The sequence below is a fragment of the Raphanus sativus genome, chromosome 4 (genome assembly GCF_000801105.2).
Source record: "Raphanus sativus cultivar WK10039 chromosome 4, ASM80110v3, whole genome shotgun sequence".
Classification (NCBI taxonomy): Eukaryota; Viridiplantae; Streptophyta; class Magnoliopsida; order Brassicales; family Brassicaceae; genus Raphanus; species Raphanus sativus.
In genome coordinates this window covers 20,693,232-20,746,220 of record NC_079514.1, presented here as the reverse complement: position 1 = coordinate 20,746,220, position 52,989 = coordinate 20,693,232, and the positions used below count along the sequence as shown (strand labels likewise).

Below are 52,989 nucleotides of genomic sequence, written 5' to 3'. Positions count from 1 at the left end.
AACTTAATGACGTGTCTCTCTCAGAAGAAAGTAAACATTTTTTTATATTAATAGATTTCATGTTAGTAATATCACAATCAGCATGTACAAATTATTCTAATATTAATTCTCATACGAATTTATTAACAAAAATAACAAATATATTATAGTTTTTAATTTTGGTATAAAAGTTTAAATAATTGAAAGATTTTATTAGATTGAACATAATATGAATTTTATCAAAATTTCTTCTACATTAAATATCTCTGACAATTTTCAATGTATATTTTAAATGTAATTTTATTTTAATTTTTAAATTTATGAAATACACAAACCACTATTTCCACTAATCATCATTCTTTTTTCTATCTGATCATGCAAAATGTAAATGTGTTATGAATATTGTGTGATGTCTATTATGGAATGTTCTAGATTTACTTGTTCCCTACTCCAAGTTATTAGACTTTGTCTCCAAGCTATGTAATCATATATAAGGAACTCATTACTCATGGAATAACATAACAATTCATTCATCTCTAAGCCATACGGCTCTCTCTCTCTCTCTCTCTCTCTCTCTCTCTCTCTCTCTTTAGTTTGATCTATTCTAGACAAGAACACTAGGATTAGAACACGTTATCAGCACGATTCAGCTCCAAGATCAACCATCAAGAGTTTCTAAGAAAGGAACCAAGGAGAAGAATCGGCAAAGTTAAAGGTAAGATCTCAAGAACCCTAATCTTTACTTGTGGTTCAAGCAACTCGGATTTCAAACTTCTCTTCATCTTAAATCTGATTTAAAAGGTTTTGCGATTTGATTTGGTTGATTTTAGTTCTTGTTTTACTTTAAAATCAAAACCCTAAACCCTTAATAGTTTTACATGACTTTAGTTTTGTATGGACAACAAGTGATACCCCTTTAAGGATGACACGCTATATGTCCAAACAAAACTTAAGGTCAATGTTTAACCTAATCCTAAAATCAGATTTGAATTTTAAACCCTAATCCTTAAAGTTTAAATCCGATTTTAAGAAACCCTAAACCCTAAAATATAAAGCATGTGATTACATGACTTTCGTTTTGTATGGACAACAAGTGGTACCCCTTTAAGGATGACACGCTATATGTCCAAACAAGACATAAGGTTAATGTTTTCCACATCTTTTGGTCGATGATGCACACCATAGTGTGGCTAGACCATGATTTTATTTTAGGTCAATGATGCATACCAATAGGTATGACTAGACCATATGAAGTAAAGGTCGATGATACGTACTCTTAAGTACGATTAGACCATAAAACAAAATTAATGGTCGATGATGTTCACCCACAGGTGCAACTAGATTTTTCACCCGTGATTCACGGTGATCATCCACGATGATCCGCGTTGATCTATGATCCATGATGATCCTCGATGATCCGCGATGATCAGTGATCCAAGGTGATCCACAGTGATCCTCGATGATCCACGGTGATCCACAATCACCGGTGATGGATGATGCGCACCACAGTGCAGCTAAATCATGATCCGTTTTATTTGGTCGAGGAAGTGTACCGAATGGTACTACTAGACCATTAAACCGCATGGGTCGATGTAGCATACCATATGGTATGGCTAGACCATGCACTCGTCTATCCCAATATTTTCAAGGGATTTATAAATCAAACAAGTTGATTAAGAGATGGATGAGTTATGAGAAAGTAAATTTCTAAAGAGAATGCAAACTGGCCGTGTGGCCCTCTTATTTGTTTGCTGGCCGTGTGATCTTAATTGTGTAATAGCCGAATGGCAATTGTCACACAAGCCATATGGCTTTATTGTTTACATATTGGCCAAGTGCCTTTTTATTTCTTGTATAGCCGAATGGCATCAGAAATTGTATGTACTTACACTTAAATCATTTGATATGATTTCAGATGTTGAGATTCCAACCCATGGACTATGATACCCTAGATATCTCTGGAGAGAACTATCTAAGATGGGCAATAAATATCTCGGTTATACTAACGATAGAAGGTCTTAGTGAATGTATCATCAAGGATGATCATGGAACCGAGAATGAGAAATATAAGGCATTAACAGTAATGTGCCATCATCTCAATGTGGAACTGAGAAATCAGTACCAAGATATACAAAGCCCTCGATGCCTTTGGACAGAGTTAAAGTCCAGATACACTAAGGTGATATTACCAAAGGCAAGGCATGAATGGATGAGCCTCAGTTTCCGGGACTTTGGGTCCGTGGAAAAATACAATTATGCTCTATCCAAAGTAGCTCATACACTGATGTTTTGTGGTGAAAAGTTGACAAAGGAGGAATTACTTGAAAAAGTTTTCTCCACAGCAGATCTAAAAGATCTATTCCTACAACTAACCTATCGAGATAAAAGTTTCACCACATACAACGATCTGTTCTTATACTTATCTCAAAATGAACAGATGAATCAGATGAAAGATGATATGAGTGGCTATGAGGCAGATAGTGATGATGAAGAATCCATGGGAGCCACGTCCAAAGTGACAGATGGAGTGGCCGGCTAGACCATTGTCTAAAGCCTTTAGACATTCTGATTTCATACTTATGATTTGGTGTTTTGTTTTAAATATAATTTGTCATTCAAATTTCATAGCATTAATAAAAGTTTTTCTTTTATCTTGATTGATTTGCTTGAAAAATATTTTTTTTTAATTGACAAATGAGAATGAAATCTCGAGAAGAGTATGTCTAGATCACCACGTCTAAGGCATGGCCTTAAGAGGCAGGAAATTTATCACCTAAGACCCATTGAGAAAGACCCAAAATCCCCACTGGCTGTGGACAAGGATACCACAATAATCGTGGTTGTAGATCCAATCATGGCCGAGGAGGGAGTAAAGGTTGAAATGGCATTACAAGCCACATCAAAATGGTTTCTATAATAAACCAATGGGCAAAGCAAAAGGAAATGTCCCTTTAGCTTATAAAAATCGCCAAAGGCATATATATAAGAGAGGTCGAGACTACATTATCCCTACTGATCTAATACTATGCTAAGGATCAGTGTGATAAGGCATAAAAGCCTAGGTAACCAGTAAGGTTCACCAACAAATTTATACACTTTATGGCATGACCGGATTAGCCATCCTGGTCCGAACTTGATGCAAAGTTTAAAATTACTAAGGCACAAAGAGTTATCCCATAAGATCTCACGTTGTGAGACATGTACACAAGGGAAACTCAGTAGGCTTCATTGTTCCAAGCAACACGAAAGTATAATCTGATCATAAAGATAGTGAGGACAAAACCCGTGATCATGACCAGACCACAAATTCGTGTATCATGGTCTAAAACCATGCTGGCCGTCCAAGCATTACGTTTAAGTGAGGACAAACAAACGTATTTTGTAGCATGTTCATGAGGGGGAGAATAAAACTCCGTGTGGTCCATGACCATACTATAAAACCCGAACATGATAAGCCTGGCCGAAGGCCATAAGGCATTATAGCTTGGCCGTATAACGCATAACCTATAAGGTTGAGACTTCAAAAGTCTATAATCTTGGGTACACCACAAGAATACATGTATGAAAGATAAGATACATCAGGCCATATAAAGTGAGCATAGATATTCCCGTCTAAAGATGATAAAGGGTCATAATCCAGATATAGACCATCCTAAGACTTTATGAATAAACCACCACATACCTATGTGCAATCTAGGATGGAATACCTCATCTAAGGATGAGATGAAAATCGGGAATATATGTTGGATAAGAGAACATGATCTTTCTCCCACGAATTCAATGAGACCATGAGCCAAACAAAGGTGATCATATTGTGGCCAAGGTACACGGATTACATACAAGATGAATCCGACTATCCAACATCATGGAGAAAGCAATAAGCTGGTAAATAGAAAGTGAAAGTGGAATGGTTTTAACCATCCAAGTCTTGGCAAAGATCCTCGGACCAGATATATATGTACTGGACGTCCATAAACAAAGAAAGAATGATAGCCAGACATACCTGAAAGAATGACTAAGTCATACCAGCTTAGCACCACTATATAAATGTCCTAGTAGAGACATAATCAAGTTGATGTAGAAGTCTATACAAGATAGACCAGTATGTTCCATATACAAGGAACCTCGGATAGAAAGAGATAAGGTGCTCATAATGATAGATCCGGGTTCATGAAAGAGAAACCATACTAGACAATGAGATAAGACCGGCCGGTCCTAAGGTACAGGTATCATACAATGTAGCCTTGCAAACTACAAAGTATTCAATGATCCTGATAAGAATAAAATCTCAATCGATTGTATCATGTCTAAAACGCGATAAAACGCGAAGGAACATTATATAAAGTGTCGACACATACACACATTCATAAGTGATAAAGAGAAAGCACTTGAGCATAAGAGATATGCGAGGATCACTAACCCACGTAAGAGTACTCATCATAGAGAAATGAATGGGACGTGGAGTTATAGTAAAGAATGTATATGATGGGCGTATTGGCCAAATACATAAGATAGACGCCATCTAACCAGTGAACAGATGAGTCTTGTGAGGAAAAGAAAATCGTGAGCTGTAGAACATGAAAATACAGACAAGTGGTCGTACATGTTGCTACATGAAGCATTCAATGGAATGGCTAAATCACACAAGGATACTCACAGGGACTAAGGAACAAGGAAATAAATTTCTATGTGGTGAATGCTACTACCCAATATCGAAATTGATAAATATCTGGGCATATAAGAAAGATGTAGTAGACAATTGATATCTCACTGGATATAAAAGTAATATAAAATACCTTGAAAGATGAGAAAGAAGTTCTCATAGAACGACATCGTTCCTGCGTTGTTCATGGACTGAAATGCAGCTGCATACATATAAGACTAAGTGATGCTTAGTAGAAAGTTCTATAAGAATGTTTCAGATCAGTCCATATAGTAGTCAATATATTCCTTGTGTTTATATTTAAAGAAAGGATGATTAAGATGATTGATTCTTGGAAAGGCTATGAAGAGACTACGATGATCTATAATAGAGATCATTAACCGTATATGAATGTTGGGATCTATGATCCAACGTACCAAGAATAGATTGATCAAATGGTCTGAGAATCCATCAGATTCACGACCAAAGGGAACCATACCGACTAGGATCATGTCCGACCTAGCTCGACCTTAATCATCATTGGTCCCGACCAGTCCGTCCCGTCCAGCTCGTTCCGACCAGTTCCCTTAGGTCTTAAACCGACCAGGATCGTCCGAGTAAGGGGAACATCCTATTGACCCAAAAATTGGCTTAGTTTTGATTAACATCAAACTATAACATAGTAGCCATTCATGAACAGACTGTGGACATATACTAAAAGGTTCATGAAGAGTTTTGGTCAAAGGTTATGAACGAGATACATAGTGAACGAGGACATAATCCGGATGGATTATGGACGAGAGCATGATCCGCACAGATCAGCAGTGGACAAGAACATAATCCGGATGGATTATGGATGATGTTATGATCCGGACAGATCATGGACATACAAAGACATTCATGGTCGAATTTATTGATGCTAAGAGTTTCAAAGCTCCTAAAACAAATGTTGTAATATGAGTGAAGTGTCGAACCAATTCCAAGGGATTCAAAGCACCAAGAATGCAAGTACTTCCTTAATCTAAGTGCAATCGATGATTTGATGATTTCTAGAACCTAGAATGCAATAACTAAACAATAAAAACAGTAAATCATTGAACTTTCTTTTATGAGAAAAGAGAACTCATGGGTATAGGAATTTAGACCTTGGGTGATCAAGCTTCGAACTAAGGATGGCAACAATCAATCAAACTAATCAACCTTAAGCTTAGACACAATCCTAAACAAGCTCTATGTCTAGATGAATGCTCATTTGCTAACATATTTCAGACATCAAATGTCTTTGGCTGAATAATATAAAAGCAATCATTAACAAACAAGTCTATTGGCTATCTTAACACCCTTAACAACAAATGTCTTTGGTAAAGTGTGTTAAGAGCTAAGGAGAGTTGACTCAGACATATCATCGAACACCTTGTAGGTGGGAGATGTCTAAAGATCAACTTTTGAGAGGCCAACTCAACAGATGCATTACAAATACTCTCCTAGGCAAGGAATAAGGTTTGATTTACACTAAAACATCCTAGAACTAACTTAATCACCCTAAATCTTCCTAACCCATGAATTCAATGGTGGATTACTCACTAAGGCTCATGATCATTCTTAAACCTATTTGAGGTTTCAGATTGATCATCAACAGAATAAGGAATCAATAAGATAAACAACAAGAACAATCGAATCAATGATCAAAAGAGATCAAGAAGTTTCAATAGAATGATGTTTACCAAGTAACAAAAGATAATCTGCCTGGTGGCTACAAAATGATAACTTAAACATAGGTTTAGAGTGTGTAAATCGTAGAGGGCAAAATAGTAATTCAACGTAAAACACGGTGCACAGCGGCTTGATGACAGGCCACTATGCCGCTGTGGGTAACAAGGCCGCTGGCTCTCGACGTGGAGCGGTATCCTGACTCATGGCTTCAAGGCCGCTGTGCCCAAAAGCCGCTGGGACACTTAGCCTCATTTTCTCCAAGATTGTAACGTGGCGGCTTCAGGAACCGCTGCGGGAAACCGATTGAACGTACGCAATTTTATTATCCAACACTTGGTTTCGCAGCGGCATAATGACACCGTGACAAAAGGCCGCTGTGGACGTAAAAGGCCGCTGCAACACTTAGTGAAATAGGCACACGAGCTGGACCATCACTCTTGCTTCTAAAACACCTCTCAAACCTTCCATGATCACCATGTTGCATCTCCAACACCTGATAAGGACATGTGCAATGAAATGCATCCTAGATATGCCTAGATGATGCCTTTGATGATCAAAATGCATGCGAATATGAAGATAAAACAATGGAAATATGCAAGACATCAACTCCCCCAAACTTGTCCTTTACTTGTCCTCAAGTGAACTTTCTAGGACTCATAGGGGAAGAGGTTTGAAAGTGGGAGCTCATAGCCAAGAGACACACACAAGCACTCGCTTCAACATAAGAATTCAGCACAAGCACACTCTCCTTTATTATCCTCTAGCTTCTCTAGGCCTATCTTAACTCAACATTATTCATTCACACATTCAGTTCAGCCAACTCTCACATTCATTAAGCAATACAACAAGTGAGCTCCATGCAAATGGTCAATTGGTCCAAGTCATTTGGGTAAGGGAAGGCTTTTTGTTCTAGCGATCAAGGGGCTCAAAACTCATTATCTTCAAGGGGGTTCACTCTCAAAACAAGTAGCATTGACATTGCACATAATATATCTAAGAAAGGGATCAACTAATGCATACAATGCTCAATCTTCATAGTTCTACCCTTTTTAAAACATACAAGTGACTCAATTATTCCCAAAGTTACACCCCACTCACATCTCTCACCCAAAAATTTCAAGAACATAACCACAAACTCTTCAATCAAGGGAAATATCTAAACTCTTAAAACACAACCTCTTAGCTCATTCACACTTTGCTAGCCCTCTTTCTTTATTCTCTTTTTTTTTTTTTTATATATCTTTGCTGTTTTCATTTTTTTTTTTTTGGGGGGCCAAGACTTTCACAATTTGAGCTAGAGGTTTTATACAATTCCCAAAGAGACAATTAAGCACAAGAGTTCAATCATTTTCTTTCAACCTTCAAATTCCCAAGTCAAACTTCACAACACTCACCCCCTCCCACCTATAGCTAGACAATAGTGTATCCAATCTAGCAAAAATGAAGACTGAGCATTGTCGTTCCCAATACTCTCAAGATTATGCACATGCAAGACTTTCCGAAAAAGGCCTCACTCAACAATCAATGAAGGCTTAAAAGGAGGAGAGGGTTTTAGGGAGTGGACTGCCACTAGAGATTGTCAAAAAGATCGGCATAAAAGGCGTGACAACTCTAGTGTGTATATCCATGACTTAGCACACAAGGGACCATGAGCAAGAAATTAAGTTCATTCAGTTCATTCAAGGTTGTAGTTGGCCTAAGAGATTGAGTTTCAGGGAGAGTTTTCAAGGCACGAAACTTACAAGGTTTTCAAGAGAGGCGCATGAACTAAACGAGGCTAGACAGTGCTCTCTACAAGGCATTTTAAATCATTGCTCCCAATGCAAATGAATGCAACCTATATGCTCTAGACTCTCCTAAAAGTGCAAACGATGCAAACTAAATGATTTCTTTTTTTTTTTTTGGTTTTTCTATGCAAATAGGTATGTGAAATGCAAGACTCAATGCAAGACCATCAAAGCAAACAAGGTTAAATACTTGGTACCTCCCCCAAACTTAAGTCACACAGTCTCTGTGTTGTTAAGCTGAGGGAGATACCGAAAAGAAATCCTAAAAAGCAAAGAAAATCTAGTATATACAAGGGAAGGTATGGAGATACCTGGCTAAGGATAGAAAGAGGAACCATCCGTGTCCCAATCGTCTGCAGTGGCGATGGATGGGGACTCGTTGGAAGACTCACGAGCAGGTGGAGGGCGGTTTCTGCGCTGTCTATGCAGCTCAGAATCTGGAGAGCGTGCAGATGCAGCTGTGTTGTAGAAAGAGGGCCGAGGAAGAGTAGAAGGCCCAGCAGCTGACATCACATCATCCCTTTGGCAACCTGAACTCAGAGTGGTACGTGCTAGTAGTGAAGTGACTTTCCTCATCTGTCTCTTGAGCACTTTGACTGACTCCTTCAGCTTGTGAATGGTCCTATCTTGCATCTTGTTCCACTTGAGCAGCTTAGCATTCTGAGAAAGAGCTTCGCGCAGACCGGCGCTCGTAGTGGCACCTCTATAAGGTTGGAAGTGGTATCGGTCTGTTCCATATAATGGACCTGGCGTTGTTGGTCCCTCATCATCAGCATCACTGGGTCTAGCTGTCCCAGAGGACTCTGCTCGTTCTCTCTTCTTCCTCTTGCGCGGGGCGTTGATGGGACCAAATTCAGGGTGGTCTAGTGGGACAAGATACCAAATTCAGGGTGGTCAAACTCGATGTGCTCAGGAAGTGAGGTAAATGCCTCGTTAGGTAGGAGGAAGTAGGACTTAATGCTGGGGTCATAGGCGGAGTAGAACTGGTAGGCATATTGGACCCCTGCTGTTCCTCCTAGGAACTTGGTCTTCTTCAAGTACGGGAGATCGATGTACTGAGCCTCTTTCTTCACTGGTCCTAGCTTAGTCCCAACTGCTGCTAAGATAGGTGTGATGAGGTTTCCAATAAGTAGCCTCGGTGTGCCATCATCGTTCGTCCAAGCCCAATACTTATAGTAGATGAATCTCCTCACAAGAACTCCTATCAGTCCCAAGTCCTTGTATTGCTGCAGGGTTGTGGTCTGTAGTTTACCATGCCCATCCAGAGGAAGAAGTGCTAGTCCCAAGAGTTTCAATTCATCTTCATTTACTCCTCCAGGTTCTCTTCTGCAGTATAAGGTATGACTGAGTATCTTTGCGGCATATCTCACCCCTGGGCTTGTGATTTCATTGCACTTATCACTGCCAGGATCCCGTGCTCCTTCAGCAATCCAAGTCCAAACGTCATTTGAGATCAAGGTGGATGAAGGTAAGCGTGATTTTGCATCATCCGACAGTCCAAAGATAGAACTGAGCTGCTTAAAACCCATCCTGTGGAGCTTCCCTTTGACCTTGAAGACAATGTGCCCAAACCCCTCCTGCTCAACATACTCATCATGGAAGACTGCTGAAACTGAGGCCAAGAACTGATAGGAGACTTCCTCATGTACTGGATAAGCCATTCCAAGAAAGGATTCCATGCCCATGTTGCGGAGGAGGAGCCGCACGTCTTCAAGGATCCCGAGTGTTCGCAGAGCGAAGATATCTGGAAACCTCATTGAAGCTAGCGGGATCTTTTTGATGTGCGCTAGCAACTTAGTGTAGGGCGGAATGTTATCAACTCGTCTCTCTGGCTCTTCCTCTTCAACAACTGGAGCTTCTTATTCAATTTCGGTCGTTTATTTAAGAGCTTCTTCTATCTCCCTTTCAGTATCAACCTCAGCTTCGTGCTCCTCTCTGGTTTTGTGGCGGCTCACACGGAGCTCTCTAGGAGGTTTCCTCCGGAACACGGGAGTGCGGGCTTCTCTTTCTGGTGGGTCTTGAGAACTTGATGCTATTCCCTTTCCTTTAGTTTCCTTTGTTCCTTTCCCCTTATCTCTCGCCATCACGTTCTGCAAAACAAACACTTAGAAGTGTGTAAGTGATATGAGAATCAATCATCACACAAAACACTAAACTCTCTCAAAACACAATTGAACACGATTTTCACCAACCAACTCATCAAACAAGCTAATTAGAACACGAACATCAGTTTTAAAGCAAGAAATCGAGCATGCAATTCAAAATTTCAAATATTTTTTTTTTTTAGATTGCAGCCGATTCACAATACCTTAGCTTGATTTGATGAAAGTCGATTGGAGATGGTGAAAGAGGAGGTAAATTCGGGATCTCAGCAACAAAAATCAATGGATTTGGTTGAGAGATGAGAGAGTTGTGTTCTTGAGAGTGTTGGAGAAGAGAGAGATCGTGAGAAGAGGGTGAAGTGAGGGAGAGAGATGAGTCGAGGGTTTTGAGGGGTAAACCGGTTTGGTTCAATTGATTTGAACCGGAAATCAGAGAAGAGACACTTACCTGGTACGCGCAGCGGTTTTATGGCGCGGGACAGAAGGCCGCTGGGACCGAAGAATCGCTGGGAGGGTTATCAAGCAGCGGGATGCGATACCGCTGCAGAAAGCCACGCCAGATTACGCAATTCTGTGTGATAAAATCACATTTTTAACGCAGCGGTTTCTTGTCACGCCATTAGGCCGCTGGGGCCGAAAAACCGTTGTGACACTTCGCACACAGACCACGTCTCTTGATCTGCTCCAAGCTTCCCAACTGTTTTGCAACACCTAATAGACAAAAACTAGACCCAAAAACGATCTACAAAATCAAAGAAAATAAAATTATATACAAGGATAGACATGGGATTTCCTCCCAAGTGAGCTTGTTTTAAGTCTCTAGCTTGACTTTACCTCCTTCGGGGTTAGGCCGGGGTGGGTTCAGAAAGTGGAGTTGAGACTCCACCTTCCTTTGGTGCTGTGGCCATGTAGAGCTTAACTCTTTGCCCGTTGACTGTGAAGTCTCTTCCATCAGTACCCCACAAAACAATAGCCCCATAAGGTCTGATCTCCTTGACCTTGAATGGACCGGACCACCTTGACTTGAGCTTTCCTGGAAACAACTTCAGCCTAGAGTTGTAAAGAAGAACTTGGTCTCCTTCCTTGAACTCTCTTTTCAGAATGCTCTTGTCATGGAAAGCCTTGGTATTTTCCTTGTAGATCCTTGAATCCTCAAAAGCATCCATCCTTATCTCATCAAGTTCATGGAGTTGAAAAAGTCTCTTCTCCTTGGCACTCTTGATGTCAAAGTTCAGCAACTTCACTGCCCATAGTGCCTTGTACTCAAGCTCCACTGGCAGATGACAAGACTTCCCATACACAAGGTTGAAAGGTGTGGTTCCCAAGGGTGTCTTGTAAGCTATCCTATAAGCCCAAAGTGCATCATCAAGTTTAGTAGACCAATCCTTCCTTGTAATCCCCACAATCTTCTCCAAAATGGACTTGATCTCTCTGTTAGAAACCTCAACCTGACCACTTGTCTGAGGATGGTAAGGAGTTGCTACCTTGTGCTTAACACCTTTCTTCTTGAGAAGCCCTTCAATCAGTTTGTTGATGAAGTGAGAGCCTCCATCACTGATCACAACCCTTGGGACTCCAAACCTTGGAAAGATGACACTCTTGAACATCTTAGTTACCACCTTAGCATCATTGGTGGGACTTGCTATGGCTTCCACCCATTTTGAAACATAATCAACAGCCACAATGATGTATTTGTTGCCATGAGATGATGGGAATGGTCCCATGAAGTCAATACCCCACACGTCAAACACTTCAACTTCAAGGATAGGATTCTGAGGCATCTCATTCCTCTTGGTAATGTTTCCTCTTCTTTGGCACGAATCACACCTCAGAACAAAATCCTGTGTATCCTTGAACATGTGTGGCCACCAGAATCCTGCTTGTAGCACTTTTGCAACAGTCTTGAAGGTGGCAAAGTGACCTCCATAAGATGATCCATGACAGTGTGTAAGGATCCCTTCAACTTCTTCATTGGCAACCACTCTTCTGTAGAGCTGATCCTTGCAGAGAATGTAGAGGTAAGGCTCGTCCCAATAGTATATCTTCACATCCTTGAAGAACTTCTTCTTGGCATAGCCCACAAGATTCAAAGGTTCTTTTCCTGTGGCTAAGTAGTTCACCAAATCAGCATACCAAGGTTCCTTCTCTTCAGTAGCTTTAACCTCTTCAAGCTTTCTACCAGTCTCACAAGCTGCCATCACTGCTCCAATAGCCATGATCTGCTCTTCTGGAAGTCCCTCATCAATAGGAACGCCACATTCTATTTTCAGTCTAGACAAGTGATCAGCTACACCATTTTCAACTCCAGGCTTGTCTCTAATCTCCAAATCAAACTCTTGGAACAAAAGGATCCATCTCAAAAGCCTCGGTTTTGCATCTTTCTTGGCCAGAAGGTGTCTCAAAGCTGCATGATCTGTGTAGACAATGACTTTAGACCCCACCAAATAGCTCCTGAACTTCTCAAATGCAAATACAATGGCTAGCATCTCCTTCTCAGTTGTGGCATACTTCATCTGAGCATCATTCAAGGTTTGGCTCGCATAGTAGATCACATGAGTCTTGCCATCTTTCTTCTGGCCCAAGACAGCTCCCACAGCATAGTCACTAGCATCACACATGATCTCAAAGGGTAGACTCCAATCTGGTGGCTGGACAATGGGAGCATTTACAAGCTCATTTTTCAACTTCTTGAAAGCTTCTAGATATTCCTTACCAAAGAGAAAGATCTCTTCCTTGCATAACAGTCTAGTGAGTGGCCTGGCGATCTTGGAGAAGTCCTGAATGAACCTTCTATAGAAACCAGCATGCCCCAAGAAGCTCCTGATGTCTTTCACTGTCTTTGGGGGAGCCAAACTGACCATCACATCAATCTTTGCTTTGTCTACCTCAATCCCCTTCTCTGATATCTTGTGTCCAAGAACAATCCCTTCCTTAACCATGAAGTGACACTTCTCCCAGTTGAGCACAAGGTTGGTGTCTTCACATCTCTGTAGGACCCTGCACAAATTAGACAAACAAGCAGAAAACAAAGATCCGTAGACAGAGAAGTCATCCATAAACACCTCCACAACATCCTCAATAAGATCAGAGAAAATCGACATCATGCACCTTTGGAAGGTGGCTGGAGCATTGCACAGCCCAAATGGCATCCTTCGATAAGCAAAGGTACCATAGGGGCATGTGAATGTCGTTTTCTCTTGATCATTGGGATGTATGGGTATTTGGAAGAACCCTGAATACCCGTCAAGAAAACAATAGAATGGATGATTTGCAAGTCTCTCAAGCATCTGATCAATAAATGGCAATGGGAAGTGATCTTTTCTAGATGCAGAGTTCAGTTTTCGGTAATCAATGCACATTCTATGTCCTGTGATGGTTCTTGTGGGTATTAATTCATCCTTATCATTTTTCACAACAGTGATCCCACCCTTCTTTGGAACCACATGCACATGAGATACCCATTTAGAATCTGAAATAGGGTAAATCACACCAGCATCTAAGAGTTTAAGAATCTCCTTCTTTACAACATCCTTCAGGTTAGGATTTAACCTTCTTTGATGCTCGATAGAAGTCATTGATTCATCCTCAAGATGTATCCTATGCATGCACAAAGTGGGTGAGATCCCTTTGATATCATCAAGAGAGTAACCTATTGCTTTTCTAAACCTTTTAAGTGTTTTCAAAAGTTCAGCAAGCTCAGGTTCAATAAGTTCACTACTCACAATGACAGGATATGTCTCATTAGGGCCAAGGAATGCATACCTTACACCATGGGGGAGTGGTTTGAGCTCCACCTTGGGTGCCTTAAGCTCGCTCCAGTCATCTTGCTGGGTGTTCTCTTGTTGAGTCACTGAAGCTACTTGATGGACCTTGTGTGGCAGCTCTTCGTACTGATCTTTACCCTTAAACCCCTTGTGTGAATCCATCATCATCCCATAGGCTGTACTCTCCAGGTTCTCAATCACTTCAGCCCCTTTCTCCACTGTCAAAGCCAGCTGTAGAGGATCTTCTAGAGATAGCTCTTCAAGGAGTTCATCAGCCAGAGCATCCATCTCTTCAATGTAGAAGATTTGTCCTTGCACAGTTGGTTTCTTCATAACCTCCTTGATGTCAAAGTGGAGAATGTGTCTCTTACCCAAGTGGAGATCAATCTTGCCTTCTTTCACATTCACAATGGCTCCAGCTGTAGCTAAGAAAGGTCTCCCAAGGATTAAGGGATCTTGAGCTTCTTCACCCATCTCAAGTACCACAAAATCTGTAGGGATTTCACAGTTTCCGACCATAAGAGGAAGGTCTTCCAAGATGCCAACAGGGTACTTCACTGAACGATCAGCCAACACCAATGAGAGTCTACACTTCTTGTATTGAGTGAAACCAAGCTTCTTTGCAACTGATAAATGCATCAAGCTGACACTAGCTCCCAAATCGCAGAGACATCTCTCAAAAACCATAGGTCCAAGAGCACAAGGCAGTGTGAAGCATCCTGGGTCCTCTAGTTTCTTTGGAACATCAAGTGTCTGAATGATGGCATTACACTCATGAGTGAGAATCATCATACCTTGCATCTCCTTCTTCTTTGCAGCTACAGCATCTTTTAGGAACTTATTGTATTGAGGAACCAGCATGAAAGCATCAATTATGGGCATCGTGATCTGGACTTCACTCATCTGCTTTTCAAACAAGGCTTTGTACTTCTCCAGCAACTGCTTCTTGAACCTTCCAGGGAATGGAAGTTTGGGCTTATAAGGAGGGGGAACAAAAGGATTCTCAATTGCTGGAGCAGCAGCTTGACCATCTTTCACTGTTTGCTTCTCTTCTCCCACCTTTCCTTTGCCTTTGGCTTCCACAATCTTCTCTAAGATCTCATCATTGATCTTCTCATCCACAATCACAACCTCATCATCAATGTTGATGGCTACCCCCCCACCTTGTTTCTCAGCATCCTTGGTGAGAGTTGGAGAAGGCAACTGCTTGCCACTCCTTAGGGTAACAGCCTTCATTGTTTCTTTGGGGTTTTGCTCAGGCTTTCCAGGTAGAGAACCTTGCTGGCGGTTTTGGTGAGTAGTCAAGGAAGCAAACTGGTTCTCCAAGGCCTTGAACTTGTTGTTAAGCTCATTGTAGCTACCATCAATCTTGTTGTGGAGATTCTTGAGCTCATAGCCAACATGCTTTTCACTTCTAGTTTGAGACTCCAAGATTTGTTTCAGTAGAATATCTGTGCTGCTGGCCTGAGGAGCAGAACTAGAAGGATGAGCTTGCTGCTGAGAAGATGGGTTTCCTTTGTTGGGAAAACCAGGAGGAGGATTCTGCTGAGGCTGAGAGTTGCCTTGCTGGTTGCTCCTAGGCTGGTAACCATTCGGCTGGTTGTTTGGGTAAGAGCGCTGTTGGTAGTTGTTGTACTGAAAATTGGGCTCCTTCTTGTACCAACTACCATTGTTGTTGATGAAACACAGTTCTTCTTGACCTTCCAAACCATCAACTTCATTAGCACCAGGAGGTGCTTCTTGTACTGGGTTACCAACGAAGTTCAGCTGCTCTTGTGTAGCCTTATCAGCAATCAGAATGTCGATCTTATCCTGCAAAGCCTTTAACTCTTTCCTCGTCTGCTTATCATCAGTTCTATCTCCTCTGTCATGGTCTCCACTGTAGACTGCGTCACTCTTCACCATGTTGTCGACCAGCTCCTCTGCATCTGCTTCAGTTCTCCCCAAGAAGAACCCATTACTTGCAGTATCCAATCTGGATCTGTACTTAGGAAGTGCACCCCTGTAGAAGGTGCTCAGCAAGCTCTCTTTGGAGAAACCATGGTGTGGACACTGAGCTTGGTAGCCCTTGAATCTCTCCCAAGCTTCACTGAAGCCTTCCAAGTTCTTCTGCTGGAAACTGGATATCTCGTTTCTTAGCTTAGCAGTTCTTGAAGTAGAGAAGAATTTCTCCAAGAATGCTCTCTTGCAGTCATCCCAGGTGGTGATGGAGTCGCTAGGTAGAGACTTCTCCCACTGACGTGCCTTATCTCCCAGAGAGAAAGGGAATAGCTTGAGTTTGAAGGCATCTTCGGACACACCATTGGTCTTTGACAAACCACAGTAGCTGTCAAACTTGTCCAAGTGATCAAATGGGTCTTCTACAGCCAAGCCATGATACTTGTTGTTCTCGATCACGTTGAGGAGTCCTGGTTTGACCTCAAAGTTGTTAGCCTCCACAGCTGGGGCTCTGATGCCAAGCCTATGACCATTGATGTTGGGACGGTCATAGGTACCAATCGGTCGAGCAGGTCGCGGAGGGTGCTAAGGGTTAACCCCTTGACCGTTTGCAGGTGGATCCATATCGATATCCTGCTGAGTTCTTCTCTGTCTCGATATACCCCTTTCAAGTGCTCTGATGTCAGGTACAAGTGGAACTAGGTCTGATGTGCCCTTGCTCCTCAAGTTCATACACCTGAAATTAAAAGAGGGATGAAAATGTAGAATCAGTAAACAGAAAAAGAAAAATGACTTAGTCTCAAGCAAGTGACTAAATCTCAATGTTTAAATCAACTCGGAACTTGGCAACGGCGCCAATTTGATGCTAAGATAGTCAAAGCTCCTAAAACAAATGTTGTAATATGAGTGAAATGTCGAACCAATTCCAAGGGATTCAAAGCACCAAGAATGCAAGTACTTCCTTAATCTAAGTGCAATCGATGATTTGATGATTTCTAGAATCTAGAATGCAATAACTAAACAATAAAAACAGTAAATCAATGAACTTTCTTTTATGAGAAAGGAGAACTCATGGGTATATGAATTTAGACCTTGGGTGATCAAGCTTCGAACTAAGGATGGCAACAATCAATCAAACTAATCAACCTTAAGCTTAGACACAATCCTAAACAAGCTCTATGTCTAGATGAATGCTCATTTGCTAACATATTTCAGACATCAAATGTCTTTGGCTGAATAATATAAAAGCAATCATAACAAACAAGTCTATTGGCTATCTTAACACTCTTAACAACAAATGTCTTTGGTAAAGTGTGTTAAGAGCTAAGGAGAGTTGACTCAGACATATCATCGAACACCTTGTAGGTGGGAGATGTCTAAAGATCAACTTTTGAGAGGCCAACTCAACAGATGCATTACGAATACTCTCCTAGGCAAGGAATAAGGTTTGATTTACACTAAAACATCCTAGAACTAACTTAATCACCCTAAATCTTCATAACCCATGAATTCAATGGTGGATTACTCACTAAGGCTCATGATCATTCTTAAACCTATTTGAGGTTTCAGATTGATCATCAACAGAATAAGGAATCAATAAGATAAACAACAAGAACAATCGAATCAATGATCAAAAGAGATCAAGAAGTTTCAATAGAATGATGTTTACCAAGTAACAAAAGATAATCTGCCTGGTGGCTACAAAATGATAACTTAAACATAGGTTTAGAGTGTGTAAATCGTAGAGGGCAAAATAGTAATTCAACGTAAAACACGGTGCACAGCGGCTTGATGACATGCCACTATGCCGCTGTGGGTAACAAGGCCGCTGGCTCTCGACGTGGAGCGGTATCCTGACTCATGGCTTCAAGGCCGCTGTGCCCAAAAGCCGCTGGGACACTTAGCCTCATTTTCTCCAAGATTGTAACGTGGCGGCTTCAAGAACCGCTGCGGGAAACCGATTGAACGTACGCAATTTTATTATCCAACACTTGGTTTCGCAGCGGCATAATGACACCGTGACAAAAGGCCGATGTGGACGCAAAAGGCCGCTGCAACACTTAGTGAAATAGGCACACGAGCTGGACCATCACTCTTGCTTCTAAAACACCTCTCAAACCTTCCATGATCACCATGTTGCATCTCTAACACCTGATAAGGACATGTGCAATGAAATGCATCCTAGATATGCCTAGATGATGCCTTTGATGATCAAAATGCATGCGAATATGAAGATAAAACAATGGAAATATGCAAGACATCATTTATTTAAGAGAGATAAAATATATGATCCAAATGGACCATGAATATCATGAAAGCATTTTGCTGATGCAGGTTACCAATCCGACCCACACAGTGCTAAGCCCCAAACCGGCTATGGTTTCACATATGGAGGCACGGCCATTTCATGGAGATCAGTCAAGCAGACTATATCAGCCACATCATCCAATCACTCGGAGATATTGGCGATCCATGAAGCAAGTAGGGAGTGTGTCTGGTTGAGACTCATGACACATCACATTTGGACAGCATGTGGGATCACAGATGGTAAGGATGGGCCGACCATTCTTTATGAAGACAATGCGGCCTGCATAGCTCAGCTTAAGGATGGATACATCAAGGGTGACAAGACTAAGCACGTTCTCCCCAAGTTCTTCTTCACCCATGATCTACAGAAGGAAGGAGAGGTCAAGGTACTCCAAGTCAGATCAAGCGAGAACTCAGCCGACCTCTTCACTAAGGCATTACCAACATGCATGCTCAGGAAGCTTATGCAGCAGATTGGTATGCGATCACTGAGAAGCCTTCAGTGATGTTCACTTCAGGGGGAGTAATGCGGCTGTACTCTTTTTCCTATCCATGGCTTCCCGTTTTTACCACATTGGGTTTTTGGGTTTACCATGGAAAGGTTTTAACGAGGCAGTATTCCAAACGCATTACAAACTCTAGACGGTTATGGCATTACAATCTCGATTTTTAACGAGATAGCATCTTACATGCATAATGGACATCAAGGGGAAGTGTTATGAATATTGTGTGATGTCTATTATGGAATGTTCTAGATTTACTTGTTCTCTATTTCAAGTTATTAGACTTTGTCTACAAGCTATGTAATCCTATATAAGGAACTCATTACTCATGGAATAACATAACAATTCATTCATCTCTAAGCCATACGGCTCTCTCTCTCTCTTTAGTTCGATCTATTCTAGACAAGAACACTAGGATTAGAACAAAATGCAATTAAATGTTTCAGTTTCCGTAGTCTAATAAAATTAAAAAATTCCTGAATCTGGTCTGACCAAATTGAACCAAACATGAGCCGGATTGTAATTATAAGTCAAATTTTTATTTTTCTTTTTGAAAGGGTAACTAACCGTCAGACAAGATGTATCCCTGAGTGACCTAACGAGCTCCACTACCGCCGCCGCAACACAAGTCTTGAGAGAGGGTTTAAGGATTTTCCGATGGGAGTACCGTCGTTCTACAGATGGTTAATCGAGAGGTATCCATTGATTTTGCAAGATGTCATCGAAGAAGAACCCCTCGACGCCAAGGTTCGGGTCGATACTAGCAAACCTAATCCAAACGGCGTCGAGTATGACAATCTGTACCTCGACATGAACGGAATCATTCATCCTTGTTTCCATCCTGAAGACAGGGTAACTAACGCCTTTCGTTTTCTGCTCTTCTTTCTCCAAATATATACTAATTTCTCTGTGTTTCTTCAGGCTTCTCCAACAACATTTTCGGAGGTGTTTCAATGCATGTTCGATTACATAGACAGACTTTTCGTCATGGTTCGACCTCGGAAGCTTTTATTCTTGGCTATTGGTGCGTATATTTATCTATCTGTGAAACTTGACTTGTTTTGTTATTTTTTCTTTTATCATTCTTGTAATTTTTTTTCCATATGTTACTCTTAGATGGTGTTGCTCCAAGGGCTAAGATGAATCAACAAAGATCTAGAAGGTTTAGAGCTGCAAAAGATGCAGCAGAGGCCGTATGTACCTCTTTTCTTTTCTTTTTTAAATAAAAATTATGTATCAATCTTGGGCTTTCATTATTTCACTATACAGTTGTTACATTACCACCATCATGAAATGCCATAACTTTTGCTCCACGAATCTGTCTGTGTTACAATTTTAAAGAAAACGATTGAAATTTGGATCTGTTGACCCTGCTGTTTTTAGGCTGCTGAAGAAGAGCGACTGAGGCAAGAGTTTGAGAGTCAAGGGAAGAGGTTGCCTCCTAAACTGGACTCTCAAGTTTTTGACTCTAATGTTATTACTCCTGGAACGGAGTTCATGTCTACTCTCTCATTTGCGTTGCAATACTACATTCACGTCAGACTTAATTCTGACCCTGGTTGGAAAAATATTAAGGTACTAACTAATTATATCTTATGGCTATTTTATTCATAGTTCAGGCTTTGATCATGATTTCCTTCTTCTACTTCTTAAGGTTATCCTCTCAGATGCTAATGTTCCTGGTGAGGGCGAACACAAGATCATGTCTTACATACGTCTTCAAAAGAACCATCCTGGTTACAACCCCAACACTTGTCATTGTCTCTATGGTTTGGTATGTAACCTCCTGTTATTTTATTTTCTTATGTTCCTTCATGTTAGATTTGGGATCTTGATCGAATAGTTAAGGCCTTTCTTCTTATGATTTGTGAATAACAGGACGCGGACTTGATCATGCTGGCTTTGGCCACACACGAAGTTCATATTTCAATCCTTCGTGAGGTTAGTACCAGTCTATCTCCTTTATAATCTCAACACTTGCTTCTTCGGTATTCTTTTGACTCGTGGTGACTTCACCTAGGTTGTTTTCACTCCTGGAGAACAAGACAAATGCTTCTTGTGTGGTCAACTTGGACACCGAGCAGCAGACTGTGAGGGCAAGGTTAAGAGGAAGGCAGGAGATTTGTTTGATAAATCTGAGACAAATGTGGTGGTTAAGAAGCCATACCAGGTATGTTTAAGGGTTACACTTCACTACTATTTTTCAAAATTGCATGCAATGTTTAAGGGTCATTAATTTCTCTAGCATAATAATCATTAAGTTCCCTTATCTTTTGCCAGTTCGTGAACATCTGGACGCTTCCAGAGTATTTGGAGCACGACATGCAGATACCTAACTCGCAACTGCAAAAACATTTGGACCGCATAATTGATGACTTCGTCTTCATCTGTTTTTTTGTTGGCAATGATTTCCTGCCACATATGCCTACACTGGAGATACGGGAGGTTTGTTTTGTCTTAGCTTTATGTTGTTATATTTTTGTTCCAGCTTTTAAAATATCGGGTACAGATTATATAGAAGTCTTCATTTATAGTTGGAATTCAGTAGCTTAGTGCATTTTTTACTCATACTCTGTTCGTTCAATATAATTGATGTGTCAATGAAAGTCTATGAGCCTGCTTAGAACAGCTTGACAAGTTTGAAAAAATGATCAAAAAGGTTTTTTAATAATAGCTTTGGTGTCTTGCAGGGTGCTATAGAATTACTTATGTCTGTGTACAAGAAGGAATTTGGATCAAGTGCAAGTTACCTAAGCAATGGAAGCAAGGTGCATTGCTTAAACATTCTTCATTATATTTGATTTGGCTACTTGATTTTCTTTTTAAAATTTTCATCTCCCAACTTTCAGCTGAATTTAAAGAATGTGGAGCATTTTATCCAGGCCGTTGGGCTCTATGAAAATAATATATTTCAAAGGAGAGCACAAAACCACCAGGTTAATGTCCTTCTATAATTGAGTCATCCGCATTTTCTTTCATTCTAAGGTATCATGATGGAAGGTATACGATTAGAAATATCATTGGGCCATGGAACGTCTTGTTGAGATGACTTCCTTAAGATAACCTAAGAAAATGCTTAAACGAAGTGAATGTTTTGAAACGCCATTTTGCATCGCTATCTAGTATTGCACTCTTCTTGTGAAAGAAATTGCATATCTTTAGTAAGAAGATAAGTGTATCCAACAGTTTTATTTCTCAAAACATGCCATACAAATATCTGTGATATTTCAATGGAGTTACTGTGATATCTGTTACAGAGGCAATCAGAAAGGTTTAGTCGTGACCGAGCTCAATCGAGCAGAAATTGTAACTATGACCCGGTTGTGCAACTAGATTCTCTTGTTGAAGTGTCCGATTCATTGCGTCCCTCATTGGAAGATAACACTAGTGTGGCGAATGTGGAAACAGAATATAACATCAAAGAAGAAGTAAGTAATAGATGATGAATCTCAATAAATTTCTAGCGATCTTTGTGCCTTTTGGTTAAATTGTCAGATGATTATGCTGTCAACTATTTTCTTTTTTCTCCATTTCAAGTCATACTGTTTTTCTTGCTTGATAATATTTAGGACTTGATCTTTACTTACTCGTTTGAATTATACTAAAATACACAGTGGATTTACAGGAAATAGATAACAGTGAAGAATTGAAGTTTAAGCTTAAAAAACTGTTGCGCGAAAAATCAGATGGGTTCAGTTCAGGAAAAGGAGAAGAAGATAAGGTCATTTTTCTCAGCTGCATAAATGCTTAATATTGGTGAGCTTGTGTTTCACATCTGCCTAATCACGTTGGCTATTTCACATGGCTGTTGTATGATCAGGTGAGGCTAGGTGTACAAGGATGGAGGGAGAGATACTATGAGGAAAAATTCATAGCTAAGACGATAGAGGAAATGGAACAAATACGCAAGGATGTTGTGAGTTTCCCCATCCCTAGAATTTGATGAAATATAAATTACGCTTACGTCACTTGTAATGCACAAATTTACTGTTGTGTTATTATTGATCAGGTTTTGAAGTATACAGAAGGTCTTTGTTGGATAATGCATTACTATTATCATGGTGTTTGTTCATGGAATTGGTCAGTTTCCTGTCATCCTTCTACATATATAATACACTTTTCACATTTCACTATGTTCGGTGTTCGTTTCTTGTAATATTTTGAAGCAGGATGATTACTGCGCCTAGATAAACAATATATACTTATAGGATTTTAGTGCTCCTTTTTTATTTTCGCATCATTCTTCAAGTTTGAGTACACTGTTCAATATACAAAGTTTTCCGGGCAAGGCTTCCATCATATTTTTGCCATCCATCTTAAACATATCCTTTAGTTTTTTCAGCTGAGATGTTTTATGTTTTGCGTACATCGGTTGGAGTATGGTTTAATTCCATAATAACCTTGTTTTAGAGGCAATATGGCCTTTGTAATAGCAACTTTAGCATAAATGAGCGAACTGATTCACACTTTGCCTTACTCCCTATTGTTTGTCTTTGGTTAACTGCGTGTTTGTTTTGCAGGTTTTATCCTTATCATTATGCACCTTTCGCGTCTGATCTCAAGTGCCTTGATAAGCTAGATATTAAGTTCGAACTAGGTTCCCCATTTAAACCATTCAATCAGCTTCTGGCAGTTCTGCCATCTGCAAGGTAATTCTATCTGTATTTCTGAGTGTTTATCATCCCTTTCTGCCGTCCCTGGTTTGCTCACTGGATACCTATCTCAGTGCACATGCTCTCCCAGAGTGTTTTAGGAAACTGATGACAGATCCAAATTCACCTATAGCTGAGTTTTATCCTCCCGGTATGTGGTTTTTCTAGAATTAGTCTCTTTCATTGAGGTAGTGTCCAATCCATGTCTCTCATTTTCCTTTTTTTCTGTGTGCAGATTTTGAGATTGACATGAATGGAAAGCGCTATTCTTGGCAGGTTTGATTTTTCTTTTCAGCTCATTAAGGCAGACATGATGGTTTGGTGGCCTGCACTATTTCTAAAGTGAGATGTAATCTTTCCTTGTAAAGGGTATAGCAAAACTGCCTTTTATAGAAGAACAGCGTCTTCTGGATGCAGCCGCAAAAGTGGAGCACTCACTGACGGTACAGCCTGTCTCATGCATAGATATTAACTTTATAGTGTTTATTTCTGTATAAGAATCACATGTAACTTTGTTTTCCTTCCATTTAATTTTTCCAGAAGGAGGAAGTTCGAAGAAACAGTGTGTTGTCTGACATGCTCTTTGTGGTTTCATCTCATCCCCTTGCTGAGCTCATCCGTTCTCTCAGTAGCCGTACTATCAAATTGAGCAACAAAGAACGAGAAATAGCTACAGAAAAAATTGACCCTGGACTAAGGTTCGTGTTTAAATATTGAGAATGGTTGATTCAGGTTGGTAATAACTGTAGGGGTTTAGTAGTGATTTGATTTTCTGTTTCTAGTTTTGTTATAAAAGGAAAGGGCTAAATTTAGTAAGGAAGCCAAGTTGGAAATTAGAATTAAGATCGAAAATTTATTGATAACTGCAGTGAAGGGATGAATGGTTACTTAGCTTTATGTGGTGGAGATAGTCAGCCTTCATCTTTCAGGTCCCCCATCGAGGGGATGGAAGATGTATTAGCCAATCAAGTCATGTAAGCCCTTTATCACGAGTTTCGGTTTTGTTTTTATTTTTTGCCTCTCTTCGAGTTATATCAAATTAACACTTTTTTTTGTACAGTTGTGCCATATACAAACTTCCAGATGATCTTAGAGGAACTGACATTGCTCGTCCACCTCCAGGAGTGGTGTTGCCTAAAAAGGTATAGTTGATTGTTACTATTTGCATCTACTTGGCTTCCGATTTTGTGTTTGACGTTGTCGTGAAAAATAAAGAAAGCTGTTTCTAGAACCAAAAAACATAGCCTACTTGTTTTTACGAGTACGTGGTTACAGCGTTCTTCATTTGTCGTGTCTACAGACTGTACAACTAGCGGATTTGAAAGGTGGAGCTAATCTATGGCATGAAGATGGTGATCGAAGACGAGCTCCTGCAAAGATTATAAAAATAAAGAGGTGAAGATTATGAATCTTTTGTTGTATCCAAAGTTTTGGGAGACCTTTCCATGTACGGCTTGTGTTAAATCTGTTTTCTCACTGTCTGCAGGTATAACCCACAAGGATCCATTACGGGGGATAGGCTTGGGAAGGCAGCGCACAGACTTGTGTTACAGACAATAGATTCCCAACCGGGTAAGACGCACATCAACTCGGAACCAGCATTGTGTCCGAATACTATATTCCACAACATTCAGGTGACGAAGAAAGTCGCATCATTCCGGGGGAGTGTGGTACAGAAGAAACACCCTCAGTGTGAGTTAGCTTTGAAGAAAAACAGAAGCCATCAAAGTGAATTCACCGAGGAGAAGACTGCATTCAGAAAGCGCAAGGAAAAGGAGAAAAGAGGGAGAAATTTGGCTAACAGAAGGGACAGAGCGAAGAATGAGCAGCAAGGAAACAAAGGAGAAAGCAATCTGGAAAACAAAAGGCGTCGAAGTGAAGTCAATGAGGACAACAGACTGGAACACAAAAGGCCTCGACCGACTGAGGAGAGAAACATAAACTCTGAGGGGAAGGAAGAAAACAAATGCGCTCAAGCTGAACTCACTGAGGAGGAGAAGAATGCAAAACGAAAGCTAAAGAAAAGGAGAAGACAGAAGAAAGACATTTAGGTAGTAGAAGAAACAGAACCAAAATATGAGCTAGCAAACGAAGGAGAAGTTTTGTTTGAACCAAACAGTTTTGATACTCAATGTTTTAGCGATCGTTCCATGTCTTTAATTTCACATGCTACCTAAAAAGAAAGCCAGTTTCCATCCTTTCACCATTGTACTTGTTCGTTTGTTTGTTGTGCTTTAGTGGTGTTCTTGTCAAACTAATTTTTTGAGATAATCTTGAATCTTTTATGGTAACTGGATAAAGCTCATGGAGATGGAATCAATTGTCCAGTTCTCTTGGGTGAAAAAAAAAAATTCTCGTGCATTTCTCCCCTTTTTATCAATTTATTAAACATTTATCTAAATATAAGGGCCAAAATAGATCAGATCATGAATAGAAAGAGACTTTTCATTTTCTCTCTCTAAAAACAAAAGCTCTCTACTCTTATCTTCTTCTGCGATCAACTCTGTTTTCCGGCCGGCGTTTGTGGGCTCACACAGACACAACGTTGGTCGAGATTCATGTGAAATTTTCTTTTAGTTTCTCTTCTTGCTTGCATAGCCTTCGGTGGGATAGAAATTCAAAATTTGATATAAATAACTTAAGTTTCTTTCTATTGTGGATCTTGATTTAGATCGAAAATTTCGAAGATGATTTTTTACTCTCTGACTGAGTGCATGTCCGTTCCACGTTATTTGATCATCGATGTGTAGTGTTTCTATGGTTTTAAGATCTTGGATCAGATCGTTGGCTTTCGGTCCTCTCCTCTTGTTCAGAGTAGTTTCTTCTTCGATTTTTATGGTTTGACAATAGACTCTGGTGATGAAGCTCTTGGGATCAGACGGATCACTTATCCTTGAATCTTTGGATTTGGAGCTTCGGCTCATTCGTAACAGGTCGCTGGAAGTCGTCAGGCAAACCAGTTATTCACTGCGTCTTCCTTGGTTGTAGCATACGGTCCTGATCGTGGCTCCTTTACCGTTTCAGAGAAATATAGTGAGTGACGTATTTGATCTCCATCAATAAAGTTTCGACCTTGGTGTTGTCCTGCTTCAAATCCTTCTCTTCCCAATAGTTCTTCGTTTATTCAGTGTTTTAAGTGTTGGATAAGATCCCTTTTGATTAGATTCTTAGTGTGTTTTTATGTTTATGGCTTCCGGGGACTTGCATGCTGTCTGCTGGCTTTAGTTTCTAGGGAAGTTCTTTTCTTTGCCTAACTTAATTTTCTGGGGGTCTCGTAACGGCTTGCCAGCTCTGTTTTAGTTCCTGAATCTCTCCAATGTATTTCACCTTTGTATCTCCTTGTTAATCTAAATAGAAAAAATTAGTAAAAGATAATAAAACCAAAAGAAACTTACATAATTACAATTCAATCTAGGACTATTCAAACCTAAATCTAATACTGACCCATCAAAATCGGATACCTATTTTCAGAAATTGGATTCCTGAATACGTTCCCTCTTATTGGTTGAAAAGCTCGGTTAAAAAGTAAAGAAATAAATGAAAAACATAAAAGGTTAAACTTAAAAGCAAATCGTTTCACTGTATGAATCTCTCTCTCACTATCTATTCCACTGTTATCGACCGCGTTTCTCTAGAAATTTTCAAAACCCTAGTCAATTGAGAATCTAAACCCAAATCATGTTTAATTGAGACGATCCAAAGACGAAAGAAAACAGCTCGAGTAGTGTAGGAGGAGGAGAAGAAACGGCTATGGTCCCATTCTCCGGAGAAGTAACTGGGGATGACGTCGTAAACCCAAACACCATGGACAAATCTGTCGACCCAGGAACCGAGCAAAGTCCCCGAAATGCAGATGAAAGCGGAAAAAATCAAGTGAGAAAGAGAAAGGGGAGGAATCAAGTGAGGAAGAAGAAAGAGGAGGAATCAGAAAAAAGAAGAGGAGGAATCCGGAGAAGTAGAAGAAGACAAGGCCGGAGAAGAAGAAAAGAAACCTAAAGAAGGAGATGGAGTGGAGCCCCGAAAAAATGACAAAGAAGCTGAAGAAGAGACGACCCAATCAGTACGAGAACATGAAACTGAGACGCATGCAGTGGTAAGTAATCTATATTATAATAGGGGACTTGGGGCTTTCCCAGCGTGCTACGTCAGCGTTTTTAGCGTGTGGACTTTCTATTTGTTTTGAGCTTCTCCTTAAAACACTTATTATGTTCGACCCATATCTTTTTTTCCCACTACTCGACAACACAAAAGAAACGAAGTTTAGGGATTCTGCCGCCTCTGTCTAGATCTTTCTCTGGCTATTCCTCTTCCGGTTTCCATCTTTTAAGATCGATCTTTAACACTCTGCGCACGTTTTCTGGCCACGAATCGATTCATCATTCTGTAACTCCTTCAGAAGCCTTTTATATATAGAGTTCCTCTGAGGTAGAGCCTCACACCTTTTCTTCTCGATTTGATTTGATTTTGCGATTCTCTCATTCTTTGAAAATATCTTCACTAGCTTCTCCAACCACCGTCGCCGCTGTTCCTTACTCCACCTTCGACTCCCTCCGCCTCGGAAGATCCGCCCAGTCTGTCGTCTGTCGGCTCATACGATTCTGGGATTCCAGGAACATTAGCAAGAATGGAGAGTTCATGGGTATCACCATTCTCCTCCTTGATGAACAGGTTATGTTTTTTTTTGTGTTCATACATGAAGCGTCTGTTCATGTTTTTTTGATTTTGTCGTCTGTAATTTTAGGACCAACTAATGGTTTCCTTCTGATTTTCTTACAGGATTCCGTGATCCACGGTTTCATACAGGCGAACCGGGCCAGCCAGTACCGGTAATCTCTGAAATCCGGTTCGATTGTGCGATTGGACCGTTTTGAAGTTGCAAGGGTGGCCCACATGTTCAAAGTTACGGAGCATCAGTACCAGCTCCGCTTCCTTCCTTCAACACGTCTTGATGAAGTCTAGGTGAACGCTCATGTTATCAAGTCGAACAGATTCATGTTGAGGCGTTTTGATCACCATGCTTGCCAACACCAACTTGGAGCTTCCAGGTCTGTACTATTCCTTTTAACAAATTTAACAATGAAATATTATATATAAAAATAAGTTCAGCAAATTATTGGAGAAGACCAACTCTGTTTTACACGTATTGATGAAGTATTGATTTTACATGTATAAGGAAATATTTTTTTTCTTTTTTACTCCGCAGATGTTATGGGTGAGATAAGATCTGTGCAGGGGTCTGACCTCAACAACACCTCAGCCACGAGCAGAGTTGTTGTCAGTTTCCTAATTGAACCGTAAGTTTTTTTTTTGATAAGGAGATGTCAAAACTAACCAAGCAGGAAGCTGCTGTTCTTGCTTTCGATGTGTTAATTTCTTGCCTTTGGAAAACCATTTAGATTATTCTTGGCATTTTTCAGAGAATTGCTACTTTGCTGTAGGTGCATGAGGGTGGAGAGGAGCGTCTCCCAGGATAACTTGAAGAGCTAGAAGGTAAATAGTTTATGTTTCAGATCCGCGTCACACCTTTCAATTTCACTCTTAACCACCGTACCTTCACAGTCTCCACCATCACTGAAGATTCCCCCATGTTGAACCATGTCAAGGTTGTCTCACTAAAAATTGTTATATTTATGGTAATTGCATCTTTTTAAGACTGTCTGTTTGTGTTACTCAGGAACACGTTGAAGTCATTTCTACAAGCAGTGAGGATAAAGTCGGCCTGGCACGTTCGTCTTCTGGTCCCCCCAATTTAGGAGGCAAGATTGGGGCGGAATGTGCTTTGGCAAATCCTCCTGAGAATGCAGAAGCTCAGAAGAAACGCAAGCGTGGCAGTGAGTAGTTGGGAGAAAATGTTCCTGCCACCCCGTCAACACCACTATCTATCTTTTTTAAAAAGCTTCTAATAGCTATGTTTCTCTTTGCAACTTTGTTTTTTTTTCCTTTTTTTCGTTTCATATCTGATATTTTATCTATGTTTTGGATTATTAAATCAATGAATCGATCAACTTTGAAAGAGCGCACCATCTTCAATGTCGCAGACTTTGTGGTCGAGAGATGCCCATATCTATACAAGACTACTGAACATTTTTTCGCTATCCATTTCACCTCCAAAACAAGTCTTGAAGAAGTGACCAACCATGGTCCACTGATAAGCTTCCAAAAATTCATGCTTCCCATAGGTATGACCCAGGAGGGCCAAAAGTGGCATTTCTTGTCTTAACCATCTCCAAGTTCTTGCCAACACAAATTTAGAACTCTCTGGTTAGTTTCTATCTATTTAGAAACTAAAATATTCAATTTTATTTACACAATATTTTTTTAATGTGAGACTGTCCATGAAATTGCAGATGTAGTTGGTGAGATAAAATCAGTTAAAGGTTATGGCCTTACGGACGATGAAGTCACTTCTCCAATTTTCATCCGTTTCCTCATCGCTCCGTTAGTACCTCCTAACTCTTATTTATCACACATTTCCCCCCTGATATACTTACTTTAATAAGTTAATAATTTTACATATAGAACCATGGAAGTGAATTTGTGTTTACTGGACAATACTGCAGCAGTATTTAAGTGTCTCCTAAATACTGGAGATAGAACCCACTCTGTCATGGTTGTCACAAGTGTGAATCCTAAAAAAATTGGAGGTTTGTTACTTCCAACCTTATAACTTACATTATATTAGATAAACCTTACTGCTGCCTAACTAATCATATTTCTCCAGGTGGCCTCTACCTCATCACCACCGCACCAACGAAATTGTTTTCAGGCCTTGACCTCTATGCCACCACAGAGTTCACCAGAAGGTAAATTCATTTTCTCTACCGGTTTATGCAACATAATATGTCTGCTCAAATAAGCATTCACCCTTTTCATTCCAGCATAAGCAACACAGTAGGACAGAACATACCCAGTCTCCCCGCCGGAAGAATGATCACTAGCGAACAAATAAGCTCAATAGGAGATCTCAACATGTTCCTTTCCAACTCTACCGCTCAGGTTCCTAATATACTTCCAACACTGTTTAAATTATCTTACCCTTTCATAATATGATATAAGATGCTTTATATTTTGGTTTACTCTTACTCACATAGGAAGCTTATTTTATTAGCAAAGCCCGGATTGTTGAGGTATTAGGTCAAAATGGATGGTACTATGTCTCTTGCAGTCGGTGCGGGATAAAGCTTCACAACTCTGCCGCTGCTCTTCCTTGCAACCACTGTCTTGATACCAATGCCCGCGGTGTTGTTAGGTAGAAGTTAATATGTTCATTTGGAAAATTAATTGACTCTTTTGCAAACTCTGATCAATCATGTTATCATTTTTTACAGTTACCGTGTTGAATTATTGGTGGACGATGGAAATAATTATGCTACTTTTTTGGTGTAAAAGGAAATGCTTAATCTCACCAAACAAGTTGCAGCTACTACACTTCATGATGAGGTTTCTGTTTCTTACCACATAACATTTGTGCAAACTGTAACAATGACTAAAGCATCTAACATACTGCAGGTGAATCATGGTGTGTGCAACAAACTCCCACCACCCCTTGCAGCACTTCAAAGCAAAGTGTTTGTTTTCCATGTTGTTCTCACGCCAAACATTATCACCACAAACTCTCCCACATTCACTGTTTTAGGAATCAGTGACACTACCAACCCAGAGGTATAATACTATATACTAACTTAACCGTTTACAACTGATTAAAAGTTTTTATAATCAATTTTGTACATATATCCAGCCTTTCACCATCAATGATACCAAACATGTTCAGCTGGCATATGGAGAGGCATCAACTTCCGTCTCTAATACTTTAACAGATGAAGTGGAAGGAGGTGAAAGCAAGATCTCGAGTGAGTGAGAGAATGAAGTACCACTGACGTGAACCAACTCTGTTTTCTATCTCTTTAATGTTTTTTCATTCCCAAGCTTTTTCAACTTACGTTTTTCCATATTTCCACTGTCGTTTCATTTAAGAATACAATTGTGCGTCTTCGTTAGATGACTGATGACGGTTTATTGATTTCAGTTATTTCAAATGGGTTCACGTTAAATTTACTAGCTTCTTCAAGTATTTTTTACAAAAACTACATATTATTAACATGACACACAATAACACCTTCCTGAACATATCAACTCACCTTTTGAATATTTTGTACAAAATCTACACTCCTTTTCATACCACTTAACACATTCCTTCTTCTTCTTATACATTTCTTACCCCCACTCCTTCTTATGCATTCTTCACTCTTTCTTTCCTATCAACTTCCAACAACATCTTTCTTTCCTATCAACTTCTATAAACATTTTCAATGATTTCATTTCAGATATTTCTAACATCCCCGCGCTTGCGCGGGGGCTCCGCCACTAGTTAATAAGGAAAACTAACTGCAATTTCGAGTTAGTGTAATATTGAGAAACAAAGTAAAACTTAGAATGTTCTGATCACTTTGTAAACCTAAGTTGAACTTCAACTCTATAAATGTACGAACTTTGTGAAACCAAGAAAAACTTCAACTTTATGATTGCTTAACTAAGTCCAAGTTTGTGAACTTTATGTTGATGGTTGTAACATGTCGTACGTGATCCGGTTTTCAATTGAGTGCAGCTTGTAGATGACGAAGAAGAAGGCATGCAACCGGTGAACTTTCACTTTCCTTCAAGCCAGTATCAAAAGTCTTTAAAGCTTTCAGGAAAATGTTACATTGACATGGCGCTAAGAAATATACAAACTATCCTGCAACGGGAGGAGGTGGACTGGTTCATAGTGCATCCACATTTCCAACATTTCTTCCATATTAAAAACCGAAAGCAAAAGTGGATGGGAATGTGGCTTCTCGTTTTGCGATCAGCTTGTGTAGCGAAGAAGTATGAGTTATGGTTTATCATTAATGGCGTCCCAATCAGATACCCTCTCAGAGAATTCGGGCTCATTTCTGGACTATACTGCCATGAGTATCCCCCCAACCATGAGAGGTTGGGTGGTACAACCTTCACGAACAAGTATTTTGAAGGGAAAAAGGTTACATACGCCGATTTGCAGAAGCAGATGTTGGCAATGAAACCAAAGCCACATCAGGATCGTCTAAAGATGGTCGTTATATACTTCTTAGCCAGCATCCTTGTTGGAGACCGAAAGAGTGGAGAGGGAGCATCACATGTGAACAGTTTCTTCCTAACTGTTGTTGATGACCTAAATGCGTGTTTAAAGTTTCCTTGGGGGCGGTATGCATTCGAACCTAACTTGAGGGATGTCTCTAGCTTCTAGGAGAAGTCCGACGGAGTTGTGCCGACGAGTTGGGTTTTTACAAGCTTTCCTGTTCTTTTGGAGGTATTCTTAAGCTCTTCTTGTACTTAAGATATATATAGTAAATATGTTTAATTTTTTGTTGTTGTGTGAAGTTGTTGGCCTTTGAGACAATTCCAAGCTTGAGGAACCATTTCCGCGAAATTGTGAATGGTGCACGTCCTGGTTGCCAACAGATATGCAAGATGCAGTACAAACGCATAGGTAGAACCAAGTCATACATTCTGAATGCAATTAACGAGAAACTTGGTGATACTATGGTAATTAACGTTTTATGTGTATTCAAATTGAATAGAAACTAAAGTATTATTTGGCAAAAGATATTGAGAGTGTCTTGGTAGCAACAACGGTTGAGAAGGAACTTCTGAAAAGCATAGGGATGGGCAAGGAAATTGTTGGGCCGATAACTCGGATGATGCAGCAATTGATCGTTGGACCAAGATAATACAGAAAGGGAAGAAACAAATTTTCTTTGAAGAATAGTTTGACATCAATGTAACTGCTCGTACAGCTCCGGTTGAAGGTCCCACCATTCGTGATGCAGAATGTTGTCAAGCTCATGCAGATTTGGTGGAGGCTCCTGGAGTTGAGGTAATAGAAGCCCTCGAAGGTCGGCTTATGAATACAATCCGAGATGTTTTCGAGGAAGTGAACAAAACTTCATTTCATTGGGTAACCGGCTAACTCCTCTAGAAAAAGAAGTGAAATGTCTTAGGATGAGTGTTCCAAGAATTTTTTTTTTTAACACCAAATTTCAATTAATAAAAGGGTTAGTTGGGAGCAGTGAAGGCATCACCAACAACCATGGTTCCTGATACAATTAGTGCATCTTTTGTCAATGCATCTGTAAGGATATTCCTCTCACGAGGAATCCATGAGAAAAAAACAAAATCAAAGTTTGAGCTAAAGTAGGAGATATCAGCTAAAGTTTCATAGAGCTCTGAGAGAGGAGTCTCCAAGTTGATTGTCTTTATAAGTTGGGCGGAATCAGATTCAAAAGCCGCACTCTTCAATCCCAAGTCAATGCAAGTTCGAATTGCCTCTCGGAGCGCAGGGCCTTCCGCCAGTAGGGGCGAATAGACGTACTTAACTGATGATTTGAACTTGAAGGACTGCGTTCTGTTGCTAGTGAGAAGCACCCATTAGTGACCCCGATGGTGGTGTTATTCTGTCCGAGCAAGATGGTGGTGATACTCCATCGGAGCAAGATGGTTCAGATGGTGGTGATGCTCCGTCGGAGCAAGATGGTGGTGATACTCCGTCGGAGAAAGATAAAGATGGTGGTAATGACGACATGGATGAAACTGCAGAGATGTGTGCAGCGGCTGAGAAGTTGGAGAGTCAGATGTCTGAGAATTATGTCGTTAAAGTTGGTGAGAAGGGAAAGAAAGTGGGGATGTCCAAACCATAAGAAGAAAAAAAAAGGAAAAGAAAAAGTGATGGAAAAGAAGTACGTCGTTCGAAAAAGGCAAAGGGAAAAAATATTGTGAGGAGTCCCGTTTGGACAAGACAGAAGAAGAAGAAGGAGAAAACTGGGAAGAGGAGGAAATGTACCCAGAAAAAGTCAGGTGAAAAGAAGTAGAAGGAGGAGGCGGCTGAGAAGGAAAAGGCAGGTGAGAAGAAGAAGACGGTAGGTGCCCAGAAGAAGGGAGGTGAAAAGAAGCAGAGGAATACCAAGAAGGGAGGTAAGAAAAAGGTGTAAAATCCCTATGTGGTTGTTTTAATAATGTGACAAGTACTCGGATTGTATGACTTTTTTGAATTCCCGTATGACTTATGTTATAACTTTGTGGTTTGTTATTGAAGACTTATGTTATTTCATAGAACTGCTTTAAGTAGGTGAAACTTTTCAAAGTTTCTCTTTCATTTTAGCCAACTTCATGAAACTAAAGTAATTCGTAACTGCGTAGAGTAAGTGAAACTTTGTAAAGTTAAACTTTCATCTTAGTAATTCGTGCAGGTGGAACTTTTTAAATTAAACTTTCATCTTAGTAATTTGTGACAAGTAGGTGAAACTTTGTAAAGTTAAACTTTCATCTTAGTCTAACTTCGTGAGATTAAAGTAATTCGTGACAAGTAGGTGAAACTTTGTAAAGTTAAACTTTTATCTTAAGCAAACAACAAAGTTATTCATTCCAAACGACGACAACAACAACAACAACGATAACAACAACAACAACAACAACGATAACAACAACAACAACAACAACAACAACAACAACAAAGTATTAAACAGAAAAAGAAAGGCTTCAAAGACAATTCGGACAAGTAAGCTTATACTTGAGTTCATCAATATCTGCAGCCATCTCATCCACACGCTTCCTTAACTTTTAAACCTCTTCCTGGACACCGAAGACCCATGGTTGACGGAAATGAAAGCTATCATTCTACACATAAACCAGAAAGTATCAAAATATGTACATAAAACCCGAAAGTATCCATAAATTACCTCAAAATTTTGGCAAGTAAAGTATTATCTCCCTGGTAAAGTATCAAAATCGGTTGGATACTTCGGATCCCGAGACACCTCGTTGATGCTTCTCCCCCCCTCCCCACTAGGGCATATGGTCGGAATCCCACACTCGACATCCGCCACGAAGCCAAGCATGTTGATGTCTCTCTTCAGAGCCTTCATCTACATGTGTTCCTCGTATGGATGAGTCATGATTCTAAGTATTCGAGTTAGGAAGAAAGAAGAGGGTCCGAAGAGAAATCAAAATTCTCGAGAATTCTAGAGAGAGATTGAATAGTGGAGAGAGAGATGTGTTTGAGATAAATAAGGGAAACAAAAAAATGGGTTCAATACACGTCTACGTCGATTCCACATCGATTTTGGGGAGAGTCAAAATTCAAAAAAATGGGTGGGAAAATTCGAAAAGCTGGGTGGGAAAAATTTGTAAAGGATTTTCTTGCTTCGAGTTTCACATAGTTTGTACTTATACAAAAACCTTTAAAGTTGTATTTTTTTGATTTTTACGATTGTTTTAGTTTTACTATACTTAGATGATTGATTTTATGATTATACCAACTATATTCTGTTTTCTATCTGCGTTTCTGATGTGATCATGTAAAAATAAATTTGATTTTGTGACTTATATAACTTTTCTAATCCCACAAGGTGATGTGTAGAAAAATATTATATCGCAGTAATGTATTTCCTTCCCAATTAATAGAAAGTATGATCCAACTTATAAAATTTTGCAGTTAACGTAATCCGGATTTCAGAACTATGAATAGGTTACGTCACATTTCTAAAACATGAATAAGTAAGGTCATAGAAAGTGTAATCTAAATTATCAATTACTCTAAATCATCAATAATACAATCATATAACGTAGGTTTTCACCAAGTTTTTTTTAAGATTTTCCTTACAACCAACTCCTCTTATCAGTTTTCCTTGACTTCCATGTGTTCCTTAAGTCCCTTGCGATCCTTGTGTTCCTTGAGATCCTTCCGAGCAGTTGAACCAGCGACCCAAATTCCTATTCGGCACATACATATTAGCACGGGCCGACTTTCTCCTGCCGAAAAGAAGCCTTTTTCCCTGAGTTCATCCCTTTTCTTTTATTGTACTCTGGAGGTAAGGGACACTTTTCCTCGACTTTTTTTGGAATCATCAAATCAGACATATAAGGGACTGGATATATAATCCTCGACAAGCCAAAGCCCACACTCTAATCAAGTAATAAGGTGAGATCACATCATACATGTCACTCAATGCTTCAAACACTTAATGGCAGCGCCTATTGCATGGACACATGGGTATTTATCTATATCAAACTTCCTGCAGCTGCACGTTTTATGATGCAAATCCACCAAATAAGTCTTCCCGTCTGTTCCAGTAACACTGTATTCAAGCTCAAAAGTGTTCAGCTGAGTCACTTGTAGTTTTTCACCTTTCAGTATTATTTTATGCATTTTGTTCTCCACATAAAGAACCAATTTTCGAGATGATGGTCTGGCTGCTGCATCCTTCCTATGTCTATTGAACCACTTGGTCATTTTGTCACTAACTGTCTCAAACATAGGCAGTAAATACATCCTTCGTACCTTTTCAAATAGCACATTCAAAGATTTGACACAATTAGAGGTGTCTATGTTGTACCTTTCCACGGGAAAATAACATTTCGCCCAATTTTTGACATCAACACTTTTATCACACCCTGGATACCTCTCCTAAACTCTTGATACTGCTGTTCAAACTCAGCCTCTAAATAAACTTGTGCAACTTTCCTGAATTGTAGTGCAACCTCGTCCCTGCCCTGTTTGACATGAACTTCCACATTGTGCGATAGTTTCCAGATACAATATCCATGTTTAGACATCGGATACGCTTCAGCAACGACTTTTATCAGACATGGATTTATGTCTGCAACAAACACCAATTCTGTCGAATCCGGTATAACAGTTTTCAGCTGTGTGAAAAACCAGTTCAAGCTATCATTTTTCTCCCCATCAACGACACTAAAAGGTAAAGGATAATGGTGAAGGTTTAGATCCTGAGCAGTGGCAATAATTAAAACACCACCTTTAACAATCTTCAGAAAAGTTGCATCCATAGGGATGACTTTCCCCATGTATTCAAACCCTTCAATGGAAGCTCCCAACGCAACAAATAGGTATTTGAATCTTTTTTCCGAATCCAATAACAAACTTGTTTTTGTATTCGGGTTGACCTTCTTTAACATATGCAAATAAGAAGTCAATTTTTTGTATCCTTCCTCGGGACTACCATGCCAATCCGAAACAACTTGTTGTTTTCCTCTCAAACATGTGGCATACGACATTTCCACACCAAATGTCCTCTGCACCAGACCGACCAGGGTTTTCAGAGTAGGTTTCTCAAATAGTCCCGGATAATCCATATGCACTATAGCTGCAACACATCTTGGTGTACGTTTCCTTTTGATTCCATTACTTGATGTTGCGTGAGAGCATGAATGTATCTTTATGTATGTTCTAATCGAGAACGCTTCAGAATTCTTTATCTTTGTTGCTCTCACAACCCATTTACAACCTTCAGCTGCTCCCCGACATTTCACCACATATCGACTCTTATCCGAGTTGGCGATACTGATTCTGAAACAGTTCTGCTGTGATGCTCTATTAATAATATCTTTCACAGCATCTTTACTCGAAAATTCTTAAAACAACTCAATACACAAACCATCTTCCCACTTAGTAACCATTGGAATTTCTTTTGCAACACGTGGCAGCTCAACATAGTCGCAAATAGGACGAACACCCATAGAGTTATCCACGTCGCCCTCATTGTCCACACTGTCCATGTTAGCCAAACCAATGCCCCTTTCTTGGCTTCTCCATTAACAACATTCTCCACCCGTTCAGCCCCCGCTAGATATCATTATGTCTCTTCAATGTGAGTAAATAGAGTGAGTGCACCATGATTACCTTCAACTTCGGGTAATCCACTCGCAAGCTCATTATAGTTCCCACGATATGAGTTTTCTTTCTCAACTCTTGATTGTTTCTCCGTTACTGGAACTATTTCCATTTCTTCCACGACCTCTACATGCAAAATACTTCTTCTTCCCTCTTTATTCAATGATGTCAGATACACAAACACATCTTCGTCATCCAAAATATATGATTGCCTCTTAGGTTCTACTACCAGTGGAATGTAATCAGATTCAACATCTTTGTACACGTATATATGGTCTTCTTCTTGCATATCCTCTCCTTCAAAAACAAATAAGTGATCTCATCCAATGATGATGTCTTAAAGGATATACCATACAAACGACCATCGCTTGGAATCCATTCATAATCATCTCCAGATTTCGCATAATGTCCATTATTGTCAAAGTGTATGTTTGTAGAAAAATAACTCATTATCTATGGTAAAAAAAAAAAATTAAACCATTTAAGTTAATCCTAGTTATAAAGTTATGCTATTGAAGTTATACTAAGTTTTACACTGTTACACATTTTTGTCACGGATTAAAGTTTCACCTACTTACACTTTTCTAGTCTACCAGTTTCACACTATTCATTCGGGAATCCAGCTTCTCAATTCAGTTTTTATTCCTGACATATCTTGTTGATTTTCCAATTTCACAACAAACACACCATCCAACTCCCACAGTTTCCCTTAATTGACAACTCAAATATGAAATATACTATCTAATATCACTGGGATCACCTCTAATTAACCGAAAGAACATTCCATTTCATTCCATTTTGATGGGGATTAATTGATGTTGATTTGACCTAGGTTGGGGATTACCTGATGTTGATTTGACCTAGGTTGGGGATTAATTGCTCAATGATTCAGCATCCAAGCGAGCCGCATTCCTTTAGAATCGCTGATTTTTGGGAACTCGATTTGAGGAGAGGCGAACGAATGGCTTGAAGAATGCGCCAAACCCGAAGATAAACAGAGGAGAGAGAAACAAAAAATCCACCTAGACCGAAGAGAGAGAGAGAGAGAGAGAGAGAGAGAGAGAGAGAGAGAGAGAGCTGCTTTTGAGAATGTTTTTTTTTGTCATGTAGAGATGGGAACTTTCGACGTTGCTCATCCATATGAAGAGTATCAGAATAGACAAAAATATGTGACAATTCGTAAGAGTATGAAAGAATACATTTTACCTCATTAAGAGTATCTGAGACTATTTCCTATGGAGATGCCAGAATTTTCACAAATTTTTAAAAGTGTTGTTATCGCAAAATCTTCGATAAAAATGTAGGGGTAATCAATCGAAATCATGCTTTGACTATATAATGGATGTTTGCGGAGTGCCAATACTACCAGTATGTTTTCTCAATATTTTGAGAACCGAACAGATTGTGATGAACTGGTTAAACATATGAATCATGGTTCAACCCCGTTCAATGGGGATCTTATAATCACATTACATTTCCTAGATATTATTTAAAAAATAATTTGTGATGTTATCACCACGTTAATTTTGAAAGAAAAATAAAGACATGAATATTAACAATGATGATATAGCTTGAAAATGATTCTGAATAATTTCATTCAATGTTGATTTTTATTTTTGCTAAATTTATTAGAATATGATAATAATTAATAAATCATCATTAGTATATTAGTAAATAATATAATAGTAGAAATATAAATTTAATAATATTTTATAATTTTTCAAAATATATTATAATTTTATTTGTTATTATATATTTTTATTACTAAAAGAATACTTCAAAATTAATGTAGCCTGTTTATAAATTGTAGTTTTCTAATCAAAATACCAATAGTTTCTTTTTAATATCTACAAATTATATAAATATTATGTAGTTATTTGATAGTTATATACCTCAAATAAATTTTTCGTAATTTATAAACTTTAATATTTTAACTAAAAATCAACAGATAAAATACATTCCAATATAATACAATTTTAAATACAGAAATATATATTTTAAATATAAATTTATGTAACAAGATTTATTTTATCTTAATTTTAAATTAAATTAAAATTAAATGTTGTATAAAATAATAATATTTAAATTTAATTATAATTTAAAATTTAAAACTTATATTTTTTTACACATGGTGCATGAAAATATTAGTACGTAGTAGATTTTATTTGATAAGTGATTTGCCACATGAAAATACCTAATACCTAGTACAATCACTTTCATACATGAAATATGACATGTCTACTTAAATTGATGACATGGCTTATGGGTAAATATGATATTGATAGTTACATTTTATGCTGATAATTACATTTAAAAGATGGTAGCAACTCATACATTATCATTAAAATAAAATATATTCAAATATAACATTACCGATTTTGAAATATGATTTAATTCTATTTTTTAGTTAAACATTTTTTATTAGTAAAATTTCCAAAACTTTCATTCAAAAATATAAAATTTTAATTGTAATATCATTCATTTATTTTACATATCTAGAAATTTATAAATACTGTTTAGTTTTTATTTTTGATAATTATGCAATTTTATATCAAATTTTTTTTTTAATTTTATTCAAGTTGATTTAATATATTTAATCAAAAAATTGATAAAAATATATCTAAGATTATAATTTTAAATATATTTATATTTATTCTTAAAAATAATTTGAAATAAACAAAAATATTTTTATCTTTATTTTAATAGTTTTTCTATTTTAATTAGGATTAGGGTTTCCATAGCCTTATAGATTTATGGTTTTATTCAGTTTTTGATTCATTAATAAAGTTAAAGTGTTTTCTCTTTGTTCCTTGTTTTCGGTATATCTATAAAGATCTCAACGAATTTAAGAAGACATTGATTATGTATTTTTAGACTAAATATGATCTTTATGATTATCCTAGTTTTCCGGATATTCTCAGAATCAACGATCTCTAGTTCTATCATATAAAGCTTCTGCTTCATCAGTTGGTATCAGAGCCACACGTCTTTGGTTTCTTAATCGAATAACGATTATGGATGTCCTGTTGATTTGCAGTTGCTGCACTTTTGAGGACGAAAGTCCTTTTTTCGAAGAGAATACCATGAGATCTATGGTGATTCGATTTATGACGTGTATGAAGACGATGTTCATCATATTGACTTCATCTTCAAAAAAAGTTCTTTTGAGAATCTGGGCCATGCAAAAATAGGGCGAAATATTGTTGGTGAATATTTTGTACAGAATCCTGATAATCTGATGCTTGCAAAAATAGGACGAAATTAGTTTAGTGCGAATTTTGTGCAAAATCCGGTTTAGACAGATTTTGTGCAGAAGTTCTACTTTGTGTCAAGAATTCGACTGAAGATCCCGAAGACGAATCTTTCTTGGCTGGCGAGACCTGATGCAGCATAGAATTAGGATAATTACTATTTATTTGTATTATCTTTATTTTAATAGTTTTTTATTTTAATTAGGATTAGGATTTTCATAGCTTTTATGTTTTCATATAAATAGCCTTCTAGACTTATGGTTTTATTCAGTTTTTGATTCATTAATAAAGTTAAATGGTTTTCTCTTTGTTCCTTGTTTTCGGTAGATCTATAGAGATCTCAACGAATTTAAGAAGACATTGATCTTAGGTATTCTTAGACTAAATAAGATCTTTGTGATTATCCTACTTTTCGGGTATTCTCATAATCAATGCATCTCTAGTTCTATCCTATAAAGCTTGCCTTTTTGAGATCGTTGAGAGTCTAGCTCTATCCGAAAATAAAGTAAAAAGAGATAACTTCTCTATATATATTATTAATATCTCTTTTTACTTTATTAAACGTCAAAAGCTGCCATACAATATGATGAGGACTTTCTTAAATTCACGATATCTTATAGAATCAATATCTTACACATAAATCTATTTATATAACCATTGGATTAATATATTATATCTAGGTGGTACAATAAACGGGAAAACACACAAAAAATAAAATTACTCTGTAATCTAAATTATAACAATTATGGAATACGACTAATATTTAGTACAAACAAAAATTAAAAATTAAAAATGAATACTCTCACACGGTTGTAATGCCACTGAAGTCATTAGAAAATCTATTTTAAATATTCTTTTTATTTTTTCATAATTTAACAAACAATTTTCTAAATTGATTCTAGACTAAAACAACTATTTAATTACACTTTCATGCCAATGAAATATTACCCAATCTTAACTTTTAGAATTTATTGTTCTGTTAGTAAAAAACCATAAAACAAACTTAAATTGATTTTCAAACTAATTAATTTTAAAATATAAACTTAAAATAACTAATTTATAAACATGAGAAATAATTTTACAGAGACAACCTTGAAACCATGAAAAAAAAATCGATTTAGATATATCTATATTATTCAAAGAGAAGTACACATATAAAATACTCCTTAATTTTCAGTGTTATTTACACTTCCATGCCACTAACATTAAATAATACTTCCTATTTTAATGCTTTGTCTTTTCCACTTTGATTAATGTGTTTTGCAAAATTAAATTTGAATTAAATACACAATTAAATAATACTTCATATTTTAATGTTGTCTTTTCCACTTATATTAATGTGTTTTCTAAAATTAAATTTGAATTAAATGCACTTCATTAACTTCTCAGTTAAATTAATGTCAAATTCAAAAAAAAAATTACTTTTTAGAAAAAAAATTCATCAACTCTTCATTTAACAAATCTGAACAAAAAAGGTATTACCAAATTTGAACCGAAACTAGATAATATTCAAACGGATTTACCATTTTGGTATCTAGAGAACCATAACCAAAACTTATCCGAACAAAATATTTCGGATATTCGAATGTATTTAAATCATATTTAAATACTTTAATATGTTAGTTATTTTCGAGTTAATATCCAAGATATAAGCTATTTTAAGTTGTTTAAAATATATGAAATATAAAAAATAGTCAAAAGTAAACATCTAAAGTAGATAAACAATAATCAAAACACCAAAAATACTTAAAATATATATTTATTCTTCATTCAAATATTCAAGTTAAACCTAATTTTAATTTTTAATTTAGGTACTTTGGTTTACATTACTCAAATTTACATGTTATATTTTTTTGGATTTTAGGATATTTAAAGATATATAAATTTTGAAAATTTAAAAATAATTTAAACGGGTTATCAAACCCGCAAAGATCCGAATCAAACCGAAACCAAAGTTTATAAATACCCGAATAGAGCTAGAATCTTTAAACTCGAAAATCTCAAACCCGAATAGACTTTAACCGAATTCGAGTGAATACCCAATTACTCACCCCTAAATTAGTCAACATAAAACGATAAAATATTACAAATATACTATTTAGTATAAATAAATAAAAATTAAAACTGAAAATTAATACCCGTGCAGTCACACGGGTCAAGATCTAGTTAATGTTATATTATTCTTAACTAATTTATAAATATGACAAAACAAACATACATTCACCACCTGAATCGATTTAGAGATCCATTTACTGAATTTAGAATATAATATTATTTTAAATTTATATAATTGTATTATTATTTATTAATAATAGCTAAAAGTCATATAAAAAGAATAATTTATATAATATATAAATAGAATATAAATTTATTATTTCATGTATATTTTCTTTAAATGACATCACAATATAAAACAATATGATAAATGTTAAAAAGTATAAAATCTATGGCAACTGATTTTAAATAGTATATAAAACAATTTATTATACACTATCATGATATTTTGATCTACAAAAAGTAAAAATACATTTACGGATGATACAGTTGACGGTTTACAGATAAAATAAAATTATTCAATATAAAATATAAAATTATTATGTTTATAAATGTTGTATTATGAAATTATTTAATACGGATCAACTTAAAAATATATATATCATCAATTAAACAAATAAATATTTATTTATAAAAATTAAAATATATTCCCGCACGGGTGCACGAGTCAAGATCTAGTTAATAATTAAAAATCCCAAAACAACATAACAGGCCATATTAATTATACTCCATACATGAATCATAGCTTCAACATGACGGTAAAAGAAACGTGATGCAGTGGTCAAGATGCGCTGCATCACTTTTTTCTAGAACTAGTAGTCATCCTTTCATTTTATTGACAGTAGGCGAGGTTTCCTTCCGCCGCAGCCACCACCTCATGAACTTATTGGAAAAGAATCAGATGAACTCTTGAATTATTTGGAACTCATGGTCTTCTTCAATCTTTTTTAGATTCATTAGGAAAAAAAAACAGAAAGAAGACGAAGAAAAAAACTAACGGCAGTAAATTGTTTTTTGGTTTTGGTGTAATTATGAATATATTTTTAGTGAGATATAGCAAATCTACCCCAAATCTTTTCATATCTACAAAAATTCCATTGTCATCTTATAGGTGTATGTCATTTAGGTTTTGGAAGTCGTTTCGTCGAGTACTAAAGGCAGTTATCATAGTGGTTAACCTCCCGCGCGCATCAAAATTTTATTGTTATTGACAAATCCCTAATTTCTCCATCTCTCTTGGTTTTTTGGCAAAATTTTACTGTTATTGGCAAATCCTTAATTTCGGCATCTCCCTTGTACTAGGGATGTACAAACATTTGTATAATTTTTACTTGGTCTAGAAAATCCGTAGGTTGCAGATCAGGAGACATAACAACTTCACAGCACTGAAACTACAGTAGCATACATCTTCAACTGTTAAACTTTTTCTCCTCCTTCTCTTTCAATTATTCAAACTCAATTATATAATATGTTTATAAAAACATCAAATTTATAATTTTGTTATCTATATAAAGAGACTAATCTCATATATGGATATAGAAAATTTTCATTTTTTGTTATGTCTGTTTTATTGGATTTTATTCAACTATTTTAGCATTTTAAACTTTTAGTTAATACTATTAGTTTTAAAAATTAAGTTAAAACATATATGATATAAAATAAAAATTACTAAAATTATGTTACTTTAGTTTTAAAATTTAACTAGGATAAAAGATGGGCCCCATAAAAGATATTATTAATATGTAGTTATGATTTTTTTAAAATATATGAATTATAAATTATAAATTAAAAATATAAAAATATAAATTTATTAAACACAACTATTGTAGATGTTGAAAATGAATTGGGGGTTCAATAATTATGTGAAAAAAAGAAAAGATGATGTCAAAGGTTAAAAGATAAAAGGAGGGTGTTGAATTATGTAAACCATTTAGGGGTGTTTAATATGGTATTGCTTTGAATTTGTTAATACCAGATATAATAAATGAGTATTATTTCTTACATACCGGGCTATATGAATATGGTTTAGTATACAAACCAATCAAACTGAATAAACTGAGTTAACCGATTTATTAAAATATATTAGTATATTTATATGTAAGCTATATAGCATAATTAATAAAATATATATTTTATTTTTATTGATATGATTTTCATACTTAGTATATTTATTTTAGTAATTTAATTTTTAGTTAGTTTTTATCAGTTAAACAAAACATAAACTTTACAAATATATGTGCTAATATTTAGTTATTTAATAATATTATGGATTACTATTTTCTTATTTTTATTTTTAAAAATTATTATTATTATTATTAACTTAATATATTAAGTAATTATTTTAATTAGTAGAAAAGAAAAGAAAAATGGTATATTTCAAAAAAATTGAAATATTTTGATGTTTTATTAAAGCCGATATCTAATCACTTAAATTAAAATTCAGAAAATGTTGTAAAAATAAATAAAAATGAATTTTTGGTATAAAACTGAATAAATTAAAAATCAATTGTATATAAAATAATCAAATCAACGTAGATATTAAGTAGATATTAATTCAATATGATAGCTTTTTTTTATAAATTGAAATACCGAAAAACCGTTGTACATGATGGTCTTGTATAACAATTTTTCTGTGCTATTTATGTAATTTTCTCTATATTATATTATTATTTGGTCAAAATTGGTTTTCAAGGGATACTGCAAAATCCATAACTTTAGCGAGACGCGATTCAAAAACTTCAAGTAAGCAAATCCGTAGAGAGAGAGAGAGAGAGAGAGAGAGAGAGGGAGGTGATTTTGAAATTAAATTTTCACTCTCCGACTACCTTATCCACCGGAGTTTCTTCTCCTACTGTCTATTCTCCTCGCAGGAGTTAACAGCTGTTCTCCGCACAAGTACTCTTTCCTCCTCCGGGCAGTTACCGATCGCTCGAATCGGTGTTCTTGGTTTTCTCTTTGATTTACTGTCTGCTGCTGAATCATCATCATCATGTAGCTTAGCTTGATCGATTTGCCCTAGTTTTTAATCTATTCGTGTGTTTAAAAGTCGTTCGTTAGTTTTAATTTAACTTTATTCTCTCTAAGGTATCATTCTACTTGAATTGTGCATCTCTGCTAATACTAAGCTCAATAGTCAACTAGAATAGGCATATCTAATTATTTTTTTCAGATTTCAATAATCATACTAATTGATGCTTTTTTTTTTCTTTTCAGTTCTTCAAGATGATTGGATCGTTTCTTACAAGAGGATTGGTGTACGGAATCGTACTTATCATTTGTTTAAAATGATATTGGTTAGTGTTGATTATAAGCCCTCCTATTACATTTGTTGCAGGATGTTGTTGGGTTATGCCTACCCTGCGTACGAATGCTACAAGACTGTTGAAAAGAACAGGCCTGAAATTGAGCAACTTCGCTTTTGGTGCCAGTACTGGTATATTTATACTCTTTTCCTTCCACGAGGATCTCAAAAATGACTTACTAACTTCAAGCTAACATCGGTTTACAGGATATTGGTTGCTTGCTTGACAGTCTTTGAGAGAGTTGGTGATGCCTTTGTTTCATGGTGGGCTTTCTAAACATTTTCTTCTTCATCTCAACCATGCTCTCTCTTCTTATCTTGTCTTCGTTTCTTCTCTAGGGTTCCAATGTACAGTGAAGCTAAGTTAGCATTCTTCATCTACCTGTGGTATCCTAAAACCAGGGTATGTGTTTATTTGATTGTAAGTGGATAAAATACTGAGTCTTTCTATACCTACATGAGTCCTTTTGTCTTTTATTGTTCAGGGCACTACCTATGTCTACGAATCCTTCTTTAGGCCATATCTCTCACAGCATGAGAATGACATAGACCATAGTTTGTTGGAGCTAAGGACAAGAGCTGGAGATATGGCTGTTGTATATTGGCAACGAGTTGCAAGCTATGGTCAGACCAGAATCTTTGAGATTCTCCAGTATGTTGCTGCACAATCAACTCCAAGGCCGCAACAACCTCAGGTACGATTAAAACAAGTTCTGATTTGTGTAAGTAACTAAATACTCAGTTTCGTCGTCTGTCTGATTCAGAAACGTGGAGGCAGAGCTAATCAAGTTCCTGTTAAGCCTAAGAAATCCCCTACCGTTCAACCAGAACCTGAAGAAGCAGCGTCGTCTAGCTCGTCTTCAAGCGACAGTGACGGTAATGATGCTACCAGTAAAGCAGCAGGCCCTTCAAAAGCTACTTCTGGACCAGCCACAGATACCAAAACCGCGGGTATCACTCAGATAGTACAAAAGTTAGTCTCTTCTCCCCCAACCCAATCAACCTCCCAAGTGGAAGCGGAACCAATGCAGATAGAAGAAGTGGAAGGAGAAGGGGAAGCGGAATCAGTGAATGGAAACGCGAACCCGGAAGGTCCAAAGGAGACAGTTATGGAGCAGACAATCAGGATGACTCGCGGGAGGTTGAGGAAGACGCGGTCAGAGGAAAGCCGTTGAAATAAAAGGTTCAAAAGTTGTTGACTACTTTCATTACATTTGTCTCTCTGTCTCTAGTCCTGCTTCTAGAATTATGTCGACAGGAAGTAAACTAGTTGGGATGCTTGTGTGAAAAGTAAATCTGCTTGTTTTTTTTTTCTTTCTTTTATTCAATTCGTTGCGTTAGGTGTATGGCACTCTTTGTTTTGTACTTTTGTTTGTTTCTCCTGATTTGGTAGAGTTATTCAGTTAAAAAGGTACAACTACTGAGCGTAGAAATGAAGCAAATATCAACCATTGATCAGGAAATGGTTATAGTCAAAAGTTCTGCTGCACCTAATCATGTTATCAAATGATAGTATGAAACGAAACTAAAATAGTTTATAAAGAGATTGAAAATTAGGTAGCTAGTACTGAGATCACCCACAAAGCTTATCGGTTTGGTCATCTATGGTCTTACTGGATCCGGGTTGGTATGGGCAGTTTTCTCGATTTCTTTTTCTTGTAAATATTTTTTTTAAGAAATTTTCAACAAGACAATAGATGATTAACATCGAATTCGTCTTTCATGGAGAGATTTTCACTTCTTTTGTAAACCACCAATTCTCTCCTTATATAATGTTTATCTTTAGTAGATTCATTCTGTATGAAATGAAATATACCTTCTTCTCACTAATTGTTATTGGTTTTGTTCTTGACAGTGATGCTATTTTACAAAATATTTTAAAATTGTTACAAAACTGTTTTCCTGTAAAGGAAATAAAATACTTACTTATAAACTTATTTCATGGCAAAATTAAATTCCAAAATACCAAGATCAGCCATTTTGGTCCAGTGGTTTGACTAAAGGTTCATTAATGATTTTACATCCGGAGGTTTGGGAGTTCAAAACCCAGAAAATACCAAATTATGCAGATTATGGAGAAACAAATTACAAGAAATCTTCAGCTTGGTGCATGGCGTACCATCGAACATGGATCTCATAAGACAACTCAGAGTGGTGCATTCAGGTGAGGTGTGTATTCTCACAGGGTAATAGAATTGTCGATGGTAGAATCGTCTTTGTAATATTCTTATAGTTGTAATAGCGTAATTCATCGATAATAAATGATTTAGACGTTAAAAAAAAAACCAAGTCAGCCTATGATAGTGCTCAAATTACCCAGTAGAGCTTACTCTCTCAAATAAGAGGTACAGCTGTAGTACTTAGGGATCGAATCACGAGGAGCTAAGGAACCAATTAAATCTAATCAATTAATAATTCTAGGTGAAGTTGGTTTTAATAATGAAAATGTAAATAGCAATTCCTAAAATGAGCAAGGTAGTTGCTCTAACTAATAATATGATGGGTGTTTCAATGAAATGAAGAGTGCTAGACTTAGGGTTTTTATTCAGGAATGAAGATTATAATGTCTATAAATGCTAAACAAGTTGTTTGCATGATACTATAGAACTCAGTCGCTTAACTCTCAGTGATGTCTCACTGGTTAAATAATCTAGATCTCTGGCCTCAACTGTCGTATGTTGACACAAAAAAAAAGTCGATCGATATCCTTTAGAGATATCGATCGATACACCTTTCGCTCGGCGATCGATTTACATGTCGGGATATCGATCGACGGCTTCTAGATATGCCTAGGCGCGAGCCGATAATGAACACTAGATCTCAAGGAGGGCGGTTAGCTCTTCTCCAAGGAGATACTAGTTCAAACAGATAATTCAAGATATCAAAGGTCCTAGTGATCTATATTCTAGTTAGCTACTCTAGAACAAGCTTATGGTGCAATCTATTTGATGAATATCACAACTTAGCAATTATAGTTTGGGGTTAATCCCACAAACCTATTTAAACCCTAGATCTAATAAGTAGACTACTCAGACATAGCTAAGCAATTCATAACAATAGATAGATGAAAGAATTGCATAGATAGAATAAAGTAGAATAACAAATGGAGATAACAAATCTCTCCAATCTCTCAAAACATGTAAAACTCTAGTCTCTCTCTCACACTCTCTGCTTTGTGGTAACTTTAAAGCTTGCTTCTCTCGAAGGTTCGCCATCAAAAACACTTAGCAGGAATATTTAAGCATTTCCATTAGGTTAAAAAATCGCCAGGGGCAATCTCATAATTTGGTGAAGTCTTGGTGAAGTAGTCGGCTAAACCATTTCGTCCTCGATTTGATCGACAACACTAGATGTGTATCGATCGATTATAATCTTCTAGTACGCGGATCTTCTCAGCTACATCGATCGACAACTCTGGATGAGTATCGATCGATTCTTATCGCAATGTTGACTTCCGACTTGGTCTTAAATGATCAACTCGGGTGTATCATCTCTTGTACTCCAAAATGCTCCAAAAACATCACTTTATCGCGAAACGCTCATGAACCGGAAAACATACCTAACATGCTAGAAAATAGATTAAATATATAATAAAATACTAGTATACCATGGTAGAAAACGGGTAAAATCCATGGTATATCAACTCCCCCAGATTTAATCCTTTGCTTGTCCTCAAGCAAAAACAGTAATCTTTGGAAAATGTTTGAAAACAGTAAGAACTCAAAGATTCAAAATATTGAAGTCATCACTCAATGGTTTGCAATTCATATCTAAACATCCTAATTAAAGAAGTTCATTATTCCTTATCCTAGCTTAGCAACCAAATTCATCTAGTCAACAACTTAGCAAACCTCATCTGACATTCCCCTCTACTAACCTCATTTCATAACATAAAATAAAAGTGCAGGCTTTACCTTGGGAGTATCGATCAAAAGACACATGGATTCAACTCAAACAAGTATATGAACACACATGTAGTCTTCTCTGATTCCTTTCTCCCCTCATCTCTCTTCTCTGAATCTCTTATTAGTTTCAATTTCAACAGGTTTCGATGCCACAAAAGTCATATAGTCTATCTCATTGACATCTGCATTTGTAACTCATACATTTTGACAAAGTGTAGCGAATAATGGGGTCTTTGGTAATTTACCTATCCCTCGTTTCTAAAATGTGTCATCATCTCTGAGATACTAGGGTCGCAGGAGACACTCCTACCCCTCTGCCTCTCAAGAAATCATTTCAATCTTTTATAACATAAACTTAGATCTTTGAGATGCCGAAGAGAGAGAAGGAAGACAACCAGAAACACACAGACTTTTTACCTTCCAGACTTGTAAGAGGATTCCGATCCAGTTATTTCCAAGCCCCAAGACAAGCAAATAAGTCAGTATTAGTGTTGGAGGTCAGCTTTGGTTCCTTCAAACAATCTCAGCTAGTGTATATAGGTGACAGGTTGATCCACTTTAGCATCTTTAGTACTATCTGCAATCAGTAAATCTAGAATGGTGCTAAAGAATGGTCAGACAATCAAATATAAATCTATATCAATGTCCATATTTAATATTTATGTGAAAAATAATTTTGAAAAATATTTTAAATAAAAACCAAAATAAAAACACATATTAGTAAACTCCCCCCATACTTAAATTACACTGTTCCAGAGTACCACAGCCGGAGTGAGGTAAATAAATAAATCATAATAAATAAATATAACAAGATAGAACGACTAAACCTGACCGACATGGTGTCGATCGATTCGTAGGGGTGTACGTCGATCGTTATTGATGGTCGTATGGTGTCGAGCGATGTGAATGGTATGTGTCGGTCGACGGAATCATCATTCTACTTGGATCTTTAAAAACTGCAAAAATAAATCCGAAAAATAAAAGGTAAAAATGAAAAATAACTTAAAAAGAAAAGAAAAGAGAACCTAATAGTGGGTTGCCTCCCACTCAGCGCTTTGTTATAGTCATTTAGCTTGACTTTGGTAGGTGTGACTCAGGGGGTGCAGAAACTGCTGATTATCGGACAACAATCATCAATTTCGTGTCTCCTACTATTAAACCATGTGGCAGCGAAGCTTCTTGTGGCATCATCTGATCGTAGATGTTTCTTATCTATCTTGAGGACTGTATCTGTGAGCTTCCTCAGAGAGTTCTAAATATATTCGATGTTGCCAACCTTCCTGTCGATGGTCTGGTAGGTGTATTCTGACAACTCCCTCAGCTCATTCTGTATCGCATCGATCTTCTCATGAATTTGCTGATCTCGGTCTGCCAAGGACTCGGTGTCGATCGATGCTACTAGGTGTGCGTCGGTCGTTTCGTTGGGAGTTCTATTGGTCGATCCAGTGTCAACTGTGTCGATCGATTCTGAATGTTGGCCTTGGTACTGCATATTACGTATATCGTTCTTCAGCTGTCGAGTGGTTCTGCAAAGGTTGTTCACTCGTTCGTTGACAGTGTCGTCAATGTCATCACTTCTCCCATTGAGTCTCGTTGGGAGTTCTATCGGTCGATCCAGTGTCAACTGTGTCGATCGATTCTGAATGTTGGCCTTGGTACTGCATATTACGTATATCGTTCTTCAGCTGTCGAGTGGTTCTGCAAAGGTTGTTCACTCGTTCGTTGACAGTGTCGTCAATGTCATCACTTCTCCCATTGAGTCTCTCTTCCATAGCATTCATGGCTTCGTACAGCTCATGTTTGATCTGATCAACTTCTATTGTTGTGCATGCTCTCTTCGCTGGTGGTGGCTCGATGTCGATCGATATCGGTCTAGGCCTGTCGATCGATGTCGCGTTTCTGTCACGAAGACAAGGATGATCTTGAACTATGCTCATGTCTTGTTGTAGCTCGTTCAGCTGCTGTGACAGTGTATCCAGGTATCGCGTGATAGGTGACCTGAAATGATCGTGTTTCTCCTCGTATGCTTTCATCCAACTTCCAGTGCTGCGAACCTTGTGTCGATCGATAGTGAAGACTGTGTGTCGATCGACGGGAAAGTAGCATTCTGAGCCTGATCTTTCTTGCAAATTGATGCTAGCTCTTTCTGTAGAAGATCGATCCTCTTGCTTAACCATTCGACATTGTTGTTGAGAGGGCTGTAGATGTCTTCAATCCGTGTATTGATGTCCCATTCATCTCTCTTAGGTGATGAACATTCTGGTCGGTCCTTGGATGTAGTCTGCCGATGTCGATCGATGGTACAGGTACTGTGTCGATCGATACTGGTGGCGTAGCTTCCTTCTCAAGCATGGTTAATATGCTTCCAATCTCCATTCTTATC

The 52,989-nt window shown here is 37.6% G+C and overlaps 3 protein-coding genes, 1 long non-coding RNA gene and 1 other non-coding gene across 7 annotated transcripts; 4 read left to right on the top strand and 1 right to left on the bottom strand.

The window, feature by feature from the left end:
- The first annotated feature begins 16,022 nt into the window (after positions 1 to 16,022).
- On the top strand, positions 16,023 to 16,129 carry LOC130512084 (small nucleolar RNA R71). Its single transcript, XR_008945645.1, has one exon. It is a non-coding gene; the product is annotated as a small nucleolar RNA R71 (small nucleolar RNA).
- Positions 16,130 to 19,283: 3,154 nt separating this feature from the next.
- On the top strand, positions 19,284 to 25,585 carry LOC108855167 (5'-3' exoribonuclease 2). The gene is made up of 23 exons (XM_018628914.2): positions 19,284 to 19,587; positions 19,657 to 19,759; positions 19,852 to 19,928; positions 20,119 to 20,310; positions 20,390 to 20,509; positions 20,614 to 20,676; positions 20,756 to 20,905; positions 21,016 to 21,180; positions 21,426 to 21,503; positions 21,585 to 21,671; positions 21,993 to 22,163; positions 22,361 to 22,456; positions 22,556 to 22,651; positions 22,745 to 22,815; positions 23,256 to 23,384; positions 23,462 to 23,538; positions 23,623 to 23,663; positions 23,756 to 23,830; positions 23,928 to 24,085; positions 24,257 to 24,361; positions 24,448 to 24,529; positions 24,688 to 24,782; positions 24,874 to 25,585. The coding sequence occupies exons 1-23, from the start codon at positions 19,393 to 19,395 to the stop codon at positions 25,436 to 25,438; spliced, it is 2,991 nt and encodes a 996-aa protein (XP_018484416.2). The 5' UTR covers positions 19,284 to 19,392; the 3' UTR covers positions 25,439 to 25,585.
- Positions 25,586 to 27,141: 1,556 nt separating this feature from the next.
- Positions 27,142 to 29,400, top strand: LOC130511569 (uncharacterized). 2 transcript variants are annotated; one of them, XR_008945073.1, is made up of 7 exons: positions 27,571 to 27,812; positions 27,889 to 28,055; positions 28,164 to 28,432; positions 28,591 to 28,681; positions 28,826 to 28,877; positions 28,947 to 28,990; positions 29,062 to 29,400. It is a non-coding gene; the product is annotated as an uncharacterized LOC130511569 (long non-coding RNA). The 2 variants fall into 2 exon arrangements; XR_008945072.1 differs by having other exon boundaries at positions 27,142 to 27,812; positions 28,826 to 28,990.
- A 7,005-nt stretch (positions 29,401 to 36,405) lies between these two features.
- LOC108850274 (uncharacterized) lies at positions 36,406 to 37,979 on the bottom strand. Its single transcript, XM_057008052.1, has 3 exons — positions 37,859 to 37,979; positions 36,843 to 37,807; positions 36,406 to 36,741 (listed from the first exon to the last, which is right to left on the bottom strand). Exons 1-3 carry the CDS (start codon positions 37,977 to 37,979, stop codon positions 36,406 to 36,408), a joined length of 1,422 nt encoding a protein of 473 aa, XP_056864032.1.
- Positions 37,980 to 46,096: 8,117 nt separating this feature from the next.
- On the top strand, positions 46,097 to 48,086 carry LOC108837611 (HVA22-like protein i). Of its 2 annotated transcripts, none has more exons than XM_018610642.2 (7): positions 46,097 to 46,295; positions 46,614 to 46,654; positions 46,735 to 46,833; positions 46,909 to 46,965; positions 47,041 to 47,104; positions 47,187 to 47,396; positions 47,466 to 48,086. In XM_018610642.2, exons 2-7 carry the CDS (start codon positions 46,623 to 46,625, stop codon positions 47,874 to 47,876), a joined length of 873 nt encoding a protein of 290 aa, XP_018466144.1. In that variant the 5' UTR covers positions 46,097 to 46,295; positions 46,614 to 46,622; the 3' UTR covers positions 47,877 to 48,086. The 2 variants fall into 2 exon arrangements, with proteins under 2 accessions (XP_018466144.1, XP_056865983.1); XM_057010003.1 differs by having other exon boundaries at positions 46,097 to 46,337.
- The last annotated feature ends 4,903 nt before the right edge of the window (positions 48,087 to 52,989 follow it).

Excerpts from the sequence above, each read along its gene's own strand:
- LOC108855167 (XM_018628914.2), top strand. The coding sequence starts at position 19,393 with ATGGGAGTACCGTCGTTCTACAGATGGTTAATCGAGAGGTATCCATTG. Across the intron at positions 19,588-19,656 it reads GTTTCCATCCTGAAGACAGG|GCTTCTCCAACAACATTTTC; the intron begins GTAACTAACGCC and ends GTGTTTCTTCAG. Across the intron at positions 24,086-24,256 it reads AAAATTGACCCTGGACTAAG|TGAAGGGATGAATGGTTACT; the intron begins GTTCGTGTTTAA and ends TGATAACTGCAG.
- LOC108850274 (XM_057008052.1), bottom strand. The coding sequence starts at position 37,979 with ATGGACAGTGTGGACAATGAGGGCGACGTGGATAACTCTATGGGTGTT. Across the intron at positions 37,808-37,858 it reads GGTTACTAAGTGGGAAGATG|ATATTATTAATAGAGCATCA; the intron begins GTTTGTGTATTG and ends ATGCTGTGAAAG. Across the intron at positions 36,742-36,842 it reads GTATCCAGGGTGTGATAAAA|GTACGAAGGATGTATTTACT; the intron begins GTGTTGATGTCA and ends CTATTTGAAAAG.
- LOC108837611 (XM_018610642.2), top strand. The coding sequence starts at position 46,623 with ATGATTGGATCGTTTCTTACAAGAGGATTGGT. Across the intron at positions 46,966-47,040 it reads GGTGATGCCTTTGTTTCATG|GGTTCCAATGTACAGTGAAG; the intron begins GTGGGCTTTCTA and ends TTTCTTCTCTAG. Across the intron at positions 47,105-47,186 it reads TGTGGTATCCTAAAACCAGG|GGCACTACCTATGTCTACGA; the intron begins GTATGTGTTTAT and ends TTTATTGTTCAG.